Source organism: Anastrepha obliqua, chromosome 3 (assembly GCF_027943255.1).
Source record: "Anastrepha obliqua isolate idAnaObli1 chromosome 3, idAnaObli1_1.0, whole genome shotgun sequence".
NCBI lineage: Eukaryota > Metazoa > Arthropoda > Insecta > Diptera > Tephritidae > Anastrepha > Anastrepha obliqua.
Window position 1 is genome coordinate 12,019,386 of NC_072894.1, and position 72,089 is coordinate 12,091,474.

Consider the following 72,089-nt stretch of genomic DNA (forward strand, 5'->3'; position numbering starts at 1 on the left):
AAACTTATTTACGAAATATATGTGCATATGGCTTAATACAAAATATTTAGAGCATTGCATGCATGGTTCTAACTCTAGCCTTCTCACATTTTTTTCAAAAAAAAAAAATTCTTCAAAGCTCATCAATGATTTAAAAAGATTAAAGGTATATTAAGAGAGTCACCCTGTCTGAAACCTCGTTTCCTAGTCTTGGGAAGAGCTTGGCTCCTATAGGCGACAATTTCATGTGGTTAATTAAAATTACATTAGGTATAATAAACTTTAAGTACGCGTATGCACATACATACAAGTATTTTAAATCCTGTCGTTAACTCCGAAAAAAAATATTGGCTTATCTATACTCGTAAAAGCATTACATTAAAGATTTGACCCACATACATTAACATACATTGCTCTCAAGTGCACGCATACGCATATCGATTACTACAGCCTCAAATCGGTGTGGATCAGAGAGTGCAGTAATAACTCTCATCAGAGAGTAAACCGCTGTTATCAGTAAATAAGTATGTACGAGTACTTTTTTTGAGCAGCAATACCAACTTCATTTTTAGCCTTTTCGCCTTATCCCATCTCGTCGCATGGTGCGTGCTGCACCCGTAATATGTATGTATGGGACAATAATTTGTTACTTCAATCAGCTGAGCAGTCAGATAAGCGAATGCCGCTCAAGCAAACTATCGCATACACATACATGTATGTATGTAGGTATATGTAAACATATTCATAACTATGTACCCAAACATTCCCACAAATACGTAAACAATAAACGCATACAACCCCATTGGAACGATCGTGCCGTCAATCGTGAAACTTTGTGCCGAAGTCAGAAGGAGAAGATTTTTGAAATTTGAATTTAGTTGTTCGCGGAAGAGCCATACAGACGGTTGGATAATTGGATTGGCTCCAATAAAAAGTGAAAAGTGTGGAAAAAAACAGTGAAAAGTGAAAAATAGTGTTGATAAAAAATGTGTGAAAAGTGAAATTAAAAGGGTATAGAAGGCTTTAAGAGAATCTATTTCATTGTTTAGTGCAGAAAATAAAGGATTTCCGGCTTTGCCGGCAGGATTAGCTGAGCAAAAGTAAATCTAACGAACATTTAACAACGTACAACATGGCTCAGCCACCACATTGGTGGCGTAGCGGTGACAGCGTGGGTGTGGCATTTTCCTGTGCGCTATTCTACGTTTGCTGCAGTAGCCTTGTGTGGGCCGAACTAACACCACCATACTTCAATTTGGCTACAGGACGTCAAGTTTATGCCTCGGCCACATGTGGTGTGGGCACTGATGGACCGGAATTGTATTGTAAATTGGTGGGCGCTAATACGGAGAATGATCACGTCGATTATTCAGTTATTCAGGGACAGGTAAGAGAGTGTGTGAGAAAGAGAAGGTGTATAGAATTCGTTAGATTCTTTTTTGTGTGAGTAAGAAATTGTGTGTTTGTGAAGATTTTGACCGGAAGTACATACACATTTTGCGTGCGTGGTGCTGATTGAGATTATTTTTTTAGTATTTAAACTTTTTAACAGTTTTTGGTGAAAATTTAAAAGAAAAAATAAACGAATATTAATTTACATTAATTTAGTATTAAAAATTAAAAAGAAATTAAAATTGAAATTAATACAATAATTAAAAAATTAAATTAAAATTAAAAATTCAAATTTTTTTTTTCTCAAATGTACACTATTTATCTTGCTGAACACATTTGTGTGTTTTTTTTTCGTTTTTTATTGCATAGAATGCTGATCTAATGGCTGAGCAAATTAAATTTTGTGTTTTGTTTGTCTAAAGCATTTACTGTCTACAGCCATATGCACATATATTTGTACGCGAGTACATACAAAAGTAGAAGAAATGAAGCACACACATTAGCCACATATGTACATATGTTTGGCTTGAAGATTATTTCCAGGCTATTTTTGGTTTCGAAGTAGAGAACTGTGTGCGCTGTGATTGTTTGGCTGGAACAATTTTTAGTGGAGAAAAATATAATTTTACAAAGTATTGAAGAGAAGAAATGTTTAAAGAACTGACTTTAAATAGAAAAGCAATAATAACAATAAAAGTTTTAAAAATGCTGGAGAAGTAAATAAAATTCGTATGCATTAGGGATGTCAAAAATTTGAAATATCGATTTGCAAAAAAAAAAAAAATTTTTTTTATTACACAATTTTAATAAATCAAAGATTTTCAATTTCTAAGAAACTTTTTTTAACTTAGTTGTGCAACATGAAATAAATTGATTTGAAGTGAAAACTGCATTATTAATATAAAAAATAAATCAATTCATTCAGTTGAACTGTGTCAGCTTTTTGTTGGTTATATTGTACATTTTTGCAAATTAAGCTAAAAAAGCAGCTCCTAGTTGCGAGTTTCACCATATGCAATATACAACCTTGGAAAGGACGGACGGAAATGTGGTCTCAATATATTAAAGTAGGCGTGCTTAAGTCTATCGCAATGAGGTTGGGTATAGATTGTGGGTTCCAAGTTTGGACGAATTTTATTAATTCGTTATCGAGGTACACACATTTATCCAAAAGTAGGCGTAGCACAACCCATTTCTCAAACTTTTGCTTGCATCGTATTTCCTTAGTTGGGTTCAATATTTGAAGCAAATTTGAGTAATTTTGCTTTACAGCGCAAAATTAATCACCCTATCAGAGATTTATAATTTTAGCAAATGACGTCGTGATTGACGTATATCTGAAATTTGTGAACACACAGCCAAGCAATGGAGCGCGTAAAGACCAAAGCAAAGTTTTCCATCATTTAAAATTATTTGATTTATTTAGCGAAAAAGTTATTCAAAAGCCAAAAAGGATGATTATTTTTGCGCCACCTTGCATATAATAAATGAGTAAAAAAATTAGTTTTCTTTAAATCGGTTTATTTAGCGAAAAAGTTATTCAAACGCAAAATCGGATGATTATTATTGCGCCACCTTGTATATAATAAATGATTAAAAAAAAATTATTTTTCTAAATCGGTTTCTTAATTTTGTGCGCTTTTCGTATTGCACTTGTGCAAATCGCCTAATGCCTTGTTTTATATCGATTTAGATGATTCACGTAAATGGCTCATTATTTCATTGAAATGAAAAATCCTTAATTTATAGTAAATATAAAATAAATATAAATACATAATAATAAGATATTTGTCAAAGGTATACGAAAAATGTGAACTTTTTTCAAATATATATAATAATTTTTTTTTATAACAAAAATTGAGCGTTCTGTCCGAAAAAAACAATTTCCGTTAAAAAAAATACACCCCTTTCTTCAAGCAGTTACTATTTTATTAGTACCACTTACAAAACAACAACAAAAATTATTCAGTAGAAACAAAGTATTGATTAGAAGTAGTTAAATCGAATTTTCTTTTTGCACCGCGTTCGAGTGAGTTCAGTAGGCTGTACTAGGTTGTTCACTAAGTTTTGCGGTTCGACAAGAAAAACGCAATTTTAATTGTTTTAAATGCACTTTAGTATTCAATATAGTCGCCCTGAGCATCAATAAACCTCTTCCAACGAGATTCTAATTTATGAACTCCATTCCTGAAGTGGCAGTCTGGAAGATCTGCAAAATATGCTTCCACGGCTGTTTTGACTCCATCATTTGATGAAAACGGCTTTGAACGCATGAAGTTTTTTAGGTCTGAAAACAGATAAAAATCGCTAGGTGCCAAAGCTGGTGCATACAGTGGATGCTCCAACAATTCGAACTTTAATTCATGGATTTTAGCCATTGTCAAAATGCTCTTGTGACGCGGTGCATCGTGCTGATGAAAAATATTTCTCATCCCCTAGCTCTTGAATTGTTGCTGGCTTATCGACGTACACCTTGTATTTCCAATAACCCCAATGAAATAAGTCCAACGGTGTCAAATCATATGATCTTGGTGGCTAATTGACATCGCCGCGACGTGAGATTATTCGACCATCAAATTTTTGCGCAAAAGAGCCATTGTTTCGTTAGCTGTGTGACAAGTGGCACCATCCTGTTGAAGCCACATATCGTTGACATCCATATCTTCCAATTTGGGCCATAAAAAGTTCATTATCATCTCACGATAGCGTACACTATTCACAGTAACTGCTTGACCGGCCTCATTTTGGAAAAAATACGGCCCAATGATGCCGCCAGCCCGTAAACCGCACCAAACAGTCAACCTTTTGTAGGTGCATTGGTTTTTCGGCACTCACTCTTAGATTATCATTCGCCCAAATGCGACAATTCTGCCTATTGACGAATCCACTGAGGTGAAAATGTGCCTCATCACTGAAGATGATTTTCTTCGATATGCATTTTGATTTGAACGTCCGTTTTCATAATAAGCCTGAATAACTTTAACGCGTTGCTCGATGGTTTATCTTTCTATGGTTCAAATTGAATTAATCTGAAATTGAAAAATGTCAAATGAAATGCAGAAAAAAGCTTGACGTTTAGGTGTGGTTCACATTCAACATCGGCCCTTGAAATTTAAGCACCCTTTATAAAGAGATATTATTACTTTTGATTAAACTCTAATATATTCAGTAGCCTCTTTTCTGCCCTTAATTTAAGGTCTTGTACGAAAATCACTTCTAAATTTTACCATTTAAACTTGCAGGTTTGCGACTACTGTGACCCGAGTATACCAGAGAAGAATCATGCTGCCGAGTATGCCATTGACGGCACGGAGGCATGGTGGCAGAGTCCGCCACTGTCTCGTGGCATGAAGTACAATGAAGTCAATCTGACCATCGATTTCGGCCAGGTAAGTTGGTGTCGGTAAACAAACAGTGCCGGTATGTACACACACACACACACACTCACACATAGATTATTCGGCGGCAGCAAAACATATGGCATGTCTACGCACAAAGGCAACACCTTAACGTTGCAGGGAAGAGCCAAACACAAATCAAAACAAAAACTAAAAAAAAAAAATTGAAAATGTGGAAAAAATTGAAAACGTGAAATAATCTTTTTTTTAATACTCGCGTTCTTCATTTTAAATGCGCAATCACGCACGCGACGAACGTACAGCAACAACAACTTTTTAATAAAACCAAAATATGAGCACTATGAAGGACAGGGCGTAAAGGATAAGAAAAAAAATAAGAAAAAAATGCGCAAAGACGCATCAGACAAAACATAAAAAGCCGCAATAAGCCGTTCAAGAATGTGGAATATGTGGTGGCTGCACAAGCAACAAATATACTTTATACTCTACATAGAACATACATACATACATACATACATACTTACATGCATATGTACGCACGCACGTGGAGCGAGTGCATGCATGCCCGCATAGCCGGGTCGTAAAAATTGGGCTAATTTCTGCTTGTGCCTTTAGTTGACTTCTTCCATGCATTCACCCTTTTTATTTATTTTTATTACGATTTTTATACCGAAATGCCAAGAAGACAAAACACAGCAAGGATTCTGTTAAGAAAAACGAAAGAAAGTCCAAATAAATGCCCGTTGAGCAACAAAAACCAAAAACAAGTAAGGAAGTGCCGAATTCGGCTCGGCTCGAACTTCATATACCCGCACATATTTTAGTTAAATTTAATTTGGGATAGACGGACGGACCGAAATTTACTTTCCACATATTAAAGTGGGCGTGATTTTGAAGCGATTTCAATGATATTTACCCGTAAGTCGAATCGAAATGAGGTCGGGTGTGGATTACGGGTAACAAATTTGAGCGAGTTTTATCAACGTGCATTTACCCAAAAGTAGGCGTGGCACAAGCCACTGCTCAAAATATTACTTGCGTCTTACTTCCATAGTTGGGTTCATTATTTGCATCGAATTGGAGTAATTTTGTTTATGGCGCAAAATTCATCATCCTATCAGAGACTTATAACTTCTGAAGTGGTGTCGTACGACTTGACACTTGTAAACTACACAGCTGTAGTATAAAAATTGATATGCTATGGAGCGCCTAAAGGCGGCAGTAAAGATTTCCATTATTGAAAAATCTTTTATTTTTTAAATAGCAAAAAAGTTATTAAAAAAAAAATTGGATGATTAATTTTGCGCCACTTTGTAGCTATATATAATTGTCACTTACACCCTTTATTAGCTGTTTGACCGAGCCCCTCCCACTATTTGTGGCGCACCTCAAGTTTTAAGATGCCTACGAATGCCAAATGGGTTTTTATGAGGAGGCGGAATACACTCGGAGGTTTTGCCATTGCCTGCTGAGGTGCGACTGCTATTAAAAAAAAGAATGTTTCTATAATTTGGTGTTTCTTACCCGAGTTTGCCTTTATCTGTTGGTTGGTTTTAGTGGTGATTCTTCCAGAATCCAACTAGCGCTTCCGCACCATTTGGTTGCCACATCCTCGTTACCAACTTGTTTAACAGTTATTTACGGCATGACTATATCCAGTCTGTGCGGTTTAAGGACCTTATTAGGTTGTTGACATCTAAGCCAGACAGTTGTTCGAGACTCTCGAACGGCGGCCTGCTCAGGGTTAACATTCTGTCCTTCCATAGGGCGGGGCATTCACAGAGGAAGTCGAAGATTGTTTCCTTTTTCTCCGGTTGTTTACAACTGTGACAGTATGTGTTGTGAGGGATGCCCATTTTGTGTTGGTGGGATGTCCTTTATCTGTAACAGAGATATTATAATTTTTTTGATTTTCTATTGAAAATTGCCATTATATGTTTTATGGTCGATCTTTAGCTCCTGGGCGATGCTACAACTACTACTTCTACTACTACTACTGCTTCAACTTCGATGATTTCTGTGATTTTATCGACATTAACGACATTTTCTTTAACATCAAAAATGACTGAAACGAGTTGACGAAACCAAAAGTGCATGAAATTTGGTGTTACAGTAGGCTGGAGAATTTCTTCAAGTCATCCCCAAAGGGCACGCAAGCACCTAGCCGCCAGAGCCGGACATTTGCAGAGAAAATGTTCAACAGTCTCTTTTTCTGTAGGATCTCAACAGCTTTTGCAATAGGGGCTGAGACACACCTCCATCTGTCTTGCGCTTTTCCTAGAAAGAAATTGTGTAGTTTCCCTTTAACAACGGACAAAGGGACCCCGATGTCTGCGAGGGGGACAGCTGAAACCGGTTCTGTCGACCCCTTCCTGGCAAGCTCGTCGGCAATCTCATTTCCCTCTATATTCCTGTGCCTACGAACCCAGATAAGGGAGATGTTTCCTGCTCGATCGAGATGTTTGAGTTCCTCCTTACAGGAGTTCACCAGAAGAGAGCTGCAAATACGGCGACGACAGGGCCTTGATCGCAGATTGGCTATCGGAAAAAATATTAATGTCTCTCTCCCAACAGCGATCTTGAAGTATTTTGCATGCCTGCAGGATCGCGAAGACCTCTGCTTGAAAAACGCTACTCGTTTCCGGCAGTTTAAAGGGAACCGAAATGCTGGCTGATTTAGAGAAAACCCCCGCTCCCACTCCAGATTCCATTTTGGATCCGTCAGTGAAAACAGAGAAACCTATATCCGTGCCGACTCTCGCTGTAATTCACAACTGACTGGAACGAACAAAACAAAGCAAAGGAATTTTTTTAGTGTTAAATATCACCTTGACAAAAAGCATAAATCTTAAATTGTTTGATCGGTTCTTTACGAGATGTCGATTACTACAGCCAACTACCGAGAGAATAATGGATTTCTTTTTCGCCAAACTGATATTAATTTTTTTTCGAGTTATCATGCGCACGAACGGCCAGCTGAACTCAATCAACTCTTCCCGTCATCCTGTGCCTTGTGGTGTATATTGAATGCGTGTGCCATTGTCAGTTTCGAAGGATTTACGCTGTTGCATAAAACGGTTAAGTGAACAAAATTGTAATACCCTTGTGCACAAGTGTGCGTGGGTATAAGAAGAAGGAACAAAAAAAAAAAAACAAAAAACAAAAAAAAAAAGAAAAAACAAATTACCAAAGGGTTAACGTGTGAGAAGAAACGGTAACAAAGCGTTTTTCTTTACTGGCGGTTGCCACAAACGCATCAGATTTCCCCATACTTGTTCGTTGGTGCGTCTGTTCACCGGCCGGCTGTGGCCTGCACTGCACACTGACCAAATGCCACATTGTCATAAGATACACACGGATACACTCAGTGCAAGTAACTTGATTTAATGGTGCATCTTCCAGATGTGAACAAAAGCTTTTATCTTTTCCTGGTAAAAGGTAGTGAAAATTTGCTTAGAAAGCAAAATTCATGAAAATATTTTGTAGGAGTAATGGTTGCAAATAATATGAAGTTTGCCGTCTCAAAATACTCAGAGGATAGTATTAATAACAAGTTTCGAATATGTGAACGAATTTTGTGTTCTTTTTTTGTCGCAATCAGCACCAGAGGTTATCGGTACTGTCTGTAAAATGAGATTTCACTATTCTTTTCATGTGAGTTTCACTTTAAAAATATTCAAAATTTTAGTGCCTTCAAGAACAAATCAGTTACATACATTTACACTTGATCGTATAAGTTCATTGTGCTGCCATCGCCGCTAGAAAGTGATAAGCCTAACCCGGCCGACCTAAGTTATGGTTACGCTTACGCACACCAACGCACATCGTAATGTTTGCTATGACTTTGTGCTTGATTGTAGAAATCCAACTGGAAATCGGGTCGTTGCGGAAAGCTGCTAAATTTCTATAGTAAAGAAAATTTCAACATCGCAAAAAAAAAAAAATAAAAAAATAAAAAAAAAATAAATAAACAAAAAAATAAATAAAAAACTTAAATAAAGAAAATCTCAACATCGCAAAAAAAAAAATTAAAAAAAAAAAATAAATAAAAAAATAAATAAAAAACTTAAATCAAGAAAATCTCAACATCGCAAAAAAAACAACAATATAAATAAAAAAACTAAAAAAAACATTAAAAAAATGATATAAAGAAAATCTCGACATAGCAAGGGGGGAGGGGGACGGGGTAGAGGAAATAAATAATTCAAAAAAAAGAAAAAAAAACTAAAAAAAAGATAAAAAAAAATTAGATTAAAAAAACGTAAATGCAGATTTTGAGCGTCTTCCAACTTTATTATACTAAAATTATAATATAAAGGGTGGTTAAGTTTCAAGGGCCGGTGTTGATTTTAAATAAAATTCAATTTATTTAGGAAATTATTCTCACTTCTCTTTATTATGATAATACTGGTATAGCTCAATTACGTATGGAACAAAATATCGGCAAAATGGCCGCCGCGGCCTCGGCGGCACACCTCCATCCGATGGTCCAAATTTTGTAATGTCGATGACACTGAGGCATAATTGAGGTTCTATACCGTTAATGTGCCGAATTATCTCTTCCTTTAGCTCTTGAGTTGTTGCTGGCTTATCGACGTACACCTTTTTTTTCCAAATAACCCCAAAGAAAGAACCCCAGAATCAACCCATGACACATTTATCAGGGGTGCAAGTGTAATTAGGTACGTCAAAGCGCAAGGGATTCGATGGCACGAATGAGCAACGATAGAACTCTAAAAAATATCTTCGAAATAAATCCTTAACACATTCGATGGCCCTCATTGTGATAAGTGCATTTGTTTTCCTGCCCCTAAATAGTTCGCTTAAACCACTTAAGAAGAAGGTATCTAGTCCCTCCAGGCTATTTATGAAGGTAACTAGTCCTTCCAGTGAGACATGTTGCAAATTTCCTAGGCCCTTGAAGTAGTAATCGCCAAGATATTTGGCACGGTTTCTTTAAAGTGCAAGCCATTCACAGAGGAGGTGTTGTACCGACTCAATTTCTTCTCCACAGCTCCTGTAGAAATCATTGTGAGCTACTCACATTCAGCTATACTCGCTAGGGTGCGAATAGTGCAGTGAATCGTTATAATACCTGCGATGACGTTGGTAGTTGATTTGTTGAATCCAAGCTCTATGGGCATTTTTGATGTCAAACGAAAAGCTGATGACCGAGTGACGTGAAGGCCAATTATAAACGGAAGCAATGGTTCATCTCGAACTGTGATGCTATGATGATGATCACTAACCCATTTTCCCACAACACGAACAAAGCAAACCGACATTTATTACTGTAGTAGCATTCTGAAAAATTGTTTATACTTTTCAAATAAGAGTAGGCAGTTCACGTCAGGGGATTTACAGCTGCCACAGGGGATGTGAAAGCGCTTTATTTACGACAGATATCGGAAAAACTGAGATTGTGTTGGCGATATATGTATAAAAAAATCAACGCAATCATGGCTAATATTACTACGTTGTCGTCTGAGCAACGACTGATTGGAAGAGCGTAAGACTACGCGTCTCCTATGACGTAGCAATCGAAGATACTCTCACAGTTTTGCATCGGAGGATAATCTATCATTCTTAGAATCGATGCACATCCAACTTCTACTCCTAAAATGCACATTGCGAACGTTGCACTGTTCGAAGCCATACTGGAAGCTTTTTCAGTCAGCTCCTTCATGACATACTCGTATAACGCATTATCCTACACAAATTCAGCGGATCTTGTTTCTTTTAGAGCAGATTTCATCTTAGAAAACGTACAGAATCGCACGACGTATGATCCCGTGGTAAGGCCAATGGTTTTACACTGCGATTCTGTACTTGGCTAGAAAATTCCTTGCATATAATACGGAATGAGCCAACACATGGCCTTGCTTATTTGTTAATATCATATTTTTCCTTGTGAAGAAAAAAAAAACCTCTAATACGAAGAGATGGTGTACTAAAAATTGATTTGCGCGCAGTGAGAGTTACTGCATTCAAAAGAGAAGCCTTCACGCTAGACATCCAGTGGTACTTCTTCTAATGCAGCGCTTTTTTCGTTATTTTATATCCAACATGCTTATCTTGCTCATAAAAAATACCATTCACTGTTGACTGAAGCCATTAATTTCCAACTGGGCTGCTCCTATCCATAGTCAGCTTGGGCGAAATTGCGTATGCTTGTTTTTATGAGCACTTCATGCTTTGCTTGGTGTTGAGGCATTTGTATGCCGCACTTTAATCTGCCCTATTTAATTTTTATAATCATACAAATATAATGTTTAAATGAAGTCTTATAAGTTTGCTTAAGTTGCCTGGTTAAAGTCGTCGGAAGTGCCAGTTGATAAGCAGAAAATGTCTGCTTCTAATTCATGCATTGGTATGGGTAGATGTGAATGTAGGCGCTTACAAAGCTTATCCTCTTGTTCTTCGACAAAAAAGGTCAATAGTTTATAATAATTTCAAGTAACAGTGTGGATTGAGAAACTCTAACACAGTAATATTCCTTAGAGAATTTTCTATTTATATAAAATATGGCTGCATATAAAATATATGAAATATATATATACATATATATATGTATAATTGGCGCGTACATCCTCTTTAGGTGTTTGGCCGAGCTCCTCCTCCTATTTGTGGCGTGCGTCTAGATGTTGTTCCGCAAATGGGGGGACCTACAGTTTCAAGTCGATTCCGAACGACCGATATTTTTTTATGGCAGAAATGCACTCGGAGGTTTGCCATTGCCTGTCGAGGGGCGACCGCTATTAGAAATATGTTTTTCTTAATTTTGGTTCGAATCTCGGAGCCTACGATCTCTCTGAATTCCGAATGGTAGTCACGCATCAACCCATTCGGCTATGGCGGCCGCCTCTGATAGATATTAATTTTCCAGTTTGCTTTTTAAGAAAATCTAATGGATTGTTTTGTACCACAATGTGTACGTATTCCCCGCACCTCAAGTTTGGGTTTTAATACCATCGACTTTGATAGACATTTCCTTCTTCTTTGAGTACGTAAAAATATAAAAATAGGGGCCGTTCAAGTATTACGTAAGCACTATGCGGGGGTGGGGGGTCTTTGTTTTGCTTATTTTGGATGACATGGGGGGTAGGGGAGTCTAGATGATGATTACGTCATCGGTAGTTATTTACTTTTTTACACGAATGGCAACCCTCACATTGTCTATGCTTGAAAACGAAACGCGTTTTCGGGGATTCCCGCAAATATACACGCATACGTTTAAGCACTCGCTTTAGGGTACGTTTATAGTGAGCCAGGTTGTCGACACTGCAGTATACTGCAGTACACGTACTGGTAGCCGTACATAATGAGTCAGGTGAATCTGGCTGTTGTGACAACAATTTTTTTTTTATTTGGACTTTTCGTTTTTTATAATCGGGTGATATAGTAAAAATTTTGACGGGGTCCGATAAGAATAGAGTCTCCGAGAAACCGGTAATACGTTAAATCAAGAAATCAAGCTGGCGACCGAGCGAGACTATCGAATTCGGGATTGCAGGCCCTAGGCGCGATGAAATGATTTCTTTATCCGCAACAGACAGACACCCTAGACACCCAAGATGATAAAGCTCGAGTCCCTATTGGCGTAACTTCGGCAAATAAGCAAGCACCTCTTCTAATGCACATGGAATATAGAATCAAATTATCTGACCACGATTAGGTAATCGCTGAGCGTCATAAATTAATACCATCTGTTTATGCTGTTATCAAAATCACTTCCAGTATGCTAGGACAACCGGAAGCCGTTGGATATTCTGGACCAACATACATCGCTATTCGAAGTGAAAAGCATAGTTCATCTACTGCTAATACTCATGCTCAGGATTTCGAGACGCTTCTCGAACTTGAAGAGTTTCGACCATTAGCTAAAACTGACCATGGACTAGTAAAACCAGTGGTAATCATGACGGTTGATGGAGGGCCAGATGAAAATCCGCGTTATGAAAAAGTCATAGGGTTTGCTATACAACACTTTAAGCGATATGATCTCGATGCATTGTTTTTAGCTACCAATGCTCCTGGAAGAAGTGCGTACAACAGAGTAGAGCGCAGAATGGCTCCTCTTAGTCGGGAACTGGCTGGTTTAATATTGCCTCATGACCATTTTGGGTCTCATTTGGATGAACGTGGGGTTACAATTGATGAACATTTAGAAAGATCTAATTTCGAATTTGCAGGAAATGTATTTGCTGAAGTATGGAGTTCAATGGAAATTACTGCAAAATATGTTGGGGCAGGTCAACAAGATATTCCTGATTTTCCAGACATTAAATGGTATTCAGAACATCTGCGTGAAAGCCAATACTTGCTTCAAATTGTGAAATGTAGAAATACAGAATGCTGTCGTCCAAGAAGTGGCCTATTCAGATTACTAGGTAACAGGTTTCTTCCACCACCTATAAAAGTAAAACAAACAGTTGATGACTTGGTTTTGGATGAAGGAGAGCAATTTCTTGATCTTCCAGTCAATTTGGCTCTACGCTTAAGTGCTTCACTAAAAGATTTGATTATTATTTGTCATGGTAAAATTGAGGCTATGAAGTCGAACATGCAAAACGTGTGGTCTTTATCATGCTTCCATCAAGTCACTAAATCGTCACATCGAGAAGATCCATAAAAAAGTAAACACGCACACTGATAGGAATGTTAGACCTGTAAGAGTCGCTGCTCGTCGTGCTAATGAACTGATGTGCATTATTCAAAATTTAGAGCACCATGATGTTGAATGGCTCGATGAGAACGACGTAGACATTCCAAAATCGGATGAAAGTGAGCAGACTCACAACACGGAGTAGCAATCGAAGCAATCCAATGTCATCGAAAACTTAGAATCATGGATTCGGGTTTCATGGACTGAAGACTGTCAATTTGAATTTAATATGTGTACCAAAAATTTTAAATAAGCTTGTTATGTTCGTAAGATTATAATATTTTTGTCCCTTACTCTATGTTGAATACTGCATCAGTAAAATCTAATCTCTATTCTAAATCTATTTTCTTATTTTTAAAATTATAATTATAACATTATAATTATAATATAAAAAAATACATTTTTAATTGAAAAATGTTTACGTAAGCATGGGGGGAGGGGGTAAAAGCTTTGCTTACTTTTGCTGACAAGGGGGATGGGGGGGGGGGGGGGGTAAATAATTGTAATAAATCTGCTTACGTAATACTTGAACGGCCCCATACCAAACTTTCGTATGGAAAGTTCAGTTGACGTCTGACAACATTAGAAGTGCCCAAGGCCAGACATATAATTATTAACCTCCGTATAATGTTTTGCATTTCAAAATTTATGATGTGAGCTCCCGGTGGATCAAAGGAATTTTCCTGTGGGTTTATGTCCTTCCAAGTTATGTGTGTGACAAGGCCAAAAAGCTAAAAGTGAGCTTCATCACTGAAGACTGAAGACTGAAGATTACTATGTATTTTGGAGGTAATTCAAAATTTTTTCAAGAGTTAAGATCAAAATTATGGCTGTCTGTTTGCCCATAAGCCTCTTTGAACGCGCTAGCCTCCCGAACGCATAAACCAAATTTGGCGGAAATCTCGTAGAGAAATTTTCTGAGCAGGATAGAGGTTACATTTTATTCTGAGTACATTAATCCACTGGTGGCTCTGACGTCGAAATATTTCGAGAACCTTATTTATCACCCAAATCGGCTAATATCACTGGGCAAAGATTTTGCCAGGTGATTTTACTTAATTGGGGGATTTTAAATTCGATGGCGTCCCGCGTTTTGTCAGAGTTGCTCCGGTTTTCGGGATACTACATATAGGTAAATAATTGGCGCGTACACCTTCTTTGGGTATTTGGCCGAGCTCCTCCTCCTATTTGTGGCGTGTGTCTAGATGTTGTTCCACGAATGGAGGGCCTTATAGTTTTGGGTCGACCCCGAATGACAGATATTTTTTTATGAGGAGCTTTTTCATGGCGGAAATACACTCGGAGATCTGACTTTGACTGCCGAGGGGTGACCACTACCATTTTGTTGTGTTTCATGCACATATCGATGGTTTTCGAGAAAAGTGACATAATTCAAAAATACAAAATACTGAGGTGGGTCAGTTTTCTAGATAATTGACGCGCCAATTCAAACACCTGACAAAACGACACTAACGCCATCTCTCAGAATTGCTTCAAGATTCGCTCCAGATAAAAATATATAAACTCTGTAGTTGATTTTTGCTTTTAACGGCAAAACTCCGAATTTGAGTTAATTTTGAGTTGTGTCGCTTTTCTCGAAAACCTTCGATATATTCGAACTTACACACCTCCGAATGGTAGTCATGCACAAAACCATTTGGCTACGGCGACCACCTCTGCCTTACCTATCCAATTAAATACCGCTGATTTTCATATAATGAGGTTATATTGACTAATGCCAATTAGGCAACAAAGCTGGAATAGCTCAGAAAGAATACTAAACGCGAAATCACCAACATTCTGGCAGATAAAATTGGATGAGTGGTGCAACATTGGCTCCAAAGAATCGATTGCTGTAAGTCTGCGACATTTCGTTTTATATTCAGATTTAACAAACGTACATATGTATGTATATTTATATGTACTACTTATGGAATGAATTTCCGCTCAATAGCTCATACATAACGCATACATACAAAATCGTATATGCAAAGGCATCCTTATCACTTGCAAGCGGAAACTGCGTATTGAGTCCACATCGCAAGTTTACATTTATGTATATTAGGGTGTGTTTTTCTTAAGATTTTTCCATTCAGATTCTATACGAAATTCAAAGAATAAAAGTCCACTGGGGCATGTGTAGCTCTGGAGTCAATTTCGAGCCCCCAAATTTTGAAACCAGCTATAGACATCTTCTGTTCGCCATGCGTTAGCGAGTGGAAAAAAATGAAGCAACTGGCATGAATAAACATATGTTGGCAGCACTGGAAAAGAGCGGCCACAACTGGTATTTGTTTGGAAGGGTTTCATAAATATGAGTATTGTTGTTGTTGTTGTTGAGGGGGTTGAGTATTTGCACTTCAATAATTTTAATGAGCGACTAGTGACATTCTATTACCACTGTTTTCCTATGATGTCTTTTTGTTTTTTTAAGCCATATCCATTTCTTGAGTTCCAGATATAACTGCAAATTTTTTATCTCTATGTCTGAGATTTCATTAATTTGCTGTAGGAAAGGCTTACCGAAAGAGCGAAGTCTTGTTCCGACTAAACCTGGACATTCGCATAAACAGTGGAAAATACTTTCTTTCACTCCCTCCGCCTGACAGCTTCTGCAGATGGGATTGAAAGGAAGGTTGTGTCTGGCTGCATGATCCCCTATTAGTATTGAAACTTGTCTGGTATCAGAAAAGAGAGTTGGAAGCAGTGAAAATAGTGAGTTATACCAGGTATAGGAAGTAAAATCATAAGCGTAAGTGGCGACTCTTGCTTGATAACTTTGTTGTTGCTTTGACATGCAAATTTCTTCGTCGAGTGAGCAGATGCCACACATAGCGAGCAAAGAAGTGGTGTATCGAAGGCGGTTTATCTTTAGTTAATACGAAGTTAATATGAAGAGTAATATTGATCAAAGTATTACGAATGTTATTTCTGGTAATGCAAACTTGTATTTTTTGGGTGTTTTAGATCGAAGAATTTATTTTTTATTTAAAGAACTCCACGATGGCGCTACAAAACTAATCAATAAATGCTTTTTAATATTGCAATAGGGTAAGTGACTATGTATTTTTTTTATCTGTAGGTAGGTAAAATGGTTGAAGGACCGCTCAGGTCCTCCCGAAGTAGTACTAAAGCGCGGTTTTGATAGCCTTGTAAGAGCACCATCGAGCAGATATCTCTAGCCAGCCAGAATTGTTGATGTAATGGAGCAAATTGATGGGATTCAGCTGGGCGTACTGGTTGTCGAAGAGAGGAGCACCCAGTGTTCTTTATCTCGTCTAGCTGCTAAACCTGGACATTTACTGAGAAAGTGCTCAATAGTTTCCTTCTCTGCAAGGTCTTCACAGCTTCCTCAGCGTGGATTGAATGGTAAACCTAGTTTTTTTGCGTGTGTATCGACCGTCCAATGACCGGTAATTATAACTATGAATTTGGAAATTGAGTGACGTGGCGTCCCTAGGTTTTTTGGATTCCTGCGCCTATTGTACTGGGGCCAAAGGGTTTTCGAAATAGCACATGAAGCGATGGAGCTCTATCTTTACTGCGTTTTCGTATGATTGCGCTTTCCCGAGTTGTGCAATTCTCTTTTAACAACTGTCAGGGGGATGCCAATAACCGGGCAGGAGATCTCTGAGACTGATTCAGTCGATCCTTCCCTGACAAGCAATTTCATTTCCTTCTATGTCTTATCTGTAAATCTAACTTAAACTTCAAAAAAAAAATAAAAAATCAAAGCCAAAAACTATTAAATTTTCAATCAAAAGAAAAAACAAGGCGCATTCATTAAAGGTGGACCAACAACAACGTTTTGTACGTTTGATTGTCAAGGCAAAGTATTGGCAAAGTAGAAAGCAAAGAATGAATTCGCCTTGTTTCATTCTGGGCTGACAGCCACATGGACACGGCGAAAGAAAAAACAAAACAAATCAGCTGAAATCAGCTGGTTTTCCAAGCAGAGATGTTATTTTGATATTCAAAGAAAAATGCTATTTTCTAATATAAATGACCGGATGTTTATTTCATTATAAAGAGGAAGGCATGCCGTTGATAGCGGAAAATAAAATCAGGTAAATGATGCGGTACCAGCTGGTGGTAGTAGAGGAAGAGGAAGGCCTCCACTGCGTTGGGAAGATCAGGTAGAGAAGGACTTAGCTTCACTTGGTTTGTCCAATTGGCTCCGGTTAGCACGAGAAAAAAACGACTGGCGCGCTTTATAAAACTCGGCCAAAATCGCGTAAGCGGTTATAGCGCCAATTAAGAAGAAGAAGAAATGACCACCACGACCCCGCTTACAGGACAATATCCTTTTCATGAACTTTTCCATAACCGAATTGCAAAGTGGCTGCCCTATGCCCTCGATAGCCTCACGAATTCCATCTTTGAGGTCTTGAATCGACCCTGGGATGTTGGGGTAGACCTTCTGTTTCACGTGGCCCCAAAGAAAAAAGTCACAAGGTGTTAAATCACAAGATCTCGGTGGCTAATTGTGATCACCTCTTCGAGAGATAACTCGGTCCGGAAACTTTTCCCGTAAAGGATCAATGATTTCGTTGCTTGTATGGCACGTAGTGCCGTCTTGTTGAAAATAAACGTTGTCCAGATCACTACCATCCAATTCCGGCCATAAAAAATCGTTAATCATCGCTCGATAGCGCATTCCATTCACCTGTAGCACCTGTTATTGGAAAACCCTTTAGATTCGTCTCGTGCAAATCTAACTTAAATTTAAAAAAAAAGCCAACAACTTTCTTTTCAAAACCTTTTTTTTAACTTTTTTGTAATCATAATTTTTTTTTTACAATTAACAACGCATTTCGAATTATTTTAGATCGGTTTTACTTTAAACAGGAGGTGTAATAATCTTCTTCTTCTTTACCATCTTCTTTACTCAATGTTCATACTAATTTAATATAGCTTGTTTTCAATTTTTTGGGCTTGAAATTGACTTTAAAGCTATGATGTAATGAAATTTTTTTCTTAGAATTCTATGTGGAAACCGAATCTGTTTGGAACGATGACGAAAAAATTTGTTCCATACCAATAAATACTCCTTGTTCAAATTAGATTGATGTTGGAACTGGGCGAACTCGGTAAATAACCGCGCCCACCTCCCACATAACGGTAAATAAAAACAAAAAAATAAAATTACTCTCATATGAATGACCCCAAAACAAGAAATGTGGTGCAAAAGTTTTCGAGATGTGGGCGGCGTCACGTCCGCTCCTGGGTATAAAGAAAGATAGTTACATAGTTCCCAGGGTTGCTTGGTATTCTTGCATCCACATACAGATATCTACATATTCGTATACACATACATACACATGCTTATTGCTTCCTGTTTATGTGCGCATAAATAATGTGAGCATCTAGTTCGCTTACGTGTGTGTGTGTGTGCGAGCAATTGAGTGGTTGGCTCGTCGTACGTTTATCGCCACAGCTTTTGAGCCTTGGCCACTATCGTCAAGTGAAATGTATGTGTGTATATGGCATTTTGATGAAGCCATAATCGCTTTTATATTACGAAACAGAACACCACAAGCCAGCACAGAATTTTGATATTTTTAAACGAGAAAATATTTTTTTAAATTAATTTCTAACACATTTTTTATTGTAAAAACATCTCTTATTATGATATTTTATTGTAATTCCACCTATTTTTTGCTTTGAATATTTAAAGATCTATTTGAAATAAATAAAAAAAAATAATGATTAAAGAAATGAAACATTTCACACCATCTTAAATTACGTAAGAGTTTTGTTTTTGTAATTTACTTAGAGGTTAATTTTCTTTTTTTAATTCTGCAATTCCCAAAAATTTTCTTGACCATGAGGCGATATATGTAAATAGTCTGTGGCCAGATAATGCACGTTATTCCAAATGTTTTCGTTGACGTAGACCAGGCTGTCACGCGAAGCGCCAAAAGTTTGGTTAATCGATTTACTTAGGGATGTCAGAAATAGAGCTAACTATTGACTTGCTATTTGGAAAGAAGTCACGCAAAACTAGTGAAGTTGTTTTTTTGTTGGGATAGACCAGCAAGTACAGCACTCAGACAACATTAAGTCCATTTACTGCACTCTGGTTCCATTTTTAATTTTCTTTAAATCTACCTGACCTCCTGAGAAATCTGAGTAGATTTTGTGGTGCCAATGAGCCAAGGTGGCCGCTTCTTAACACATCAGTGCCAGAGGACACCTCAAGCCTGATTCGAGCGGAGGCCGGGCAGACGCATAGAAAGTGGACCGTCGTCTCATCCTCTTCTCCACACGCTGGGCAGAGTGCACTGTCTGAGATGTCTACATTTTCCATGTATTTCTCCCATGTGCTTCGCCGTCATCAGTCCAACCAGCTGCCTACAATCTCTTCTGTTTAATGAGTGGAGGATCTGCGACAGTCGATCCGACATGACATCAGTTTAGTCCATCTGCAGCCTTCTCAGACTGCCAAACTCGCTTGTGAGTTGTAGTTACCCATTTGCTAGCCGTGGCTTTGATGGCTGAAGCAGGGAGTGGCAGAACGGGCTCTGAGGCCAACTTCTTTGGCTAAAGACTCCTAGCTAAAGAGTCAGAGACCTATGTTAGTATCAGGATATTATGTCTACCTACATAGTTCAGCCTGGATTTACAGGACTCGACTACTCTTGAAGTGGTTGGGGGGCTGCCTAAGGTCATGAGCGCAGCTTTGTTGTCGCTGCAGACACATACAGATCTGCCTTTCCTAGAGAAGTGCTTTACCATTTGGTTCTGAATTGGAAGCCATTTTAATCCACTGCGAAACCACACTTTTTTGCTTACGTAACTAGTAGCGACATTTACCGTTAGAGTGTGGCATGTCACCATAGTTGACGGAACACAGAGGGTACCTGGATTCGATTCTCAACAAATTTGAGAATAAAATATGTCGCTTGTAGTAGGTAAATCTTGTGGCTGACAAATCTTATAGCTGAATAAAGCGCTTAGCGCTAGGAATGGAGTTCTGCGAAAATACACTAAAAGTGTTGCAATTCAGTACCAGTCGGTTTTCCTGAAAGGATTCCTAAGGTTACTTACTCATTTTAGGAAATAAAGGTTTACTTGGAACCATGATTTTGGTAAGAAATAATGCGTCGATAATTTTGCTAAGAAATAAATCGCTAAGTGCACTAAAACATAAGTAACTTTTATTAACCTCAAAAGCAAATTAAAGATTCAGCAACATAAGTAAAAAAAAAATCGTATGAATGCACGGCAATTGAAGAGCTACCGGTTTTTGAACAAAAATAATATCTATGGACCTTTGAAAAAACAAATCGTAAAGCACTTGTTGCCGTAAAGCACTAAATTACTGGGGTTTAATAGAAGTTGGCGCAAAATTAGTCACCCCATAAGAATATTTATAATTTTTGCAAACGTCAATCATATTGGACAGTTGTAAACTAGACAGTCGCAGTATACAAACAGACATGCGATGGAGATAAAGATTTCCATCACCCGAAATCATTTTTTTATTTACTCAAAAAGTTACTCGAAAACAAAATCGGAATATTATTTTTTTGCCACCTTGTAGAATATTCATAGTATATTAAATAATTTGTAAGTACGCTATTTTAATACTAAAAAATACTTTTAAATATTTTTTTTAAATTTTTTTTTTAATATTTTTTTTTTAATATTTTTTTTTAATAGTTTTTTTTTTGCTTATCGTTGCTTGTTGATCTGTGTAAAGCGAAAACTGAGATCATTTCACTTTCTGGTTTGTCAAAAATTCACAGATACTTATGTATGTATGAACATGTGTGTGTATGTTTACACACACATACATGTTTAGTAGTAGACATAACAGTAATTGAATGGCATGCCACAGACGCGTTAAAATGCAACAAGATAGCGGTATAGATGGTGTAAAGTAATTTTTAACGCCAACGCAAGCAATTATCGTTGAAGTGGGCAAACAAACAGCCATCCAAATATACCTACTATGTACCTACATATGAACGTATGCATCTACATAATTATGCACAAAAATGCACATACACATGCAAAAATACAAATGCACGCCATGGAGATTGCCATGGCATCCACATGAAAAGCATTTTGCTCGCTACGCATCCGCCGAAGGCCTTTGCTCTTATCTCATGCCACAGTTTTAATTACAGTGCAGTACGAATGTAAAAAGAAAAAAATATTGCAGCAAAATATGATACATTTTTTATAGCTTCTTTTAACTGCCGCAAAATGGCAATAATTAATCCGCCTGCTTTATATGCCTGAGTAGGAAATTTTTTTCGGTTTTGTTTTTGTTTGTTTTGCATTTTGTTCATTGGTTAAATTTTATTGTAATTGTATGTATGTATAGTATATGCTGAATATGCTTGCACAGCATAAAGAGAAGGTAGCGGTAACAGTATACAGTTAATATTCTCTATAACGAATCCAAAATAAACGACAGAGAGAGAGAGAGAGAGAGAGGGGAAAATGCTTTGTTTAACATTTTTATTTGAAGTGATCAGCTATTCTGGATTGAAGAATATTTCTCCACTTTTGTGCTTCAACAAAAATGTCGAATACAATAAAGGAAGGGTGTTTGATACATTATTTTCAATTTCTAAATATATTTACATACATACATAATAATTTCAGTTGATTCTCCTTCGTTCGAAATTGAACCTGTATGTGAATATTAAATATTAAAATTTATTGGCCACGGTTTTTGCTTACTTTAGCTTATACATACAATGTCATACATACATATGCCAATATACCTTTCAATAGCTCGGATTGACTGAATCTCTTGCGCACACTTTCGAGAAAATCTTCTACAAAAATGCTTATAAGCGGAGCCATTTTTGAGTTGATTGTCGTGGCATGCACTGACAGATGTTGGGACAAATGTGCGATTTGGCCAATTTTTGGTAGCAATTACCGTTTTTACAGTAATTTTCATTTTAAAAATTGTTATTTTTAAGGTTCCCTTAGACACAGCATAGCTTCCTTTGTAAAACAGCAACAGTACAGGCGCATAACGAAAAATGATTGGAATTCATTCGTTATATGGAGATTGTAAACGCTTTAAATGTCTAGTTAAGGCTGCACACATTTTTTTTATGCAGAAAAATTCTCTATATTGGTGGCTTATATTCAAGTTGATACCATATACACCGATTTTCCGAAGGCATTTGATACGGCTCGTGCCAACAAAGCATAATAAGAATTAGAAGAGTTATATGCGTTTCGTCGGGTAAAAAAGGCCTATTTTCAATTTTTTTTTATGTAAAAAATTATTTACTTAATTCAAACTTTTTTCTGTCTTATAGATACATGTGGTATTTAAAGAATAATTTCTGAAATTTTCAAAAAAAAAAAAAATTAAAACTCCTCCATTGTGACGTAATTTCCGGTGACCCCTCGAAAGAAAGGTGCGTCCGCGTTGTCAGCATAACTCCTGACAGGATCGTCTAAAAATGAAAAAACAAAAATAAGTGTTTTAGTTAAGACCATAAACGCGTGCTTGAACGAGAGAAAGAAAAAAAGCTAAAATTGGAATTTTGGCAGACATTTTTCCAAAAAAATGAAAATTTCGGTCAAATTTGCTTGACATTTCGTACTTCGTTCGTAAATTATATCTCGAACACCAGTGTAAAATTTCATCAAGATCGGTTGAGTAGTTTTCGAGAACATTCGTCAACCGACTTTGAAAACACGGTTCCGAGAAAAACGCGTTTAAAGTTTTGAGTCACAATAAACCTGACTTGGAGCGCACACCTTTCAAAGGCTGTGTCCCCGAAACTATTATTCGGATCGACTTGAAAATTTAGGATAATATTCCTAAGATGTTGTAGAAATTAACAAGCCAAAAAACAATCGATTTTTGAACCCATGAAACCCATGTAACCCCTTAACTATAACTGCATATACACCTAGTCTAGTACAACAAAAAAAAAATCTAAATAATTTCACAAGTATAAATGTTGTTGTGCAAGTAGGACGTGGTTTTGTTGCGCTCCCGAGTTTTTCACTTTTATCTGAGTATTTTTGCTTTTAAAATTGCCATTGCTGCATATATATATACGTGTGCGTGTGAAATAACTCTCTCCAAAAACTGAGTTTGTTTTCCATGATGTCAACAAAACGCAAAAATCCACAGCGCAAAGCTCCAAAAACACCACAAATTCCTACATCGGTCGTAATAAAACTCGAAAAGTAGAGAATCTCCATAATCGAAAAGCTAACAACCGTAATAAAGAGCTCTGAGGAAAGAGTTGTGCAAAAAATCGATGAGCTAGCTGAGGAAATCTCAAATTTAAAACTTTCCGCTATTGAGAAGAGAGTGACTGAGGTTGAGAACTCTTGCGCCAAGGCTAAAAATGTGCATAAAGAACTTGTTGCTGTGCGCGTCCAGCTCACTGAATTACAAAGCAGCGCAGTCGCCACAGAAATGGTATCCCTGAAGAGAGAGAGATGAGAATTGGCCTGACAACTTCGCTAAGCTGTGCAGTGCTGCACATTACAAAATACCGTCACTACGGGAGGCGATCAAATATAATTTGGAAAAAGAGGATGAGTTTGTTCCTTAGTAATTAAATAATTTAATTTGTAAAAAGGTTGAGGAGGTCAACAAATTGATAATTCAAACAGGCCCAATTCAGCTATCGGGGGATGGCTGTAACGCCTAGAGGGTGCGTCGCAGATGGCGGATATCGAACGCTTCTCAGATGTGGCTGGTAGGAGGGCAATGAAATATCTCCCGCATGCCAAATAAGCTTGAAGAAGGGAACAAATATTCTAAGCCTCAGCGTCTGTTCACTATGTTAGGTGTGACTGGAACGGCTGACGGCCTTGAATCTAGTGGCTCGCTATATAAATGTGCTCAAAGGTTCTTGAACTCATCAAACATTAACTGATTACCCCATACTGATATTTAGGAATGGGTCCAATTCCGAATGGAAATATGTCTCTATGGGGTAATTGGTTAATTTTTATGTGCCGGGTCCCAAATTCAGCACACAACCAGCTATCCTGAAGGTATATAAAGTCTAAATGCTTTGTGGATAAACCAGCTGGAATTGAGGCAACATTACTAAAATTATTCCAGCGAGTTAATCAAAATTGGTGTTAACGGATGACCGACGTCCCGTTAGAAATTATAGGCCTATTTCAAAGCTATCGACAATTTCCAAAATTTTTGAGCACGCGTGTTAGTGCAGTTTCTTTCTCGGCTGGTTTCCAGGTCGACTGTATTTACACTGACATTTCGAAACTTTCGACAAAGTTTCTCATAGAATCTTAGTTAAAAAATTAGCTTGTTTTGGTTTCCATTCTGCTTTTCTGCAATGGATAAATTCTTTTTGTTTTTGTTTTTTTTTCGACAACACTAGGGCGAAAAAAGGTCGTTTCGAGATAATTAAGTTTAAAGTTTTGAGAGTGGATATTTTCCATTGATGCCGCCGTGGGACAAATCTGACTCTAGCTGCTAAAAAAAATTTGATAGTATATTCTCAAAAGCTTACACTTTCGAAATATCAAAAAAAAAGAACACCTTAAGACGGGTGTGCGTTAGGAGAGAGTACACTTCTTCTTCTTCTTAATTGACGCGATAACCGCTTACGCGATTTTGGCCGAGTTTAACAAAGGGCGGCAGTCGTTTCTTTCTCGTGCTAACCGGAGCCAATCGGACACACCAAGTGAAGCCAAGTCCTTCTCCATCGATCTTTCCAACGCAGAGGAGGCCTTCCTCTTCCTCTGCTACCACCAGCTGGTACCGCATCGAATACTTTCAAAACCGGAGCGTTTGTATCCATTCGGACGACATAACCCTATGTCTATGTCGTCGTAAAGCTCACACAGCTCATCGTTCCATCGCCTACGATATTCGCCGTTGCCAACGTGCAAAGGTCCAAAAATCTTACGCAGAATCTTCCTCTCAAACACTCCAAGCGTCGCTTCATGATGAGAGCCTTGTAGAGTGTTTTGAGTTTTGTTCGTCGAAAGAGGACTTTACTACTCAATTGCCTACTTAGTCCAAAGTAGCACTTCTTGACACGAGAGATTCTACGTTGGATTTCAAGGCTGTCATTGTTATCGGTGTTAATGCTGATTCCTAAATAAACGAAGTATTTTACAACCTCGTAATTATAACTGCCAACATTGACGTGGGTGCCGATACGCGAGTGCGCCGACTGTTTGTTTGAAGACTTCGTGTACTTCATGTTCTGTTCACCACCAGACCCATTCGCTTTGCCTCTTTATCCAGTTTGGAAAAGGCAGAACTAACAGCGCGGTTGTTAAGGCCGATGATGTCAATATCATCGGCATACGCCAACAATTGTACGCTCTTATAAAAAATTGTGCCTGAGCGATTAAGTTCTGCGGCTCGAACGATCCTCTCCAACATCAGGTTAAAGAAGTCATACGACAGGGAGTCACCTTGTCTGAAACCTCGTTTGGTATTAAACGGCTCGGAGAGGTTCTTCCCAATTCTGACGGCGCTGCTGGTGTTGAGCAACGCCATCTTGCATAGCCGTATTAGTTTTGCGGGGATACCAAATTCAGACATCGCGGCATACAAGTAATTTCTTTCCGTACTGTCGAATGCAGCTTTGAAGTCAACGAAAAGATGGTGTGTGTCGATTCTCCTTTCATGGGTCTTTTCCAAGATCTGGCGTATTGTAAATATTTGGTCGATGGTAGACTTTCCAGGTCTGAAGCCACACTGATAAGGTCCAATCAGTTGGCTGACGGTGGGCTTCAGCCTTTCACACAATACGCTCGCTAGAACCTTATAGGCGATATTTAGAAGACTAATCCTGCGGTAATTGGCACAGATTGTAGGATCGCTCTCCTTATGGATTGGGCAAAGCACACTTAAATTCCAATCGGCAGGCATGCTTTCATCCGACCATATTTTGCATAAAAACTGATGCATGCACCTTACCAGCTCCTCGCCGTCATGTTTAAATAGCTCAGCCGGCAGTCCGTTGGCGCCCGCTATTCTCACCTCGTCATGGTCAGTTAACGGATTGTCAATTCCGTCGTCAACGATTGGGGTATCGGGATCTTCACATTCTCGGTGACATGCGCAGCTGTCACTGTGTAACAGGTTCGAGAAGTGTTTCCTCCATAATTTAAGCATGCTTGGTACGTCAGTCACCCGATCGCCGTCTTTGTTCTTACAGGAAAACGCCCCGGTCTTTCGGGCATTATTCCTGTTGGCCAGCATCTCATGCTCTTCGCATTCACGTATTCCGTCCTCTCGTTTTTTCTTTCGGATAATACGTCTCTCTTCCTTTTTTAGCTCTCTGTAGCGATCCCACATGGCTCGCGTTGCGCCCGATCGCAGCGTGGCTCTATAGGCGGCATCCTTTCTTTCAGCGGCAGCATGACATTTCTCGTCGTACCAACTGTTTTTTCGGGCTCGCCGAAATTCGATTTCTTCTTACACTGCATTGTTATAAAAAATCTTAGTTCAGTATTTTGCGTTGCTAACTACTTTCCTTCGGTAGAAATTCCGACTATATGCCATTGCTATTATTTCGCACAGAGTGTATATGCATTCCAAATTAACTCTACTCATAGCATTCTAAATAATTTTGACGTTGAGTAGCTGGAGCGCTGTGGCTCAATTCAACTTTTACTGTTCGGCTGGAGTGTGCCAATGATCTCATCATTCGGCGCGTTTGTATGTACATACGTATGTGTGTATGCATAATTTTTTTTTTGTGCTGCCGGCGAGCGGTTGCTGCTGAAAAAGAAAATATACTAAACAGCAGACAATTATTTGTTTATTAAAGTGAATTGTGTATAAAGTTGGAGTGCGTTAAGCTTATTTGGCGCCTACATACACACTGCAAGAAATATTTTTAGAAAAATGATTTGTAATGCATGTGCTTATACATATGTTTGTATATATGTGTGTACATAGATACACTACGCGACTGCAATGCAAATTCTATTGTGCATAAATTAAAATCGAGTCGCGCATATTTTCTAGTTCAAGTACGAGATGTTTTTTGTTGCAAGTAATTTTAGTGGCTGAACTGACTACGCTAAGGGGTTAGGAGTGGTCAGATGGATGGAAAAATAATCTTTTTTATCATAAGTATCTTTCAACTGCTTTTTAATTAATAAAAATGAAAAGCTATAACGGGCAACGGTGTTATAATAAACTAGCAAACCCGGCCCCCTTCGCTGGGCACACTAAAATAGAATAGATATGGTTTAGAACAGAAAATATATGGTTTTCATATTATTTATTTCTTTATTCTTTATTCAAGCGCTTTGGCATAAACAATATTTTTTGTTTTTCTATTTGTTTTTGAGTAAATATAAAATATAAATTGAAAATCAGGAAAAAAGAAGATTGTTTTTAAATTTCAAATCGACGCATATGAATAAACAATTGTCTTTTTTCCTGATCATCCATGAATTTTTCGTTTCAATTTATATGTTTTATTAAGCATTGGACCTTTTTTAACCATTATCCATTTATATTTTCAAAAAAAAAAAACGAAAAAAATTGTTTTTTCCACGAACACATAATTTCGTTCGGATTTCACATTAAATTCTCAAATTTCGTAAGAAATTATTCACTGTTCTAAAATCCACTCCAAAAAAATTCACAAACAATTTTTACATGTTGCACTTACGTTTTTTCCTTATGGCATCCAAATCAGAAAGAAATATTGACACATTGTAACTCACACTGTCAATTTGACAGTTCAGTGTCCCAAGCGTTAAAAAAGTAAGCGACATTATGGCTGGCTCAAAAGAACGCTGTACCCGTTGCCACTGCTCCGAATTACAACCAAACTTTACGAAACCCATTTTCAATACTTACTTAACAATGTGCATAAGTTTGGTTTAATTCGGTGCAAAGACACGGCGGGTCCACGTTTTGGCTTATATTTCGAGACCCTAGTCATCAATAAGTATGAAAATTACCCCGTATTAAAGCACTTATCAACAGCTTTCATTTGATATCCATATTGTACAAACACATTCTAGGGTCCACGTTTTGGTCTCTATCTCGAGACCCTAGTCACGGAGCGGATGGAAATACTCTGAACTAAAGCATTCACCAACAGCTTCCATTTGATACCCATATTGTACATACACATCCGAAGGTTACCCGGGTCCACGTTTTGACCTATATCTCGAGACCCTATCTACCAATAGGTATCCAAACTATACGGAAAGCATCTTCAATAGCTCCTTAACAATGTGTGTAAGTTTGGTTTAATTCGGTGCAAAGACACGGCGGGTCCACGTTTTGGCATATATTTCCAGACCCTAGTCATCAATAGGTATGAAAATTACCCCGTATTAAAGCACTTATCAACAGCTTTCATTTGATACCCATATTGTACATACACAACCAAAGGTTACCCGGGTCCACGTTTTGACCTATATCTCGAGACCCCAGTCACGGAGCGGCATGAAAAATACTCTGTACTAAAGCATTCACCAACAGCTTCCATTTGATACCCATATTGTACATACACATCCGAAGGTTACCCGGGTCCACGTTTTGACCTATATCTCGAGCCCTATCCACCAATAGGTACCCTAACTATACGGAAACCATCTTCAATACCTTCTTAACAATGTGTGTAAGTTTGGTTTAATTCGGTGCAGACACGGCCGGTTAGCGAACACACACAAAAAGTTGACTTTATTTTATATATAAGATTTTTTTCAGTTTGTGTCCGAAAAATCCAAATATCTTACGGAACTCTATTTTTTTTCAAAATAAAATGTAATCCATGTTACTCGTGGATAATGTAGTTTTCGAATGGTGAAAGAATTTTTAAAATCGGTCCAGTAGTTTTTGAGCCTATTCGTTACAAACAAACAAACAAACAAACAAACAAACAAAGTTTTCCTCTTTATAATATTAGTATAGATAATAATAACAATTTTTTTGAGCATGCAGGCTGACCGCCACTCTCTCGCCCGACTCGATGGTCTAGAAATTTCAAAAAATCGATTTTTTGTTTTTCCGATATTTCGAAAGTAGAGTATCTTAAGAATATACTGTGAATTTCTCATGCGGAAATTCACAATATTATAGCTTCTAGGTTAGGTTGACTTGGTTGGCTGAAAGCCATCACGTGGACCTATTGGTCCTTAGTGATACCAGATGCAGCTTGACTCTTACGTTTTCTTGTATCATAGTAGGCTTTTTGTAATAAATAGAATTTTGATAAAATTTGCGCGGGTATATAAAGTTAGGACCGGCCCGAATTTAGCACTCCCTTACTTGTATTGTTTTTACATTCGATTTCTTTCGTTCTTTACCACATGGCATTTTATGTGGCCGATAATATTTGTCTTGGCTAGTTTCGCCGATTTACGCTAAAAGTTGTTGCTTGTTTTACTGTTACTTGCGTACATATCTAGAACATTTTAGTTTATATGCCAACTACTCACTTCACCCAAATATCAGCTACTTGGGCACATGTTGAGCAGATGCTAATGTTTATATGAAAAAAAAAGATTTATTAGTAGCAATAATTCTAAAATACACTGACGAAAAAATTAGAGGGCGAGTTACGCTAAATTCTCTTCTCGCCTATAAGTACATAGCGACCTGGGCTTTTTGTTTATATATTTTATAAATTTATATTTAATTTGTCGTGCAGATCGTTGTTACTCTCTTCTTTTTTAAGAATAAGATTTTCTCTACAAGACAGCTGACTATCATATAATCACTCATATTATCATCATCACTATCCTCATTAAACTACACATTTTCGTTCTAGCCGTGGGAAAGTTCTGATAGTTTCCCCTTGTCGGTGTGATATTCTATCTCTCTTTTACCAATAGCAATTTCTTATAACCGAAAAACGTATCTACTATGCTCTAAAGGCAAGGCTCTCACAATGTAATAACTGCTGACAACTAAACTCCTCATTGTCGTCATTAAAAACTTCTCAACACTAATAATCATACTTCTCATTTTTGTTATCAAAAAGTTATCAGCGCTGATGGGCCAAACTACTCATTTTCGTTATCAAAAAGTAATGTTGTTGTTGTTGTAACAGCATAAAAATTCCCCATACTTACATACGGGGAATGCTGCTGGAGTGACAGTTCTTGGCCGGATATAAATCCGGGTCGTTTTGGTAACATAGAACCGAATGTCGTGGAAACGATCAAAAACTTATTAAAAAGTAATCAGCACTGATGAGAAAAACTCCTCATTTTCGTTAAAAAGTAATCAGCAGTGATGACAAAAACTCCTCAATCCCTTCGTTATCATAAAATGTTTTATTTAGAAATATATAAAATTAATATCTTTTGTATACATTAGAAATTTCTTACATATAAATTTGGTGTTTCATCTACGGAGATTCGAACTCACGAATTTTCTTCAAATGTTAGCCAAGCATCTACTCATTCGGCTATGGCGACCATAAATAAACACAACAAAATTTCACACTAGCACTTTTTTCAGAGCAGCCACATTATAAGCATAAAAATGAGTTGCCTTGCCACTTATATGAAATTGCTATTGGTGAAAGAGAGATAGAATTCACACCGCCTAGGGGAAAGGAATATCAAATGAAATATTTGATTTCCTCCATTAAAAAATGTTGTATATGCCATTCTGATAATGCGTTGGAATTTTTGTCGAAAGTGCTCATCATTGTCTTATAGGGTTTATTACGTCGTTTCACTGTCACTTGCGCTGTAGCGAAAACTGGAAAAATTATTGTTTGCAAAAAGATCCGTGCAGCACGTTTTTGTATGGCCAAACTTATGCAGTGGCTGCAAAATAGTCTATTTTATATGACATGGTGCCTTTTTTTTAAATAACGTTTTTATTATCAAGTAGAAGCTGCTAAAGTTACGCAATTTTTAAAGGTACTTACAATAGATTATACAAATTTTCGGAAAGGGTTATTTCGTATTTTCCCTGCGGGGTAATTGCATGCCCACACATATGTTTCATACACTCTTATGTATGTATAAGTATATTTGCATACATATACACACGAATATTTCGTTAACCAATTTCAGTTGGTTTGCTTCGCTGCAAATTAATTTAGTCAATTTAAATTGATGAGTAAACAAAGGAGAAAAAAATGCGAATATTTTCTAAATTTTTAATGACTTCGTAGTTTACTTAAAGCGATTGTGAGGTTTGCGTTTTTTGTGCGCTTTGCTTGGTTCTGGTTGCGCATGGCGCATGACTGTAGTTTTAGGAGTGTAAAAAGTTCAAAATTGTCTCGAAGAATTGCGAAGAAAAGAATGGAGTGCTGATGCTGTTTTTTATGTGTAGGAACTAATTTTTAATCGATGCAATCGATTTTTTCGATTTTTAGGCGTCAATCATCAACAAAAGTTTTATTTGTCCTTTTTTCAATATATTTTAAGCATAGAAAGTTTTGGTTTTTATTTGTGTAATTTTATTTTAATTTTTATTTATTTTTTAATTTTATTTTAATTTTAAAAATTAATTTTTACGAACTACTTTTATGAAAAACTTGTTTTTTGGGGATCAGGTGTGAAAAATAAGTACAGTATATACCTATGAAATAAAACCTTTTTTCAATTTCAAACGTTTATTAACAAGAAAAGGGTTACAAATTTAATCTTCAAAATAATAGCCATCGCTAGCGACACATTTTTCCCATCTCTCAGGCAATTTTTGGATGAAGTCATATTATGAATTTGGATAGACGTCTGACCAGATGATATCATCTGGTATATTATAATTGTCACAACACCAATTTTCTCTTTTTTTAATCCGTTTTTTAAGTGGAGCAATGCATTTACTGAAAGAAGCGGCAAGCGGTTATGAACTTTGCTTATAAAAGTATTTTATTACTCTGCAAACGCGCTTAATTTGGGACATTTTTAAATCAGACCAGCCGAGTCTTTATACGTCTCGAACCCAAAAGTACATCCTGAAGTAGACCAAGTATGATGACATTGTAGGCAGGTAGGGGAAATGGTTGAAGTACCAGACTGGCACTCTCCAAGTAGCGCTGTTTTGATATCCCATTATGAGACCTCCATCGAGCAAATACCTGCAGTCATCCAGAGTTGTTGTTGTAACGGAGAAGGTTGATGAGATTTACAAGGTGAAGTCCAAATTAAACAAGACTGGCGTCATAAAAATGATTTTGATGCCGTCATCTTTTTAATGGATTAGTACGTTGGATATTACATCCCTAGCTGACTTTCAGTGAAAGCTTGGTGGCATTCGATTCAGTAGAAGCGAAGTTATTGCGTCTAAAGTGTCAGTATGTTTGTGTCATCGGTACAAAAATGAGTTTCGAACACAGAGTTAATATCAAATTCTGTTTCAAAATCGGTAAAACGATTTGAATTGATGAAAAAAGTTTAAGGCGATAATCTCGTGTCAAAGTTCATGAGGGGTTTACACGTTTCAGAGATGGTTGTGAGGACATACTATAAATGACAATGAACATACGGGCCGCTCAAAATGAATTATAACCGAAAACTCCATCGAAATTGTTAGTAAATTTATCAAAAATTAACCGAAATCATCATTGAAATTCATAGAATCGGAGTTGAATATCTCCAAAACATCGATTTAATGCATTTCAACTGATAATTTGGGTTTACGAAAGGTCTGTGCACCTTTCATTCCGCCTAAGTTAACTGAGGACCAAAAATTGCTCAGAATTCAACTATCGAAAGAACTCATTAAAGAGGCGAGAAAAGACGAGAACTTCCTTTACAACATTGTAACTAGTGGTGAAACCTGGTTTTTTCGACATGACCCTGAAACTAAGCGCCAAAGTGCCAAAAGGAAGGCCTCAAACGAGCCACCACCCAAAAAATCGAGTTTGGAAAAGTGCAATATCAAGTCGATGCTCATTTGTTTTTACGATTCCAAAGGAATTGTTCACAAAAAGTTCGTGCGAACGGGCCACACCGTCCATGCAATTTTCTACCTCTGGCGTTTTGAAGCGTTTGTTGCATCGCTTTCGTCGAATTCGCCTTGAATACCGTGAAGGAGGAAGCTGGCGCTTCATCGATCTACTCCTGTGACTGATTTTTTGACTAGAAATCACATTTGAACCAATAATCCCTCACCGTATTCGCCTAATATGGCTCTCTATGACTCTAAGGAAAATGGTTTGCGCCCGTAAAGGCCATCCAAAAGGCTTGTACCGACATCCTGAAGAACATTCCTGTCAATGACCTGAAATACTCTTTCTAAAAGCTCGAGGCCAGAGGAGACTATTTTGAATAAATAAACTCAAAGTTATCAGAACAAATCTCCTGTCGTTTCTATTTTATCTCAGTCTTGTTTATTTTGGACTTCACCATATAGGTTGAAGTGCCGCCACAGGCTGTCGAAGAGAAGCGCACCCAACATGCCAAATCCCGACATGTACAAAGAAAATGCTCAATAATTGGAAAATGCAGCTTTTTTGCGTGAGTGCCGATCGTTCAATGATCGGTAAGCCCAGCTACAAGTTTGGAAATTGGATGGCTTGGAGTCCCTAGCACTGTCTGCTTCTTGCGTCTATTGTACTGTGGCCATAGGATTTTCGAAATACTACACGAAGAAATGGAACTATATCTGACATGTGCTTTCCATTGAATGAATATTTGTCCATCCACGTCCAAGTTTTAAATAAAGGGTTTTCCAATAACAGGTGTTCTGAATGAGTGGATTGCGCTATTGAGAGATGATTAACGAGTTTTATGATCAGAATTGATCTGGATAACGTTTATTTTCATCTTTTACGGGAAAAGTTTCCGGACTGTGTTATCTCTCGAAGAGGTAATCACAATTGGCCACCGAGATCTTGTGTTTTAACACCTTGTGACTTTTTTCTTTGGGGCCACGTGAAAGAGAAGGTCTACGCCAACAGCCCAGGGTCGATTGAAGACCTCAGAGATGGAATTCGTTGGGCTATCGAGGACATAGGGCAGCCAGTTTGCAATTCGGTTATGGAAAATTTCATGAAAAGGTGGTCGTCGTGGTCATTTGCCTGATGTTATTTTCCACTATTAACGGCATACCGTCCTCTTTATAATGAAATAAACATCCGATCATTTATATTAAAAATTAGCATTTTTCTTTGAATATCAAAATAACTCCTCTGTTTGGAAAACTTTTTATTTAATTTATCTATGAGAAATTCATGTAAATTGTAAATGAGTAAAAAAAGACTAAAAATGGCACTAGGCACTTCAAAAGCACTGAATCTTGAGCACCAAGTTGGCAACTATGCTTCAAAGTTATCACTACCGATAGTAGCGTACACAAACTGTTACTGAATTAACGAAACACATTTCTGGCATGCCTAGAAGTATGCAACACTTTTGCTTGCTAATCTCGTTTATTGGCACTAATCTGTCTGTCGTTTGTTGCCGCCGAATATGTCCACAAATACAAATGCCTGTCTGTATAGGTGTGTTTAGCAGTGCAGAGCACAAAACTTGTAGTGTGCACATACATACATACATGCATACATACACACATGCATGCATACATACACACATACATACATACATAAAAACACGTTTGCAATGCTTATATCAACAGGAGTTCCATGTCGCCTACCTATTCATTCGCATGGGCAATTCGCCCCGCCCCGGTCTGTGGACACTGGAAAAGTCCAGCGATTACGGCAAGTCTTGGACGCCATGGATGCATTTCTCCGACTCCGTACACGATTGCATTACCTATTTCGGCAAAGACTCCTACAAGCCAATCACACGCGATGATGATGTCATCTGTTCAACGGAATTCTCGCGTATCGTGCCTTTGGAGAATGGCGAAATTCCAGTTATGTTGCTGAATGATCGTCCCTCGGCTTCGAACTATTTCAATTCAACGGTGTTGCAGGAGTGGACACGTGCCACAAATGTGCGCATACGCTTGTTGCGTACCAAAAATTTGCTCGGCCATTTGATGTCGGTGGCGCGACAGGATCCCACAGTTACGCGTCGTTACTTCTATTCAATCAAAGATATCTCGATCGGTGGTCGTTGCATGTGTAACGGTCATGCGGACACTTGCGATGTGAAGGATCTGAAGAGTCCAGTACGAATTTTGGCTTGTCGCTGTCAGCATCGCACCTGTGGCATACAATGTAACGAGTGTTGCCCCGGTTTCGAACAGAAGAAATGGCGACAAAATACTAATGCGCGACCCTTCGAATGTGAACGTAAGTTCGAATGGCGACAGAAAATGATAATTAAGAATTATTGATTTATTTTATAATCCCTTTTTTACAGCTTGTAATTGTCATGGCCACACTAACGAATGCGATTACGACGAGGAGGTGGATCACAAAGGTTTGTCGTTGGATATTCATGGGCGCTACGATGGTGGTGGCGTTTGCAAGAACTGCCAACACAATACAGAGGGCATTAACTGCAACAAATGCAAAGGCAAATTCTATCGTCCGTTCGGCAAATCGTGGAACGAGACTGACGTCTGTCAACGTAAGTGTGCATCTTTTCATACACCGTATGAAAATTCCTGTTGTAAGGCAAAAGTAACAAAAACATTTAATTGCAGCTTGCAACTGTGACTATTTCTTTTCGACCGGCCATTGTGAGGAGCAAACGGGACGCTGCGAATGTCGCAAGGCGTTCCAGCCACCGAACTGTGACTCTTGTGCCTATGGCTACTACGGCTATCCCAATTGCCGTGAGTGTGAGTGCAACTTGAACGGTACCGATGGCTATCATTGTGAGGCGATCAATGGAGAATGCCCGTGCAAGATCAATTTCGCTGGCCATTATTGCAAGCAGTGCGCTGAAGGTTTCTATGCTTTCCCCGAATGCAAAGGTGCGTATACGGAATAGAGATTTTTTCTATGCTACGGGTTTTTTAATCAATTTATTTGACAATATATTTTAGCTTGCCAATGCAATAAAATTGGCTCAATCAGCAATGACTGCGATGTGCAAACGGGCCAATGTAAGTGTTTAAGCAGTTTTGGAGGTGAACGTTGCGAGCACTGCAAAGACGGCTACTACAACTATCCCAAGTGCCAATGTAAGTTTGTGCAATTAAGCAAAAATTAATATATGTAAATATGTTTTCCTTTAACTCCTTGTGGAGCATAGGGTGTCAAAAGCCAATCTTAGCCTTTGTTCGATAGCCAAAAGTTGTCAACGAGGGTTGCCGATTCTTTATACGAGGCTGTGAATTTGACGATTCGTTAGTAATTAGGATTCGAATAAGTAGATTGCTAGCCCGCCCATCCTAGCTTGGTGTTAGTTAAGGGAGCCTGGTTTATAAGGTCAAAAAAATCAATTTTTTTTTTTCGTTTTAAGCGATTCCTAATATGTATATTTCAGAATATTCACACAAAGTTACAGAGCCTAATTCTCAATATTTCCGTAGATACAAAGCCAAAGGTAGGCGAGCGTTAGGTAGTTACGCTGTGACTGGACAGCTATACTACAAACTTTATCTTCTTTTCTCGACTTTTCATTTTTTTGATTTCTTTGAATTGGCGTACATGAATGAAAAAAAAGTAATGACCCTTTTGAAATGAGTCATAGCTTGTTCCCTTCAGTATTAAATTCTCTTCTATTTGAACTAACAAAATAGATAAAAAAAAATTTTTCAAGATTTTTATACCAAGTTGAAGTGAAATTTTGGAATTTCTCTCAGTTTTTTGAGTTCATCTAGAATAAAAATCATGATAATTAGAAATCCATTTGAATTTTTTTCAACTTATTTTAACCAGTACAACAATTTTTTATATAATACTTTTTAAATGTTCATTAAAAGATAGAAAAAACTTTTCAGTGCTAAATTAATTTTTTCCTTAAAAAAAAAAATCGCAAAGAGATAAAATTTTTAGACCTCATAAACCAGGCTCCCCCCTTAAAGGTGTAGCTGACAGCTCCAAGCAGGTGTTGCCTGTTTTGGTCCGCGAGTGGTCCCTGCATATCTACCGAGCGTTCCCCTATGCGCCACCTGGGGCCGCGGCCGATGGGAGACACGCAACTCCACACGGCAATAGCGTCTTGGTAATTTATTTATATATTTGGAAGGTAAAGCTAATTTTATTTTTTGCACACTCCTTGCATAGTAGTTGACTGCTGCTTGGGGTGATGCCGTTTTTTACGCTTTAAGAAAGACTTGTTTTCACTCATTCCAATCAGGGAAAGCTGAAATTTCGCTATTAATTTCCTTAGATAGTTTTTTCACATGCGATATGGCATATGGCATACTTTTAATCTCAAGACTTTGTTTTGAAACCTTTGTATTTGCAAGGTATTGCTGATGCTTGAGCGACGCCATAGTAGGATTCCATACGTATCATATAGGGTGGGCCATGTAAAATTAGCTTTTTGAATCGCCTATAAAAAAAATTAATAAATATTTTCTCAAACTTTTTTTTGGTTCGGTCTGAACCATTCGGTTCGGTTGAAGATTGAACATTGTTATTTATGAATGAAAAATAATATCGTTCAAATGACTGCCTCGACTGGCTTTACAGTAGGCCATTCGATCAACCCAATTTTAAGCACATTTTCGATTGTTTGGGCTCCAATTTCATTAATGGCAACTTTGATTTCGTGTTTTAAAGCATCAATCGTCTCTGGATGGTTCGCATAGCATTTGTCCTCTCCCTACAAAAAATAGTCCAACGGGCTTAAATCACAGCTCCGGCCAATTGATATCGAAATTTCGGCTGACTATCCGGTTTTCAAAACCGGTAGCCAAAAGATCGAGTGTAACTTTTGCAGTGTGACAAGTTGCACCGTCCTGTTGAAACCAAATGTCGTCCTCTTCAATTTTTGGAAACAGCTCGCTGAGCATGTCACAGTAACGCTCGCCATTTACAGTAATCGCGGCTCCTCCACCATGCCGCCAGACCAAAAACCGCACCAAACAGTGACTCGTTGTGGATGCATTTGCTTCTCTACAGTAACATGTGGATTTTTTGAGCCCCAAATCTGACAATTTTGCTTGTTGACGTAGCCACCGATGTGAAAATCAGAAAAGAAGAAGAAGACTCACCACTTTGGAAATAGGTTTTCAATATTTCCCAATTTTGTTCAAGCGTATAGCGTCCCATTTCGTAAATGTCAAACCTTTAAGTAAATTATGAACATATTTGACATGTCATTTATGTTACCATTCTCAAAACAATAGGTGGTTCAAAAAGCAAACGCCCACCCTGCACATATTGGTTTTGAGCATCTGGTTATTATTAACACGAGGGTGTTTAATAAGTACCCGTGTTAGAAAGATACACTTCTCCCAATGCTCCGGCCATTTTTTAATCCCTTCGAAAATTAGGATTTGTCAAACTCTCCAAAATACGCCTCTGTCTCGGCGATGATTTCCTTGTTTGAATTAAATTTTTTTTCCGCGAGCCATTTCTTCATGCTAGGGAACAAAAAAAAGGTTGCAGGGAGCCAGATCAGATGAAATAGGGGGGTACGGCAGCAATTCGTAACGGAATTCATACAATTTGACGGCGACAACTCCGGGTGAAAGTGCTGGTACGTTATCGTGGTGAAACAGCATCTTCTTTTCGCCCAAATGCGACCGTATCTTTTTATTTTTTTTTTGTAAAGCGGTCCAAGAACTCACTGTAGTATTGTCCTGCGATAGTTCTTCCTTTTTCTGAAAAAAATCCATGAGGATGACGCCGTTCGCATCCCAAAAGATCGTCACCGTGAATCTTCCAGCCGATAGGACTGTCTTCGGCTTCTTTGGAACAGATTCACCGGGCGAAATCCATTGTTTTCATCGTTCTTAGTTTCTGGATCCAGGTTTCATCAACGGTGACAACTCGACGCAAAAGTTCCTTTGGATCTCGCTTAAATTGCTCCAAACACTGCTTCGAAGTTAATAGCCGCATCCGCTTGTTGTCCACCACCCATAGGGCCGACGATTATTTTATCGCCAACTTATCATGTTTTATCAACTTAAAATTGCCGTTCCGGTCGACACACCACTGGCCCCTGTTATTTCGCGCACTTTCGTTTGTCGGTCAGCGAGAATCATGTCGTGGACTTTCTGAATGATTGCCTTAGTAACCACGTCAGCCGGGCGTCCTGGTCGCTGGCCATCAAAAACGGATGTTTGCCCACGTTTAAATTCGTTGAACCAATATCTAACTGTGGTCATTGGTGGCGAAGCATCCCCATAGACAGCGTCTAACTTTGCTTTTATCTCCTCGCATGGCCGTGTCGCCTGCAAACGTGGCTGCGGTGCATTTCTGTTTGATGGGTAAGTTGCTTTGAGTGGGAGTACGAATCGTTGTTTTTGACGTGGCATATTTTGTTGAAGGCAGCGGAGCATTCTTGTTTTCCCTCAAATGCATTTGCAATAACTCGAGTTAATCTATGGATTTGGTCGACGGTTGAATGCTTTGCGCAAAAACCAAATTATTGTGAATTTTTTTTCTTTGTTCAATTACGTGATTGAGATGCTTGCAAGGAATTTTTCTATTCATTTTGGTAGGTACGAGAGATATGGGATGAGCCCACAGATAGCCCATGATTAGAGCTAATAATATGGCTAATTGAGTGAGTGTTTTGTAATTTTTTTTTTGTATAGTAACTTTGTTGTCCATACAGGCACATATCTACATAAGTTGTATTTCTTTATCTACCTAAAAATAACCCGAAAATTATCAAGAAGCCTTTACTAAAGGGTGGTTAAATTTCAAGGGCCGATGTTGAATGTGAACCACACCTAAACGTCAACGACTCCGTTGGACTTCTTTCTTTGGGGTTATTTGAAAGAAAAGGGGTACGTCGATAAGCCAGCAACAATTCAAGAGCTAAGGGTGAGATAATTCGGCACATTAACGGCATAGAACCTCAAGTGTGCCTCAGCGTCATCGAAAATTTCGACCATCGGATGGAGGTGTGCCGCCGAGGCCGCGATATTTTATTCCATGCGTAACTGAGCCACACCAATATTATCATAATAAAGAGAAATAACAATAATTTCCTAAAAAAAGTGTATTTTATTCAAAATCAACACCGGCTCTTGAAACTTAACCACCCTTTACATTAAAGGATACATAATTGGCGTCTCCACCCCTCGTTTGGTGTGGAGCCAAGCTCCTCCTCCAATTTGTGGTATGCATCCTGATTTGGTCTTACAAAATCGAGGAGCCAACAGCTTTATACCGCCTCTGAACGGCAGATTGGTTTTTCTGAGGTGCTTTTTCATGGCAGAAATACACTAGGAAGTTTGCCACTGCCTGCCGGGTGCGACCGGCATCATATATGTAGTGTTTCACGCCTAGAGTGCCCGCGTTTATAAGCTGTGCGCAAATCCATTGCTGATTATTTAGTCAGTGATGCGAAATCATCATCATCTTTGTGTCCTCGGCGATTTTAATTTATGTCGGTTGAGTTGATCTGCACTTAAAAACTCGGCTGCTTTTACGGCTTCTAATGCATTGTAAGTTCTTCAGTCGAAATTGAGATCGTTGCTGGTTTTGGCTTTTTAAGCATTGATTTATTACAAACTAATGGTTGCAATTAATGGTCCAAATAATGGAGGATCCTAGAGTTTTATTCCATTTTCGGTTGAAGGTCACACGGAAGTGTATCAACGCCTGCTAAGAGGTGGCACTTTTTAGAAAATACTTTTTTCTTTTTATCATTTAATGTATCCTGTCCGCAGTGTGAGATGACAATTGGTATGCCAACTATTCCGCTGCTTGTCCATAACCTCTTATCAACCGCCTATTTATGCTCACTTCCGCTTCATTTATACTTCCATTGCCAGTGATTTCCATTTCTACTCCACCTCAGAACAGAAAAATAAATAAACTAATTTTCCTAGTTTTAGTTACTGCCGGTTCTTGTCAATTTCCATGTCTAATAACTTGCGCTTCTTGACAATGTTCGCCTCAAATCAGGCTCTGTTTTAGCCACTTCTGACTCTTATCGTCTCTTTTTCTGGTCAATTCCGCGTTATCAACTTCCACTTCTAATAATTTCCGTTTCTTGACAATATGCGCCTCAAATCAGCCTTATCTCCACTGACGTTCTTCTTATTTTGTCCATTTCCGTTTGCGGTACTTTTCGTCTCTAGTCCGTCTCGGGCTGTAATTTTCTCTGTTATACTCACTGCCGGTTTTTGTCAATTCCCATTTCTAATATGACCATATCCGCCTCGCATCATCCGCGTCCTCGTTGACTTTCATCTCATTTCCTTTTCCGGTGATTTCCGTCTCTAGTCCGTCTCAGCCTCTAATCCGCCGAGGTCGACTTTTATACTATATTACTAAAACATTTTTCGCACAACCTCCAATTCATTTCATAATTATCAACTTCTCTCTCATCAACTACCACAGATTGCGATTGCGACATTCAAGGCACCGAATCGGAAATCTGTAACAAGGAGTCAGGCCAATGTATTTGTCGCGAAGGTTTTGGTGGACCACGTTGTGACATGTGTCTCCCCGGTTACTATGACTACCCCGAGTGCAAGCCATGTAACTGTTCAACACAAGGCAGCACGGCTATCACCTGCGACAACACTGGCAAGTGCAACTGTTTACTCAACTTCGCTGGCAAACAATGCACACTTTGCAGCGCTGGCTACTACAGCTATCCGGAATGCTTGCGTGAGTATTTTTAATGATCGGCTCGTGTTGCTATAAGTTTTAAAATCCATTCGTTTATTACAATTTCAGCCTGCAACTGCGACGTGCACGGCTCTGAAGGTGTGACTTGTAATGCGGACGGACAATGTTCTTGTTTCCCCAATTTCGGCGGAAAACTTTGTGACTCCTGTAAAGAAGGTTTTTATAATTTCCCCAGCTGTGAGGATTGCAACTGTGATCCGGCTGGTGTTATTGACAAGTTTGCTGGCTGTGGTTCAGTGCCGGTTGGTGAATTGTGCCAGTGTAAGGAGCGTGTGACTGGGCGCATTTGTAATGAGTGCAAACCACTGTACTGGAATTTAAATACCAGCAATCCGGACGGCTGTGAAGTTTGTGACTGTTGGACTGATGGTACTATTGCCGCATTGGACACTTGCCTATCTAAGTCGGGACAATGTACATGCAAACCGCACACCCAAGGACGTACCTGTAAGGAGTGTAAAGATGGTACCTATGATCTGGATGGCTCATCATTGTTTGGCTGCAAGGACTGCAGTTGTGATGTAGGCGGTTCGGAGCATAACGAGTGCGACAAGTTAACCGGTCAGTGTAGATGCCATCCTCGTGTGACTGGACGTGGTTGCACACAACCGCTTACCACGCATTACTTCCCTACACTACACCAATTCCAATATGAATACGAGGAAGGCGCACAGCCATCGGGTGCACAAGTGCGCTATCAATACGATGAGAATGTCTTCCCCGGATTCAGTAGCAAAGGCTATGCGGTCTTCAATGATATACAGAATGAAGTGCGTAATGAGTTTATGGTGAAGAAATCTTCAGTGTATCGCATCGTAATAAGATATGTGAATCAAAATCCGTTCAATGTGACTGCGAGCATACTAATCCAGTCGGAAAATCCACTAGAGGTTGATCAAAAGTGAGCGCATAAATGCAGGAATACTAAGTAGTTTAAAGTGTGTAACTCTATAATTTTTTTTGTCTAGCGTCAAAGTGTTGTTGCGCCCAACCAGCTCACCACAATTCGTTACTGTCTCTGGTGTTAAAGGCAATAAGCCATCACCCATCGTGTTGGATCCAGGCTCCCGTTATACCTTTACAACTAAAGCAAGCAAGAATGTGATGCTAGATTATTTCGTGCTGTTGCCAGCGGCTTACTATGAAGCCTCGGTCTTGACACGCAAGATCACAAACCCTTGCGAATTGGGCAATATGGAGCTTTGTCGTCATTACAAATATGCCTCCGTGGAAGAGTAGGTTTTGCATTTCTGCATAGTTTCATAATTAATATATGCATATTACGAATTTCCATCTAGTTTCCAACCGTCCACCACCCCATTCATTGTCGGCGCCAACGGCAAACCCACCAATCCCACCGAAGTGTATGACGATCCCGAGCATTTAGCGATTATTGGCCATGTGGGTGATATTCCAGTTATCAGCGATACTCAGCGCGATCTTAACTATATTGTCGATGTGCCGCATAGTGGACGTTATATTTTTGTAATTGACTATGTGAGTGTACGCGAATTGGCAGAACCATATTTTGTGAAGCTACGTTTGGGCAATAATGAAGATGATTACGGTACTACCACTTTATACCCTTGTCTATATTCAATGGCCTGCCGCACGCCTATCATCGACGAAAACAGTCGCGAGAAGCCATTTTACATCTCCAAAGATGATCTTAAACCGGTTATTGTTAGCGTAAGTTGTGGCGATACTGAGTTTTCATGAAGAAAAGTACGCAAATATTTTTTGTTGTTATCCTTTAGACCGACTATGAGGATTTTGGACGTGTTGCGATCATCTCAGTGACGGCTATACCAGTTGAGAAGTGGTCCATCGACTATATCGAACCAAGTCCTGTTTGCGTAACCCATAATAATCAATGTGCCGCACCCAAATTCCGCTCCGTACCCGATTCGAAGAAAATCGAGTTTGAAACTGATCATGAAGACCGCATTGACGACAATAAGCCCCCGTACGCGGCACTGGACGAGCGTGTAAAACTAGTATTTTTGGACAATAAAGAAGCCACAAGCACAATTGTTATTGAGTAAGTTCAATTTTATTGTATATCCATTCGAAGGGCCCTTAAATATATCCATTGACGCATCACTTGCAGCTCGAAAGTGAGTGAGCCGGGCCGATATGTCATTTTAGTGAAATACTATCAGCCACATCATCCAAAATACAACGTGCTCTATACGCTGACCACCGCCAAAAATCAATACAGTGGCAAATTTGATATTAGCCATTGCCCATCTAGTTCCGGCTGTCGTGGTGTTATTCAACCTGCTGGAGAGGACTGGTGGTTCGATATTGAAGATGATTTCAAATTTACGTTGACGGTAAATTCTTTATTGGAATGCGTGTAAATTCATGCACGTAAATTCATTGTTTTCGTTTTCTTCTTCGTTTAGAATACACGTCCACAAGGAGTCTGGCTAGATTACTTAGTTATCGTCCCAATAAATCAGTACAATGACGATCTGCTCGTGGAAGAATTGTTCGATCAGACGAAAGAGTTCATCAAGGAGTGTGGCCAGGATCACTTCCATATCACACACAATGCTACCGAGTTCTGTAAGAAGTCTGTCTTTTCGCTGACATCCGAACACAATATTGGCGCTTTGCCTTGTAATTGCGACTACGAGGGTTCCATCAGCTTCGAGTGCCATCCATTTGGTGGCCAATGCCAATGCAAGCCAAATGTTATCGGTCGTCAATGTAATGCTTGTCGCACTGGCTTCTATGGCTTCCCCGAATGTAAACCCTGTGATTGCCCCAGTACAGCCATGTGCGAACCAAATACAGGTGAATGCGTGTGCCCGCCGAATGTGATGGGTGAGCTGTGTGAGAAGTGTATGCCCAATACGTATGGTTTCCACCAGATAATCGGCTGTGAGGATTGCAATTGCAACTATTTGGGTATTGCCAATGGCAACCAGCAGTGTGACATGTTCAATGGTTCGTGCGAGTGCCGTCAAAATATAGAGGGCCGTGCCTGTGATATGTGTTCCAATGGCTTCTTCGATTTTCCGCGTTGTGAGCGTTGTAGCTGTAATGTGGCTGGCACACTGCCGGAAATTTGTGAGAAGATCGATGGTAGTTGTTTCTGCAAAAGCAATGTTGTGGGCCGTGATTGTGAGCAGTGTCAAGAGGGCACATACAATCTGCAAGAGAGTAATCCGGATGGTTGTACATCGTGTTTCTGTTTTGGTAAAACAACACGTTGTGAGAGCGCCTACCTACGCGTTTACAATGTTAGCTTGCTGAAGAAGATAACGCTGAACTCTGCGCAATTCAATGAAAAATCCATTGATTTTCAAATTTGGGATATACCACAAGAAGAACTGATGGCGAATGAGACGACGTTAAAAGCAGACTTTTCCTTCCACGAAGTGAACGATGAAGAGGCGGAGGATGTGGTTTATTTCGGTGTGTTAGATTATCTGCTCAACCAGAACAGTCATATATCCGCTTATGGTGGCGAACTCGTGTACTCCTTATACTACACCACAGGTCTGTCTGGCAAGCCATTGTTAGCGCCCGATGTAATTTTGTTGAGCAAGGATCATTTATTGGTGCACCAGAGCTACGAACAGCCTTCGAGCAATCAAGCATTCCACAATCGCGTTCAAATGGTTGAGTCCAACTTCCAAACACAAGATGGCAAACTAGTTACACGCGCTGAGTTTATGATGGCTTTGCGTGATCTGAAGATGATCTTTATACGCGCCAATTACTGGGAGCAAACGTTTATTTCGTATTTGTCTGACGCATATTTAACTCTTGCCGACGAAGATGAAGACAACTTTGCCGACTACCAATTCTTAGCGGTGGAACGCTGCCACTGCCCACCTGGATATACAGGGTTGTCTTGCGAAGATTGCGCACCAGGCTATTATCGGGATTCTAACGGTCCGTATGGTGGTTATTGCATACCGTGCGAGTGCAATGGCCATGCGCAAACTTGTGACTGTATGACAGGTATTTGCAAAGATTGCCAACACGCGACGACCGGTGATCATTGCGAACTCTGCCAGGAGGGCTACTATGGCAATGCTACCTACGGCTCACCACACGATTGCATGATTTGCGCTTGTCCACTACCCTATGAAACCAACAACTTTGCAACCAGTTGTGAGATTTCCGAGTCCGGAGATGAAATCCACTGTGAATGTAAGCCGGGTTACACGGGTCCGCGTTGTGAGGCTTGTGCTAACGGTTTCTATGGACAACCGGAGAAGGCTGGTGATTACTGCAAGCCGTGCGAATGCTCAGGCAATATTAATCCAGCAGAACCGGGCTCATGCGACACCATTACCGGCGAATGCTTGCTTTGTTTGAATAACACTTTTGGTGTGGCCTGTAACCTGTGCAAGCCAGGCTTCTATGGCGATGCAGTGAATTTGAAGAACTGCCAGAGTTGCGATTGCGAGGAGTTGGGCACACTTGAGTGCGATCCATATGAGGGTAAATGCCACTGCCACGATAATGTGATTGGCGATCGTTGTGATCGCTGTGAGCCCGATCACTATGGATACGATTCCGGTTTGGGTTGTCGCGCGTGTGATTGTGGTGTGGCTTCTAATTCAACGCAATGCGACGAGCATACCGGGAAATGTGCTTGCAAACCGGGCGTTACGGGACGTCAGTGCGACCGTTGTGCAGTGGATCATTGGAATTATACGAATGAAGGCTGCCAGCCATGCCGTTGCAATCAAGGATACTCACGTGGATTTGGCTGCAATGCGTTTACTGGTCAATGTGAATGTTTGCCTGGTGCCATTGGTGATCGTTGCGATGCCTGCCCACATCGTTGGGTGTTGGTTAAGGATGAAGGCTGCTACCAATGTGACTCATGCCACGATGCTCTGTTGGATGTGACCGATAGTATGCGCTATCAAATCGATCCAGTTATGCACGAGTTCCAATCGGTGGCCTTGGCATTCTTCACAAGTCAGAAGTTGAACTACTACAATGAAATTGCCGACAAAATCGCACCTGATGTGGCAAATCTTGACCCGAAACGTATTAACTTGGATCCATCGCGCGCTTTGGTAGCTGAGTTGGAATCAGAGGCAAAGATGTATGGCAAACAGGTTAACTTTAGTATGAGCAATGCATTGGACAGCCGTCAAACGGCGAGTGAATTGATAGTGAATGTAACCGATTTACGTGAGAAATCCAAATTGAGTGCTATGGAAGCACGTGATGCCATCAATTCGGTAGATGCGCTCTCCAAAAACTTAGAAATGGCGGCAAGCACGAAGATCGATGCTGCATTGGATGAAGCACAACGCATTCTGCAGAATCTGAATGATACCAAAATCGATTTAACATCCAATCAGAAGGTGCTGAACAAATCTCGGGATCTCTTAACCGAGGTGGACATACTTATTTCTCCTGTTAAGAATCAAAATGAAACTTTGATTTTGCTGAAGGATGATATCGGTGATCTAAGCGATAAACTCGAAGATCTCTACTATTGGAGTGGCAATGCAACAGACAGAGCCATCGATGTGGAACATCTCAATGGTCTGAATAAAGCAGCCTTTGATAATTCAAAATTTGATACAGTTTCTGATCAACAAAAAGAAGCAGATAAACATATTGAAGAAGCCGGGAAGTTCCTCATCAATGGGGACTTGGCTTTGTATGATATCGACAAGAGAATTAGTCAGCTAACGAGAGTACTCTCCGATCTGAAGGATATTAACAAGAATGTTGACGATGATTTGCCGGAAATGGAAAAGGAGAATAGCGAAGTGAGCGAGTTAGTTGTACAGGCCATAAGACGTGCCGATGAATTAAGTACGAGTGCACATGGTCTCACGGAGCAATACGCCGACATGACCGCCAATGCCGAGCCAGCTATAAAGGCGGCTACAGCTTATAGTGGAATAGTAGATGCAGTCTCTTCAGCGCAACAGTTCACCAAAGAAGCCAAATTCGCTGCTGGCAATGCGACAGATATCACAGATGGCATTGAAGACCGCGCCGGACGCGCTGACAAGGACTCTGGTGAGTTGCTGCAAAAAGCACGTGGTGCCTTAAATAAGGTACAGAGCGAGCTGGAGCCACGTTTGAACGTTTCCGCTACTAAAGTCGATGATATATCCAACTTAAATAAGAATACCGAGAAGCGTTTGGAAGAGATCAATATTGCCTTGCAACAATTACCAGTGGACATGCAACGCGATCTGTGGAATAACGCCAACCAGAATGCCAGCGAAGCCTTGAAAATCATTGACGGTGTGTTAGCGGTGCTAAGGCCTGTGGGCGCACAAACGGAGAAAGAATTGGAGAAGGCTCGCAACATTTCGAAGGATATCGATGTAACCACTAAAGACATCTCACAAACTAGATCGCAATTGGACACTGTGGAAGACACAATACCGCAGCTGAACGAGTTGGTCCAAACTATCGAGCAGGAGCAAGCAAACATCGAAGAGATTGGCCAATTACTGGGTGAAGATATTGAGAATTTGAAACGCCAAATCGAAACTGCGCGGCAAATTGCTAACGACATTAAAGTAGGTGTACGTTTCTCTCCGGGCACCGTTTTGGAATTAAAGACACCAGAGACCACACCATTATTAGCCACCAAAACAAAGGCATCGGCTTTCTTCAAAACCGAGAAACCCAACGGTTTCTTAATGTACCTGGGCAATCATAACCGAACCGCCGCGGCTGGTGCGACGCCTGCTAATAAAGAAAACGAAGACTTCATGGCATTGGAGATCGTGAACGGCTATCCAATTCTGACGATCGATGTAGGAAACGGTCCTGAACGCATTACAAATGAAAAATACGTGGCAGATGGCAACTGGTACCAAGCAGTTGTAGATCGTACGGGTTCCAACGCAAAACTTATCATTCGCGAAGAGCTGGAGAATGGCACAGTTGCAGAACATGTCAATGAACAGCCATTGCTGGGCGCCAACAATGTTTTCAATGTCGACCGAAATAGCCGGTTATTCGTTGGTGGTCTGCCACCACCAGCCGACTTCACGCCTCCTCATGATATCCAAAGTAATGCTTTTGAAGGTGAAATTGAAGATCTTAGAATAGGTGATGAGCACGCAGGCTTATGGAACTTCGTATTTGGTTTGGAGAATAACCAAGGTGCGCAGCCGCGTGATAAGTTGCTAACAGAAGAAATACCACCAACTGGATATCGTTTTAATGGCAATGGCTATGTGGCACTAAAGGCCTCACCATACAACTTGAAGGCGCGCTCCAGCATACAGTTTAGCTTTAAGGCATCTAAAGATTCTAAGGATGGTCTAATGTTCTACTACGGACGCAATGATCACTTCATGTCTGTTGAGTTGGTAAATGGCGGTGTATTCTTCCGCTACAAACTGGGCGAGCATATGGTCTCAGCTGGTAGTGAGGACCGTTATAATGACGACAAATGGCATCGTGTGGTGGCCGAACGAGATGGAAGGCGTGGCCAATTAAAGGTTGACGATGTGCTGATCTCTCAGGAGGAAGCACCAGCAGATGCTAGCGAATACATGCCTATGCCCAAACGTATATTCTTTGGTGGTTTCCCCGGTAAACGCAATCATTCGGCGGTTGTGGAGCACAATTTCGATGGCTGTATTGATGAGGTGTCGATTTCGGGTACAAAAGTGGATTTGGGCAACAATGTGCATGCGCATGGCGTCAAGCCAGGCTGCCCGAAGAAATTCTCAACTGTTTTAGCATATCCGCCAAACGAATATGGCTTCTTGCGCAAGGCCAACGTGTCATCCAACAATCAGCTGAATGTGAATCTCAAGTTCAAGACACGTCAACGCGACGGTGTGCTCTTCTATGGCGCCAATCACGATCAAAGTGCGAATATTGGCTTGACCTTGAACGATGGCTACTTAATACTGCGTAGCATGGGCGCTGAGGTGGTATCCGATATGAAGAAACTAAATGATGGCGAAGAACACGTGGTCACGGTGCAGCACGACGGCAGTCAATTACGCTTGTCCATAGACGACCACGAAGATAAGCGGTAAGTGAAGCAGAGTTCATCAGTGAAGACTGAAGACTGAGGACTAAGTTTCGTATATTCTTTTTACTATAGTTTACCCTATGCGCCCGAACCCTTATACATTCAAGCGGGTGATGTATTCTTTGGCGGTTTACCAGACAACTACATACCAGTGCGAAATGCGCTGCCTACCTTGGCGTACTTTGTGGGCTGTATTAGCGATGTGACAATCAATGGGGAGATCGTCAATTTCGCCGACAGCGCTGAAAAGCGCAATGGCAATATTAATAATTGTCCAACAGATATTTTAGGTAGCTATTACAGTAGTTAACAGTTAAAAATTGTTCTATAATTGTCTTTCTTTACATTTCCAATTTAGCTTATGATGCTGCGCTAGTACCGTTGTACTTCCCATTGGGCGCAAATGAACTATTGCCAGAGCCAGAGTATCCAGGCAACTTTGAAGCGCCCCCACAACCACCCTTGGCGCCCTTGGCGCCCACACAGGACCCACGCACAACAACAACATCACGTCCAGTTGAAGTAGTTACGACAAGCAGTACTATTACAACGTCCAAAGCGCCGCCTACTCAGAGTCCACCCGATATTGATACGCGGTTTGGATATGGGGAGAAACAAGAACCAAAACCAAAACCAGAACCGGAACCGGAACCCGAACCCGAACTAGAACCCGAACCTGATCAACTACCGCAGCCCGAGGAGAAGCCACAGCCACCAGTACAAACGGTGTCTGAGCCAATAAGGCCAACACTGCCACAAAATAAACCAGAAGATCCACGTTGCAAACTGCCAACGAATCCAAACTTCGATGTTGATTCCGATGAAGCTGGTTATCGTTTCTATTCAATGCGCGAACAACGCCTCGAAATACCACCGCCAACAAAACTGCGCCGGCAATATGACATAAGCATTAAATTCAACACTGCCTACCCAGTTGGCTTGCTTTTCTACGCAGGCCTTAAACAACAAGCCGATTCTATCGCCATCTATCTTGTGGATGGTAAATTGCATCATAAACTGAAAATAGGACTGGAAGAAGTGGAGGTCGCCAGCAAAGAGGAGGTGAACGACGGTGAATGGCACACCGTTAAAATCACACGCAAACACCACACAGTGAGCCTTTTCATTGACCAACTCGAAGTAGACTCAGCCACTGAAAATGTGGATGATAACTATGAGTTCAACGTGCGCAACATGACACTCTTCATTGGTGGCGTGCCAAAGCTTTGGGAGGAAGAAGTCTACCGCAGCATCAAGTATGTGAGCGATGAACATCCCTTCTACAATGGGTGTCTAAAGGAGTTGCTGTTGAATGATGTGCAATTAAAGAAGGAGCCAGAGGAATACCACACAGTGCCGTGTTCAACAGAAATAGAACAAGGTTTGTTCTTTAGCAAACCCGTAGGCTTTGTGAAGCTCTTCGACCGCTTCGCTGTGGGCACTGACTTCAACATCAATTTCGACTTCCGTCCACGCGAACCGGACGGTCTGCTCTTCTCAGTGCATGGCAAAAATGCCTACATGATATTGGAGCTGATCGACAACAGTCTAGTTATGACTGTGAAATCAGATTCTAGAAATATCGTCACAACCAATTATACATTGCCCGATAACGGTAGTTACTGTGACGGAAAATGGCGTAATGTGCAGGCGGTGAAGTCGAAATTCGTCATCACGATTTCAGTGGATTACATAAGCACACATCCGGGTGTTGGCACAGATGGTTCGACGCTAACCAAAACCAATCGTCCGCTCTTCTTGGGCGGTCATCAGGCCTTCAATAAGGCGCCGGGATTGAAGACAAAGAAGACCTTCAAGGGTTGTATACGCAACGTACAGGTGAATAAGAAGGCTGTGCGTATTACGCCGAAGATGATCCATGGCGATATTTGGCAAGGCGCCTGTCCATTAAATTAGTTGGACGATAATGAATGAGAATTATAATAATTAAACGAACAAAAATGATGACGATCGCGTGCTGCTGCTGCAGTGCCACGAGCTTTTGCGATAATTTTGAGAGCTTGCGATGAAAAGCAAATGCATCTGTATGTGTGTGTGTATTGGTTGCAGCAGCATCTTCCAATTGGTTATAACGATTTCTATTTCAACTATTTGTGTTTTTTTTATAACTTTGCTTTGACATAATCCGTTAATTGCAGCCCAATATAGGGCCTTTTGTGTATTTAACTACTGTACCGCTATCACTCATAAATACTTTTATATTCTTCTAATATCTTTAAACATATCTATACACTTTGCTTTGCCTTTTTTTAAATAAAATCCGATAAATTTTTTTTAATAAAGTTTCTATGTATGCAGAATATACAATATTTATTATATTTTTTTCATTTTCATATCTATAGAGAACAAGAAAAAATTACAAACTTTTTGGACTATACTTTTTTCTGCAACAGAGCGGCAAATGCTGCATCATTTTGCATCCGAATTGTAAAAAGAGCACCCGAAATCGGTTATATTTCACAGTTAGATTTGGTTAGGTTAGGCTGTAGCGGTTGTCCACTATGGAATACACTCAGACTTATAGTCCACTTGTTGTGATGCCACGTGGAGAACTTGTCCTTGTTTCTCATAAAATCAGTGTGAACTTTTCAAAAATTATAGAAGATCCCTGATTTTCATAGTACTGGTACCTTCCAGCTCAAAAAAGAATTGCCTACCTAAAGTAGTGAATCTATAAACCAATGTCGGAACTTCTGCAGTACCATGGTGCTTTGACAATGCACCTAAGGACCTTATTTTGGAAGTGTTGGATTTGGTTTTTCGTACTTTGACTGGCGCACCCCCATAGCTGCGCACCATAACTCCATACTGGCCTTAGTATCTGCTTGTAAATTAACAGCTTGTTTTCTATCGTGAGAGCTGATCTGCTACCCATGAGCCATTGCATGTTTTTGAGTTTGATGTCCAATTCTTGTCTCTTTTTCTTGACATGCTCTTTCCATCGAAGTTTGCAGTCAAGTGTCATACCTAGGTACTTCGCATAGTTTGAGTATGGGACCTGTTGATCATCTATGGCCCTTATTATGAGCAACATTCGATCTTCGACTGTAGTCGAAAGTGCTGATCGAACGAATTTTCATTTGGTATTATGGTGCACATTCGCTCAAGAATAGGACTATGGTGAATTTCGATCGCTCGACGCATTTACAATAGATAATTTTTTATCAGCTGATACAGCAAATCAAAATTAAAGAAAAAGCGGTTGTACTAAAATTCTTTGTTAACAACATTTTTGAAAGTTAAAAAAAGTATTTTTTGTGAAAATGAGTACAACGGAGTTGTGGTTAGACGATTGATGAGGAGCAACATCTCAATGACCGTCGCAATACTTGGCTCCTCGGTATGTAATAAACACCAATAGAAATTCCGTTTTTAATAATTTTTGTCTGCCTTAGGTGATGCTAGATACGCTCTAAAACCATATTTAATGACGGCGTTCAGAAACTGAGGAAGGGTCTCCAAAAAGGACATCCAACAAACAACATGCTAAAGCGAGAAGTATCATTGAGAGAACAATTGGAGTCTTGAAAAACCGATTTAGATGTTTGTTGCAGGCAAGAGCTCTCTCTCTCGTACAACAGTTGTCTGCTTTACAATGTTCAACTTCCGAATGAAGAGTTATCCGATGAGACCCTCAACGATGATGCTGGAGATATTGAAGTGGAGTCAAATAACGGAGAAGCAGAAAACATATGAAATGAATTTCTTAGAATGTTATGGAAAAAACTAAAAAGTATTAAATAAAAACCTTTACGCCATAGTTTCTTTTTTATTTTTGTTATAAATTTTCTTTATTCAAATATTCGTCATTTGTCAGCCCATACCTGCCAAGGGAAAATAAAAATGTATTTCTACAAACAATCCAAAAAAAAAACATTATTAACCTTAATCCATTTTGCTGCCGTTCTAACTGGTGGTCCCTATCAATTCAGCTCCGTTGTAAACTCCTCCCATTTTTTTGCTGCTTGAACTATTGTGCAGGCATGCACCGCTCATAATACTAAATTCACATTCGATTTTCGATCTTCGACAACCATCGAATATCGAAGATCGAATCCAACTCATAATAGGGGCCTATGTATAGTGGTATATGTTGTATTTTAGTGTTTGTGAAGACTACATGTACAGATTTTGTTTGGTTAAGTTTAATTTTCCATGTATTAGTCCACTGGCAGATCTTAGGATCAGACGGTAGGTCATGTGTAAAGATAAGGTACAGCAGAGGCCCAAGAACGCTGCCTTGAGGTACTCCTGCATTTATTTGTCGAAGACTTGAATAAGCACCATCTTGCTTGACTCGAAAATAGCGATCTGATAAGTACGACTCCAAGATTTCGTAGAATTGCTTAGGAAGTAAAGGTTGTCAAAAAAGTCTTGCGGTATTTTTATTGAATTTTCAATTGTTCATAAAATTGGTTATAATAATGCGATTTAAGTCAAATATGCGCCGTTTTGTTCGATTACGAGTTCCCAATGAGATGCCAACTTCATAATGCCCCTCTTATAGAAGCTCGCTTCCCTATTGTCAAAAAACTCGGGGAGCCAATTTTCACAGGACTCTCTTGTGGACAACTTCCGACTACCAAGCTCGTTCGCCATGGACAGAAATAGGTGGTAATCACTTGGTGCGAGATCCGGACTATACGGTGGATACAAAAGAACCTCCCATCCGAGCTCCCGGAGCTTCTGGCGCGTCACCAAAGATGTGTGTGGCCTGGCGTTGTCCTGCTGAAAGACAATTCGGCCTCTGTTGATCAAAGATTGCCTCTTCTGCATGAGTGCTGCATTCAAGCGGTCCAGTTGTTGGCAGTACAGGTCCGAATTGAGCGTTTGGCCATAGGGGAGCAGCTCATAGTGGATGATTCCCTGTCAATTCCACCAAACACACAGAAGAACCTTCCTGGCCGTCAATCTAGGCTTGGCCACCGTCTAGGCAGCTTCACCGCTTTTCGACCACGACCGTTTGCGCTTCACGTTGTCGTAAGTGACCCACTTTTCATCGCCAGTTACCATCCGCTTCAAAAACGGGTCGATTTTGTTGCGATTCAGAAGCATTTCTCATGCATACGGGCAAAAATGTTTTTTGCATCAAGTCGTGTGGCACCCATACATCGAGCTTCTTTTTGAATCCAAGCTTCTTTAAATGGTTTATAACGGTTTGATGACTCATGCCCAGCTCTTGGCCGATGCTACGGCTGCTACTATGCCGGTCTCTTTCGATCAATTCAGCGATTTTATCGCAATTTTCGACGACAGGCCTTCCGGACCGTGGCGCATCTTCGATCACCTCTGCACCAGAACGAAAACGTTGAAACCATCGTTGTGCGGTGGAAATAGAAACTGTATCGGGTCCATAAACTGCACAAATTTTATTGGCAGCATGAGATGCATTTTTGCCTTTATCGTAGTAGTACTGTAAAATATGCCGTATTTTCTCTTTATTTTGCTCCATGTTTGCGACGCTATAACTCACGAACGACTAAAAGCAAACAACAATTAATCAAACACGTGTTAGCACGTGAAAAGAGCTTTCCAAAAAGCTCTAGCGTGAACCGATGCGACGAATACAATTAGAACTACGCGCTTGCAAAGACAAGCTGGCGGAAATACCGCAATACTTTTTTGACAACCTTTATTAATTTTAGTTTAAAAAGCAAACCTGTGTGACAAACTTTATCGAATGCCTTAGCCACATCGAGGAATACGCCAGAACATACTTTTTTATTTTCGAGTGCTTTTTCTATTTCGTGCGTGATCCTGTGTACATGGTCGATTGTAGAATGTTTACTTCGAAAACCAAACTGATGTGTTGGAATTATTTTTTTTCGTTCTATTATTTTATTGAGCCTTTTAATCAACAGCTTTTCAAACAGCTTTAAGATCACTGGTAGGAGTGATATAGGTCTATACGATGAAACTTCGTGTCCAGGTTTGCCTGGGTTTTGGAGCATAATAACCTCCGCAGTTTTCTAGAGAATAGGAACGTAATGAAACTTAAAAGATGCATTCATTATGCTAGTGAGAACTTGGATGCTTTTAGGTGGAAGCTGCTTGAGTATTTCTGCAGTGATTATATCGAAACCAGGGGATTATTTATTTTTTTTTTTTTTTTTGCATTTTAATTTCTCTTTTTAGTTCGGCGCTCGTGACTCGTGAAATTTCTTCAAACTCTTGGAGCACGGATGTAGACAGGCTTTCGGATGTTGCCTCATGAGGTGTAAAAATATCAGCTAGATAATCTGCACATAGTTCTGCTTTCTGGGAATTGTTATTAGCCCATTTTCCTTCTTTTATCTTGAGAGGATGACAGTGCATTTGTCGCCTTTTTAAGAACTTTGTGCATTTCCATAAAGAGTAATCCACACGACGATCGTTGGACAATGAATGCAAGTAACGTGAAAAACCATCATTTTTAAATTTCTTTATTTTCCGACTAAGATCTTTGGTCATTTTGTTTAGCCTCGTTTTATCTATTGGTGCTCGTGTTTGATGCCACTTACTGCAAAGTTCTCTCTTTAGTGAAAAAGATCTCTAATGCCCTTTGGGTATTGAGTAATGACTGCGGTTTTTTTAATAGTTGGAGTACTTTTCCATGCGGCAAGTTGCACGTTGGACGTAAAATGTTGAACTTCACTATCTAATTGTTCCTCATTAACTATATGTGCTGCATTATTTTTGCAATTTTGTAGAATTTTCTTGAAGTAATGCCAATCTGTGAATCGGTTACTCAATTTGTCCATATGTTCTTTAAAAATGATATGCTCGCTGAGTGACAAAAATATTGGTGGATCGGCTCACTTGATGAAAAATTTGCATGTGAAAGTAACAACAAAGTTATCGAGCAAGATTCGCTGCTAGCGAGTACGATTATACCTCATAAAACTCAATACTTTCACAAACAAATGTAGTTTAGCCAGCTCGACTCCAGCGCTGCCAAGAGTAATTGCTACATCTACCAGTTGCTTCATCTATTCGCCACTTGCTAACGCTTGGCGAGAAGAAGAGACCTTATGTTTGAAAATAGCGGGACAATGGCACAGTTGGTGCGTGATCGTCTCTTCCCGTTCCTTATTTAGACAGCTTTTGCAGAAGTCATGTGTTTGTACGTTCATCCCCTGAGCGTGTCTGCCTATTAGGCAGTGTGCCGTTATAACGGAAATCAGCGTGCCAAGGCTATGCTTATTTTGGCTTAACAGGGATGCTTTGCGTTAAGTCTTGAGAGACGGCCACAATTGTCGATTTGCAGGTGCGTTCGTTGCGTCTTATTTCATTTACTGCTCTTACAATTTTCTCAAAAATAAGTGGGTTACTTAGTTATTCTGCAAGGCGAAATCTCTACTGCGAGGTTTGAAAAACTTATAACCCTTTCCAAGGGTAAACAGAGAATGCTCACGGGCACTCTCACAGGGTACTGCAGACTGCGAAGTCATCTGTACAAGATCGGAACTTGGTCTATGGACTCTTCTCATTTCCGCGACCAGGAGACTTGAATGCACCTTCGTCTGGAATGCAGTGCTATAGCGCGGAGAATGTTGAGACATCTTGGCCAACTGCAGCCTGAATAAAGTCACATACGCTCAATCCAACCCAGCTCCATCCTGAGTTTAATAAAGGAACTGGGTCTGGATGAGGTACTGTGATGAGGAGAGTACACAAAATACTATGAGGTCGAAGTTCAAACTTCATAAAGAATTTAGTCTACTTATTCTGTAAAAATGTCCATGTCATTGTTTGTCTTCTGTCAACTTGTTGCCAAGTTTCCTAGTTCATTGGCCCTGCAGTTGCCTTCAATGTCGCAATAGTCAGGAATACATGTTACCTTGGGATGAAATTATTCCACCTCGTTAAGAGATGTACGGCATTTCATGGCTACCTTAGAGGTTGTCGATTGCATTGTAAGAGATTCTATCACTGTCTGGCTATCAGTGAAATTGTAGATTTCATATCCGGGAATCGCATCCCACTGTACTAGTGCCATGTTTTTTATTATTGCCGTCAGTTGAGCCTGGAAGTACGGCAGTAGTCGGAAAGCCGAAAACTGAAGAAAATCCCCAGATGTTCCGAATATACACCTCCGCCCACCCAGCTCTCGAGCTTTGAGCTTGGTATATCATACATCGTCCCATTCCCACTCTTTCCTTGAAAGTAGGAGGGTTGTGAAAGTTGTACTGACGATTGTTGGCGGATGTGCCTAGTTCACTAGTCTGGGAAGTCCGGAAGAGCCAACTATGATTTTACCGTAGCCGTAGCTCGTGTTTGCGTATTCTATCTGCAAATGTGAGTCCACAATTTAGCTTCCTTTCCAGTATAGACTAGCAAGTCTGAGCTGTTTTTGCATCCAATGTTCAGAGGATCTGAAAGTACAAGATTTTGAAGAGATTGAGCTTTGTTGTCCTGGGGTTTAAGGAAACGTTGTAGCCTTAGATAAGTTATAGGCTAGGTGCAGCAACATTAGAATGCGTTTCCCACCAAAAAATACTGGCACAATAATTGAAGAATGGGGCACAACAAGAAAATAATCCCATCGTGGTTCAAGATCTAGTTTTTTTTTGGCGAGCTCGGCTGAATATGGTAAGTGGAGGCGTGACGCCCGCATATAAGTTGAACTGTGCAGGTGACACCAAATGATAGAAACTCTTTTTTTTACAGCGGTCGCCCCTCGGTAGGTAATGGCAAGCCTCGAAGTCTATTTATGCTATGAAAAAGCTCCTCATAAAAAATATCTGCCTTTCGGAGTCGGTTTAAAACTGTAAGTACTTCCATTTGTGGAACAACATCAATACGCATGCCACGTAGTCGCTTGTCGCATAGTAGGATGAGTTCGGCCAAACACCCAAAAAGGGTGTAAGCGCAACAGAGCTGTAAAAGAGTAAGAGTGTTGCAGTATTGTAGCAATTATTGAGTAGCACGAAGAAGCTCTTGTTGTCTACAGTTGTCTACAAAACTGACAAATTGTTAAGAAAGCCACGGGCAGACATTTTCAAAATTACGTCAACGATAATTGGTCACTAGCCTTTTGGAGACCGTGCCAGAAAGATGGGGTGGCCGTTCAACAATAAATGCACAAGCTGCAATCAAGAATAATCTAGAGAAACAGTTTTTCACTATCTATATGAGTACCCAAGTCTCGGTTCCCTTCGATATAGAACGCTGAGGGAATTCTCGATGGCCAACTTGAAAGAAATTGCAGAAAAGAAAATTGACAACACAGACAGATTTATAGTCAAATCAAGACGATTCGTCTAATAAGCAGTGGCTCTGCAAGTGGTGTATGAAAATGGCATCTTTTATGCTAATTGAGTCTGGGTTGTGTCGCTCAGATAACACGTACACCAACCAACCAAACCAACAAACCCTCTTTCCAGAGCTCTAAATACAATGGACTCAACGCATAAAGGCACTACTAGAAAGGTTTCGATTACCTGAATACCTGATAAGGATTCTCCAGTGCTACTTGAGCGAGCGCGAACTGCTGTACGACACACCAGATGGTCAGAAAAAAAAAGCAATAACGTCTGGCGCAGCTCAAGGATATATACTCGGCCCCGATCTCTGGAATCTGAGCTATGATAAGATATTGAGCATAGAAATGCCAGAAGATAAATACCTAGTGGGATACGCGGACGATATAGCGGCGGTCATACCAGTTCGGGACACTGAGGACGTTAGAAGGAAGCTGAACCAAGTCATGATAAGGATGTAAATATGGCTTGAGGACCACGGCCTGGAACTCGCCGAACATAAAATCGAAGTCATCCTTATGACACGAGGTCACATGCCACTCGAGGTCAGCATGCAATAAGGCGACACGTCCTTAGTGACCCAAAAAGTAGTAAAATACTTAGGTATTCAACTTGACTGCAGGCTTACTTTCTGGGCCCAGATACGGCATGCGGCTACCAAAGCAGCAAAGGTGACGGGTATGCTAAGTAGATTAATGGCAAACATTGGTGGGTCAACACAGAGCAAAATAAAGCTAATTATGGCGGCCACAAGCTCAATTCTCCTGTACGGCAGCGAAGTATGGGGAATTGTGCTAAATTGCAAAGCCAAGCGCAAAGCACCGGAGGCTGTGCACCGAACAGCGGCACTCAGAGTTGCCTTAGCCTACCGCACTGTCTCAAGCGCTGCAATTTTCGTGATCAGCGGTCAGATACCCATCGACCTCATGGTCCGGGAACGAATAGATGCGTGGGACTCCAAGAAGAAACACGTAATCACCAGCTTCCCAGAACGGGTACCCCAAACCATGCTGCGGTGGCAAAGCCGATGGGACACTGAACCGAGTGGCAGATGGACAGCGAAACTTATTCTATCAATTGACAAATGGGTCCAAAGGAGCTTCGGAGAAGTGAAATACGTCTTAACCCAGTTCCTCTCGGGCCACGGATACTTTCGGAATTACCTATACCGTATGGGCAAAGTAACCGATTCCGAGTGCATATACTGCGAAGCACCGAGCGATGACGCTGAACACACGTTTTTTAGTTGTGACAAATGGCTGGCGGAGAGAAATGCTCTGAGGGAGCAGATCGGCGACATCGCACCGAGCGACATAATCTGCAAAATGCTCGAACGCGAGGACAACTGGAACGCGGTAAAGAAATACATCGAGAACGTACTACGAAAAAAAAAAGATCGACCTCGACACAGTGCAGCAAAGTGAAGCCGCACAGATAAAGACACAAGAAGACGAGCCTATAGCATGAAAGCTGGCTACAAATATGGTGGACCCAGACGTGGATGAATAGAATTGGACCTTTATGGATGCCGTTCTGGGCCCTCCCGAATTAATATAGAAAGCAGTTCCGGGAAGGGTGTCTCCCCAGAAGGAGAACAGGGATCGTACCACACGACGCAGTAGACGACGATCGCTGTAAGTGCGAAGGCATTTTGAACCCTACCTCACCCGCCAAAAAAAAAAAACCATGGACTTTTTAGCCTTAGTGTTTTAGGAGCCACCATATCTTTTGGTGCTCCTTGGCTCGATCAAGTCAAATTTCAATTTCAACCAACCAAAGCCCAGAAGCACAAACGCCCAGAGACATTCTGACTTCTCATATTGTACAGCTCATTCGGGCTTTAGCTAATGCAAGAACATAGCAGGTATTCCAGAGTTTCCCGCTCTTCCAGTTCATTGCAAAAACTGCAGTTATCGTTGCTTACGATTCCTATTCTACCCATACACATACGTAAGTGTATTTTTCTTATGCCAATGCGGCTCGGCTGTAGTTGTCCCATCCTAATGGCCCACTTTGGTAAACGGCTGCGTAGATAATAGTCGAGCGCCGTTAAGTCAAACGATGTCGGCGGCCAGTCAATGTCACCGCAAAGAGTGATGACGAGGCTCACAAACTTTTCAAATCTAAAAACTAAATCACGTAACTATTCTCGTAATTAGTGAGACTCGGCACCAAGTTGACCGATGAGTATATAGACAATGACATAGGCATACCCCTACAAATATGGAAGCTACTTATCCTTGAAGAAATCGTAAGGAAAGCAAACGAAAGATGGTGTAATGAAGCCACCTGCATAATCGCCCATCAACTGTGGCCGACTCTTAGTGCACACACGGACTCTTTGCTAAGCCAAAGTAAACACAGCCTTAGCACACTGATTTCAGTCATAACGGGACATTGCCTAATAGGTAGGCACGCTCAAAGGATGGGTCTGCAAGCACACGACTTCTGTAGAAGTTGTCTTGATGAGTAAGAGGAGGAGACAATCTTGCACCTTTTGTGCCATTGTCCTGCTATATCCAGGCGGAGATTTGCTATTCTAGGCAGACAATTTTTTAACGAATTAGAAGATCTCAGTTTCGCAGATATCAGAGATATTCTAAAATTTTTGAAAAGCACACAATGGTTTTAGGAGAAATAGGGAAAGCTCCCCACGCGGCATCACAATAAGCTATGGGCATGAGTGTGTCCCACAGGACAACCGCTTCAACCTAACTTAACCTAATTATTCTCGCCAGATTTCACAGCTGATGTTTTACCAAGCTGACCTCTGTACTGTATGTACTGATATGCTCTCAAAGTTTGGACCCTCCCATTGAAGTACCCTTTTAGTAATAGTAAATCCAATAGTAAATCATTTTTCACTATCGTTCTCACTTTTTAATTCGTCATGGTATATAAATGATTTCAGTCCCATTTCCACAAAAAAACCAATGACGTAAGAGAAAACGCATAGAAATAATATTTCCATCCAATCGTAAGCAATATTTCTGTATTTGTCACGTTCCTCCTCGTACGTTTCCAAGGTTGTAGGACCCATGTAACAGGCAATAATGCAAATGGTTACAGCTAACTTCACCGTCCAGATGCAAGTACGCTCGAAGCGAGTCAACGGCATTTCCCCATACTTCCATGGTCCTACGAGTGCTTGGAATAGGAACCATTGAATGAAAAGACTTTCTAGCGTGTAACGAAAAGTGCGTTTGAACGACTGAGTACCTTCCTGAAAATTGATTGCATCCAAAACTAGTGGCTTTGTAGTTATCCAGTCCTCAACCTCGAATGAACAAATCACTTCGTTGGCGTAATCCTCAATGACAATATTTCGACAATACCAGCTGGGGTAGCGGCCGGAATTATCACGTCGTATGCTGAGCAATAGTGGCTGAGCGAGATCATCACCGATTAGCGGTAAACGTAGCGTACATGTGGAGTTGCGCACGAGATGTGGGTCCTCGGGATTTTGATAAATAAAAAACTTTCTGGTGCCTTGTGGCACCGCGAACATTAGTATAATATTTGCAGATGTGGCGGCCTGCCAATGGCCACCGGTGCTTATGTGCACATAAATGCCGAAATCTTTGTTATAATCTTCCTGATCGAGTAATGTGATCAGATCGCCTTTGTGATTTTTTAAGGAATAGTAGGCCCACCAGAAGAGTAAAGTAAATAGTAAAAGAAGTAGTAGGAAAAAGGTGACCATGTGACCATTGACAGGTAAATGAGTGAGCACTCGACGTGCTGTATCAGTTTCCGTGGCTGCTGTGGTGTGCTTTTTGCCCGCGAACGTGGACAAATGATAACAATTGCAACGCAAATTCTCTGTGTCGGTTAAATTTAGTTTGGGGATGCAACCAGCCGTCGTCCATTCCGGATCGCGCAGTTTAAAGTCCCATGCGAGACATTTTAGCATAGTTGTCTCAAATTTGAAAGTTTTCCTGGTAGAAATCTCATCTGCCGCCATCACAGCTAGATATGCCCAGACATTGCCGCCCTTATCGTTGACAATATGAAATGTGTCCTTCTCCGGCACAATATCGCTAGAGGCGCGCACCTGATAGCTGCGAGGTTTCGTACACAAATTCAATTTAACACAAAGTCTAGTGGTGGGATCAACGAATTTCACAATTGCTGCGGTATTTACCGGCATTGCGATGCGATAAATAGGCATATCCAACGAGTCGTTAACATAGCCCTCCACTAAGCTAGTAAGTGGATCGTGTGCTGGTGTACTTGGGGACAATGGCATGCTAAACTCTATTGGATTTTCCAGAAACGTAGCTTCTCTCAAAGGAACGGTGGCGCTATATGCACTGAACGATACTATTCCTGTGCTGAGTGGTTCTGTATCGGGATACCACCAAAATGGGTTGCTCTCAAAGGACACCACTTGAAGGAGTAACTGCGCGCTTTGCAGTATATGCTCAAGTTCAGCTAGCATGGCAGACGCCACTATAATTTCAATTTTTCTATTTTCAGTTTCTATATCTAGCATTTTTGTGCCCTCGATACTGAAAACATCCAATCGAACGCCTGGTTTATCTAATACGTAATGATCGTCACTGGGTTCATGCATAATCGCTCCCGAGATGCCCACAAAATGAAGACATCGAAAAGATTCGAAAATAACATCTAACCAATTTTCGATACGCGAAAGTACTGTCTCATCAAAATCCGGCAGTGGTGCGTAGCTCTCGCTCAGACGATCCGCGGAGCCGATATTCGCCGGTTGCATGAGCATTCCTGGCGGCATATCTTCCAATTTTGCTGAAAATTCTGCAATCATTTCGACCACTTCATTGTTGAGTATTTCATACGGTTCAGGTAGTAATTCCTGATACTCTCTGTCTGTGATTACGTAGTAGAAGCCAATCGAAATTTTGCGTAGGAATTTGGTGAAAATGCGTACTCTTTTATTGTCGAGTGGTTGAAATGTTGCTAATAGGTTCCGGGTTATTTTAGTAATTTGTTCAACCTGTAAGAGTGTCTCTAATTTGAGCCCCCTTAACTGGTAATAAATGGTATTTGCCATATCCAATGTGAGAGTGCTACGGGTTAGTACGTCCGTGAGAACCATGACACGTTCGATATGTCCATCTTTCAAGAGTTTAGCTATGTTACTGTCTGGTTTCGTTAAGAATTGCTTGAGAGCGGCTTCATCTTGTGGTGCTTGCATGGCGGATACGCTGACCGACACCTGAGTCTCTGTGCAAGCGAACAGAAAGTCACATATAACAATTTTAATATTGCTCGTTATCGGAAGTCTTGTGCTCACTAACCGTTCGGCGGTGCGATCAAGAGTGAATGTCCCAGCTATGCATTGATAAGTTATTGGTACATCTAGATCGGCAAAGTTCATGCATTCTATATGGAACTCGGTTTCATACTCAACTCCACTGGTCGGTTCAATGCTGCAGCGCCCACCCGTGGGTGGTTCATTATGTGCCAGCTCCATAACAGATTTACCGCTCATCGAACCGCTGGTAACAGATACTTCAATTGTGACCTTGCCACTGGCAGGTGGCATAAAACCGATTCGATATGCATTAGGAGGGAAGCTGCCACCGCTGCTTACTGTCCATAAGATGGTTGGTTGAGCTGTACAAGTGGGACAGCGCACACGTAGATGTACCTTGCGGCCGGCAGCAAATGTGGCAGTTAAACAATTTCGTACACATTCAATGAAAACGTAATGCTTGGGTTCATTTGTAATTTGAATAATCTGCTTTGTTACATCCGACTCCATTGTGCTGACATATGAGTTTACGTGAAAGGTAAAAGTGTAAGACTTGCCTAGCCGAAGCGCGCCAGCAGGAATATTAAGGATGCTATCTGGAAAAGAAATGAATGGGAAAATGAGCAACAAGTTTCTTAGAAAAGAATAAAGCAGTTTATGGAAAATAATGGTGACTATAAGAGTGGAAGATATCCAATTTTTTGCAAATGGCGTCGTATGCCAATCGTATTTGGCACTTCGGAACTAGACCGCTGCAGCATAAAAACAGACAAGCAATGCATCGGGCATAGGTCGAAACAAAAATTTCCGTCACTCAAAATAATATTTGTTTTGTGTTTGTGTAGTAAAAAAGTAGTTCAGAAACGAAACAGGTTGATTAATTTTGCACCAGCTTGTATATAATTTTCTTACGAAAGGGTAATGCATACAACTTTGCCAGTTTATATAAAGGGTAATTAAATTTCAAAGGCCGATGTTGAATGTGAACCCCACCTAAACGTCAACGACTCCGTTGGACTTCTTTCTTTGGGGTTATTTGAAAGAAAAGGTGTACGTCAATGAGCCAGCAACAATTCAAGAGCTAAAGGATAAGATAATTCGGCACATTAACGGCATAGAACCTCAATTATGCCTCAGCGTCATGGAAAATTTGGACCATCCGATGGAGGTGTGCCGCCGAGGCCGATATTTTCTTTCATTCTTAATTGAGCCATACCAATACTATCATAATAAAAGGAAATAACAATAATTTCCTAAAAAATAATATTTTTAATTCAAAATTAACACCGTCCCTTTAAATTTAAACACACTTTAGAACGAGCCTTACTATCATTTTTTTACTGTAGATAGCCTCATTCGGTAATGCGCGGGCTCGAAATCTACTGCGGGCACGAAACACCAAAATGGTAGAAACCGGTTTTCTATAATACCGATTGCCTTCTGACATGAAAAATCTCCTCATAATAAAACCAGCTGTCGTTTGGAGGTCACATAAAATTGTAGGTCGCTCCGTTTGTGAAAAATCATCAAGACGCTAACTAGTAAAATCCAGCTTCTTTTGAACAAGTATTACTGCAGTTGTTTCGTTGAAAAAGTGCGAACTTATAAATAATTCCCTTCTTCTTCCTCCTCGCGCGATAAATTTCTTTCTCGTGCTAATCGGCGTCAGTTGGACACACGAAGTGAAGTGAAGTGAAGTCCTTCTCCAACTGATCTTTCCAACGCAGAGGAGACCTTTCTCTTCCTCTGCTACCACCAGCTGGTGCCGCAACGAATACTGTCAGAGCCGGAGCGTTTGTATCTATTCGCAACGAATACTGTCAGAGCCGGAGCGTTTGTATCTATTCGGATGACAGACCCAGTCAACGAAGCCGCTGGATCTTTATTCGCTGCGCTATGTCTTCTATGTCGTCGTAGAGCTCATGCAAGTCATTGTTCCATCGCCTGCGTTCCAAAGGTCTAAAAATCTTGTGCAGAATTTTTCTCTCGAATACTCCAAGTGACGCCTCAACGGATATTGTCATCGTCGAACTTTCTGTGCCATACATTAGAAGTGGCATAATTAGAGTCTTGTAGGGTTAGTTTTGTTTATCGAGATGGGACTTTAACCAGTTTGGAAAAGGTAGAACTAACAGCGTGGTTAATAATTCAGCCTTGATAAATGTACCGGCCTCGGTAATCTAGCGTAAATGCACTAGCCTGCCATCCCAAAGGTTGTGGGCTCGAATCCCACGTAAAGCACGGTACTCGCACTTTTCCAAATTTACCTACTTTCCCGCATCATTTCCATTGTGGCTGCCAAAACAAGCAAAAACAAAGAGTTACACATTGCATCAGTGGCGCCAGCAAGAGGCAGCAGGCGACCGCGATAATAGCGCAGACACACCAAACTTAGCGAAGTCCTCAACCATCTGGCAGAAAAATGTGAAACACAGATGGTGCTCCAAGCAGTAAGAAGGCATTGTTCTTAAGCAACGACAGTTGGGCATTCCCACTATTTAAGACTGGTAGCGGCAGGCTAATCATCTACCCAATCAGAACAATTTACGAAATCAATCCAAGACAAGTCTTGAGGCCCTATGCTCCCGAGAGGAGTGAAGGTGGAAAAAATTTAAAGAAATACTAATAATAATTTGATATTCTATCGATGAGGCTATTAGAAGGGGTGTGCCTACGCCAAACTCTAGCTACGGTTACCTGTTTAATGTTAAATCTTCTCTTTCAAATGCAGTGCCTCTCGTTTCTGCTCAGTATAGCCATAGTCTTAGTTCGCATACGATTTTTGTTTTTTTGATAGGCCGGAAGTATCTTAAGAAGAATAGAACCCTTATAGTATCGAGTAAATGCTATTACTATAATCTCAAATTTGTTTCAACCGTTCCAACGTTTTGATGAAAATCGGAACAAGACAAAGTAGGCATTGCTTTTTTTTTGATTGGGGAATAACTTTCGAACCTACCTGTTCCCATTTTTGTACGACAGAATCTATTGGTACTATCGTCACTTGAAGCACAACTCCATTTGAATTTCATTGCTTGCTCCGCTAGCGGCGATAGCGCGAAATCACGACTTTTGGAACCGTCCAATGAGAACGACTGACGAACGCCAACTTCACGTGTGCTTCCGCCCAAGATTAATGCTGAGACCGGCTTGGACATAACGAAAATGTAGCACTTTTAAATATATAATAAATGATGAATTACGCATTAAAATTTCGTTGAATCTACACGTGCGCTTACTCTAACTTTCCTATGAACTACTGTATCGCCTTGGTGCTCATCCACATTCAGTCGTATCATATAGGATTGCGCCACGGCGCCATGATAGTTGAACCATAATCGATATGGCTTGACTTTCAGTTGCTTTTGACCGCTATTACCGAATTCAAATAGTAAAACTGAAAGGGAAACTCACGCGTGACAAAGTACTAATGATAAAAATTAATTAGTAATTACCAACTTCGCTACTCACCGGTTCCGATGGTATTGTGCACAGTCCACTCCATGTCCATGCGTGAGTTAGGCGTGCAATGCTTGTTTACGACAGCATTGAAGACATTGAAACGCGCTATGTCCACCATGAGCGGTTCTTGGGGATTAGCGCCATGTATGAAACCAATATCGGGTATGCATGGCACATGTGGCGGCTGTATGAGGTACAATTCGAAAGTTTGCTCATAAAGCTCTATCGACTCCATGTCTGCAACTCGCACTATTATATTCAGTGTACCCGCCTCCCAGAAATTTTCGTAAGATTCACGATAGTAGCCGGACTTGTAGGGTATGCGATCAGCATGAACCAAGCCGTGTGATTTAGCGACAGATCTTAAATTTTTGGAGTACTGAAAACCACTGTTCCGTGGCGGAAGCGACTCAAAGGTATCGATCATGCAATTATTTGTGAATGCCTCGTAATTGAAATCTCTTGGTCCCAATGTCTCCACGGTGAGTAGAAAGTTTTGTCGTTCGCCAAAAATGCCAACTGGATTGAAAAGGACATGCATTTTGGTAAAAGCTGGCGTATCTTTAAGATTACATCGTTGTCCACCCCAAGTGCCAACACAGTTGCAAAGGAACTGGCCTAGGGCAGGCTCGCAAGTGCCTCCATTCCTGCATGGATTTGGCTCGCAATTGTTAGTAAATTCTTGACAGCGCGGTCCTTTGAAGTAATTCCCAAGACAGGAGCATTTCAAATGGCCACCCTCAATGGTGCACGGTCCGGCGTTATTACAATTGCCGATGGGGCAAAGTTTTTCACTTGCGAGGGTACACCGATACTGGCAGATAAAAACTGAGAAAAACAAAATGTTTTGAGCAAAATATTTCATTATTAATGTAAGATGAATACGCGATTGAAAAACTACGTGAGAAAAATTGCGACGTATTTTTTTGTGCGCGACAAGGCAAATACAAAAAAGGCGATTCGATTATTTTTTTTGATTTAAAGTAAAAGCGGTTGCAAGTGGAACTAAGTGAGAGTTTAATAGTATTTGGGATTAGTGATGGAGACAATACTTGGCGGATAGTAGCTTGACTAGTTTTGTACAGGGTCCGGCACTCTAGGTTATAATGGTTTCCCAGAGAGTAGGGCCCACTTGGACGAAATAGTTTTGTTCGTCCTTTGTGATACCATTTAAGGACAGAAAAGGGGGAGGAAGGGAAGGGATGGGGGAGTGGTGAGTGTTGGTGGACTACGAACGGTGACTAGTCCGCGGTTGTGTTAACCTCATTATGCTGCTGATGTAGTTCATCAGATTTTTGTTATCAACACCTGCTATATCAGCAGGCGCAGAGAATAAGTGGGGGCCAAGATACTTGAATCTTAGTCCCGCGAAGGCTGGGCAGCTAAGGAGCAGATGCGGAGATGATTCCACCTCATCCTCCATACAGCTGACGCAAAAAGGACTCGAAGTAATTCCGAGTCTCACGGTATGTGTGCCTCGCGGACAGTGCCCCGTGATGATGCCCACGAAATTTGAGAGATGACATTTTGTCATTCCCAGGACATCCCTCGAACACCTCCTATCCAAACGTGGCCAGAAGGACTTCGCGACCCTACACGTTCGTGTACTTGCCCAGCGTTCGCTGAGTTGGTGCATAGCCAATCCTTCCAGGAGTAGAGCGCAGGTTGTCAAGGGGATTCCGATCCTCTCCTTTCGCGGGCACATTGCCTCACAGGTCCCCTGTCTGGCCAGCTCGTCGGCTTCGCAGTTTCCTGCAATGTCACTGTGACCAGGTACCCAAATTATCTTTATGTCGAAGAATTCTGATGCAATCGAGAGTGAGACCAGGCATTCCCTGACCAGCTTCGAATGCACCAATGGCCGCTTGGCTATAGGAGTAAATATTTACCTTCTTAACAGTTATTACGCAAGTAAGTAGCCAGCTGCTGCCAGTCAGCTGCTTCTTTAATTGCGGCCACCTCTGCTTGGAACACATTGCAGTGATCCGGTAGCCTCGGCACTCGAAGTGTAACTAATTAAAAAGGCCGTAAATTTAGTTAGCAATAAATCAATTGTTGAAGAATCTAGAGGAAAGGAGAATACACGTAGTGGCCTACGCAGACGATATTGCAATATTAATAAGAGGGAAATTCCCAGATAACCTCTGCAACATAATGCAAAATGCTTTGCACGATGTAAGCCGGTGGGCTGCATCGAGTGGTCTTAGGATAAATCCCAACAAAACAGAACTAATCATGTTCATCCGAAAATACAGGATACCTGTTCTAAACCCACCTACCCTTGAAGGAATCACACTGTCAATTGGAGAAGAGGCGAGCTACCTAGGACTAGTATTAGATAGGAGGCGCTCGTGGAGACATACGATTAATGATAGAGTAAAAAAAACAGCCACAGCACTCTGTACATGCAAAATAATTGTGGGGGCAAAATAGTAAGGCCTATCATGACATACGCTGTCTTAGTCTGGTGGCCAACACTCGAGAAAAGAAGAACAGTAAAATGCCTAGAAAGTATTCAAAGGGGTGCTAGTCTCTGCATAAGCGGGGCACTAAAGACTATGCCCACGGCAGCGATGAATGTCATGCTGCATCTATTACCGATTGAGGCATACAGCAAACAGCTGGTGGTGAAAGCGGCACTTAGGTTAAGAGAATCTTCTAACTTAGCCACTAACAGAAGAGGTCACGCAAGAATACTAGACGAGTACCCCTTCCTACATCAAACGACAGACTTTTGTAGCTCAGTGGAGTTGCATTTAAACACATCCTTTACCACAACTTTCCCAACGAGAAAAGATTGGGACAATGGGGTAATGGACAATAGAAGCGGCATCAGCATCTATACTGATGGTTCCAAGCTAAGTGATCAAGTAGGCGGAGGCCTTAATTCTGAAGGAATGAATGCCAACATCTCACTCCGCTTACCGGATCACTGCAGTGTATTTCAAGCTGAAATATTAGCTATCAGGGAAGGCCTGCTAGCCCTAAATAAAAGTGCTCTCACAACAAGAGATATAAACATATATTCAGATAGCCAATCGGCCCTGAAAGCTTGAAAATCGCCTAATATTAACTCGAAGAGAGTAAAAGAATGTATCGACGTTTTGACAGAACCATCATAGTACTTTGTAATCAACCTGCTCTAGGTGCCGGGTCATAGAGACATACAAGGCAACTGCAAAGCAGATGAACTGGCGAGATTGGGTACTACATTACCGATCCAACCAGACAAAGCGAGCATACCTACATCTTTAGCAACTTGCAAGATGCTTATAGATAAGCACACTATCAGTGCTGTCAACAGGCTATGGTCTCAGTCCCTGACCTGTGCAACAAGTAGAATGACGTGGCCGGAACGGAACATAGGCTGCACAAACCGACTGTTGAAACTAAACAGGAAAAACATGAGAAATCTTCGCGGGGTCCTAACAGGGCATTGTCTGATTGGCAGGCATGCCAGTACACTGGGAGCACCCTATAAGGACTATTGCATATAAGCTGTAACGTCATTGAAGAAGAAGAGACTATAGAACACTTTCTATGCGGATGCTTGGCTCTGGATAGAAGAAGGTTCAATATTTTAGGAAAAAGTTCAATGAATAACTTGAAAGAAGTAGCCAATATAAAAATAGCAAGTCTTGTTAGATATATTAAAGCCACAGGTTGGTTCAATGAGGACAATGTAGAGTGAGGGGAGGGGACAGCCGCGGTGGTATCACAATGGGCCTACAGCAGGCCTAGGTGTGTCAAACGACAACCACTATACCTACTTACCTAGTTTGGAAAATTACTTTTATTCAATTCAAATTAAAAAATGTGTGAAAATAAGACAAACTTAAGAATCAATTTACTTTTGCTCGATATGACCACCTTTTAAATTGACTATGGCCTTGAGACGGCCCAAAAATGAGTCGCAAGCTGCCCGAATGTGACTTGCAGGTACATATTTTGGCCCACTCGCGGATAATGGCTTCTTTCAGCGCCTCGAGATTGGTGAATCTTTTAGTTCGGACCTTTCTCTCCAAAATGGTCCAAAGAGAATAATCCATCGGATTCGCATCTGGTGAATTTGAGAGCCATTGTGTGGAACGTGGTTTTTTTGCCATTCTTAGTTCACGCGAGCTTTGTTGAGACGATGTCGAGTTCTGTTGAAACGTCCATGGTCT

The 72,089-nt window shown here is 40.4% G+C and overlaps 2 protein-coding genes across 2 annotated transcripts; one reads left to right on the top strand and one right to left on the bottom strand.

Moving 5' to 3' along the window:
- Positions 1–870: 870 nt before the first annotated feature.
- On the top strand, positions 871–52,211 carry LOC129242332 (laminin subunit alpha). The gene is made up of 15 exons (XM_054878914.1): positions 871–1,366; positions 4,614–4,760; positions 34,907–35,531; positions 35,602–35,811; positions 35,888–36,160; positions 36,233–36,370; positions 41,664–41,936; positions 42,006–42,858; positions 42,926–43,192; positions 43,256–43,646; positions 43,715–43,998; positions 44,068–44,293; positions 44,366–49,962; positions 50,035–50,252; positions 50,321–52,211. Exons 1-15 carry the CDS (start codon positions 1,112–1,114, stop codon positions 51,877–51,879), a joined length of 11,316 nt encoding a protein of 3,771 aa, XP_054734889.1. The 5' UTR covers positions 871–1,111; the 3' UTR covers positions 51,880–52,211.
- Positions 52,212–62,079: 9,868 nt separating this feature from the next.
- LOC129240642 (uncharacterized) lies at positions 62,080–68,794 on the bottom strand. Its single transcript, XM_054876568.1, has 5 exons — positions 67,933–68,794; positions 67,701–67,858; positions 67,421–67,634; positions 62,445–65,057; positions 62,080–62,372 (listed from the first exon to the last, which is right to left on the bottom strand). The coding sequence occupies exons 1-5, from the start codon at positions 68,786–68,788 to the stop codon at positions 62,080–62,082; spliced, it is 4,134 nt and encodes a 1,377-aa protein (XP_054732543.1). The 5' UTR covers positions 68,789–68,794.
- Between the last annotated feature and the right edge of the window lie 3,295 nt (positions 68,795–72,089).

Excerpts from the sequence above, each read along its gene's own strand:
- LOC129242332 (XM_054878914.1), top strand. The coding sequence starts at position 1,112 with ATGGCTCAGCCACCACATTGGTGGCGTAGCGGTGACAGCGTGGGTGTG. Across the intron at positions 41,937-42,005 it reads CAGCTATCCGGAATGCTTGC|CCTGCAACTGCGACGTGCAC; the intron begins GTGAGTATTTTT and ends TTACAATTTCAG. Across the intron at positions 43,999-44,067 it reads ACAAGCACAATTGTTATTGA|CTCGAAAGTGAGTGAGCCGG; the intron begins GTAAGTTCAATT and ends CATCACTTGCAG.
- LOC129240642 (XM_054876568.1), bottom strand. The coding sequence starts at position 68,788 with ATGAAATATTTTGCTCAAAACATTTTGTTTTTCTCAGTTTTTATCTGC. Across the intron at positions 67,859-67,932 it reads GCACAATACCATCGGAACCG|TTTTACTATTTGAATTCGGT; the intron begins GTGAGTAGCGAA and ends TTTCCCTTTCAG. Across the intron at positions 67,635-67,700 it reads TAGTTCATAGGAAAGTTAGA|TGCTACATTTTCGTTATGTC; the intron begins GTAAGCGCACGT and ends TATATTTAAAAG.